The 59508-nt window shown below is 35.9% G+C and overlaps 2 protein-coding genes across 3 annotated transcripts; one reads left to right on the forward strand and one right to left on the reverse strand.

The window, feature by feature from the left end:
• Nucleotides 1-14941: 14941 nt before the first annotated feature.
• On the forward strand, nt 14942-43023 carry LOC136812862 (receptor-type tyrosine-protein phosphatase F-like). 2 transcript variants are annotated; one of them, XM_067069387.1, is made up of 31 exons: nt 14942-15121; nt 15717-16034; nt 17026-17328; nt 19579-19875; nt 20468-20574; nt 20861-21038; nt 22018-22237; nt 22740-22819; nt 23265-23555; nt 24007-24150; nt 24564-24707; nt 26639-26783; nt 27304-27569; nt 28110-28339; nt 29030-29114; nt 29498-29585; nt 29975-30125; nt 30237-30327; nt 30900-30976; nt 31215-31251; nt 32081-32178; nt 33535-33654; nt 35060-35226; nt 36455-36628; nt 36997-37108; nt 38220-38528; nt 39153-39281; nt 40386-40540; nt 40976-41111; nt 41759-42236; nt 42797-43023. In XM_067069387.1, exons 1-30 carry the CDS (start codon nt 15052-15054, stop codon nt 41843-41845), a joined length of 4809 nt encoding a protein of 1602 aa, XP_066925488.1. In that variant the 5' UTR covers nt 14942-15051; the 3' UTR covers nt 41846-42236; nt 42797-43023. The 2 variants fall into 2 exon arrangements, with proteins under 2 accessions (XP_066925488.1, XP_066925489.1); XM_067069388.1 differs by lacking the exon at nt 17026-17328.
• Nucleotides 43024-50024: 7001 nt separating this feature from the next.
• On the reverse strand, nt 50025-54889 carry LOC136812863 (prolactin-releasing peptide receptor-like). Its single transcript, XM_067069389.1, has 4 exons — nt 54487-54889; nt 53861-54089; nt 52953-53245; nt 50025-51000 (listed from the first exon to the last, which is right to left on the reverse strand). The coding sequence occupies exons 1-4, from the start codon at nt 54733-54735 to the stop codon at nt 50209-50211; spliced, it is 1563 nt and encodes a 520-aa protein (XP_066925490.1). The 5' UTR covers nt 54736-54889; the 3' UTR covers nt 50025-50208.
• Between the last annotated feature and the right edge of the window lie 4619 nt (nt 54890-59508).

Genomic DNA, 59508 nt, shown 5'->3' on the forward strand with positions numbered 1-59508 from the left:
ACTCACAATTTTTTTTAATCTTGGGGGGTTTGATCTTTGATTAATTTTTTTACTTAAACTTTAATTGTTTGATGGAGTTCGATTAGTTTGATAGTTCGAACTGGTTCGACAAGAGTTCGATTAAAGATCGGGAGAAAACAAAAAAACATTAATCAATCCAGTGCACTGCCGCCACTGGCGGCAGTTACATCAGTGTAGCTGGAACCTCGATATTCCAGGATTAGAAAAAGCTATACCTGTTATCTTTTTTCTTTAAAGAATCAACAAGCCATCAACATCAATAAATTACACACATTTACTCAGAGAAACTTTTAAAATTATCTGCCATTATGACTTTCTTGAAGCCGTTCTGAAATGAACCAATCGGGTTATGAATCGGAATTCCTATGGGAGTTCTTTTCCGAAATTTGTAAAATAGCTAAGTCGGCAAAAAAACTTTTCCCGGGGGTTTGAGAGAAAAACAGAACTGCTGTCATTTGTTTTTTATTTAACCAGATATTTAAATTTGGGCTCAAAAATATCTAAATAAAAAGTTAATAGTATTCATATAATTTTATCTATCAAAAAAATAAAACACTTAACAGAACGACATCGTTTAATCATTTGAAATACCCCCGTATTTAGACCCTTCTATGGTGGGCGCAAAATAGGCGGAACTAAGTAGCACCCTCATGCAAGATTGCCACTCATCTTATTCGCCCGCGCGAGAATGGAGCCTAATCCTTTTTTCTCGCGCGCTCAAGGGGAAAGGAGTGATCGATATTCTTTGAAGGAAAACGTCAGAACAAACCCAAAGACCAAAAGGTATTTGTTGTTGACAATCGATCCTGTGAAGATGAAAAAATTTCTGCTTTGCGTTTTTTTCGGAACGCTGAAAAACTCTAATTTCGATCATCCTTTAAGATGAAGAGGTTGCGAGATTTGGGTTAGCGAGGCAAAAATTGCTAAAAAGCTGGTAAAATCGTAATCCTCAAAAATCGATGTTCCAGCCTCACTGTACATCAATATGCCAAAAACATTATTGTTCAACCACCTTCTCTTCAAGATAGGCCACCATATCATGATCATAGAATGAACTTCCTTTTATAGGATGAACCATATTCATGTAGCTTTCAGCCTTGCACTCCAACATCACAGAGGCTAATCAATTTTAATGACTTTTTTGACTAATGGGCCATTCCAGTTTTTATTCGTTACCCCCCAATGGACGACATGGAATTTCTGTAGCAAATTGCTTTCAAGAAAGTCCGGAATTTCCGTAACAAATTTAAGGACCCTGCCGACGCACCGGACTTAAGGAACACCGGACACGCAAAAGTCCGGTGTAAAATGAGAATTTTTTTCCACCGGACAATCTCTACACCGGACTTAAGGAAGTCGGATGTCCGGTGTTGGAGAAGGATATTTTTTCCACCGGACAATGAAAACACCGGACATGACCAGTCCGGTGCGTCCGGTGTTTCTTAATTTTTTGTTTCGTAAATGTCCGGCGTCCAAAATACCCTGTATGCAACACCGGACTGACACCAGACTTAATGTGTCCGGTGTAGCGAAAGGATACTTAATGCCACCGGACAAATACACCGGACAGTCCGGTGCGTCGGCAGGGTCCTCAAATTTACAAAATACCTGTAAAATATCTCAAATAGGCTGTGTGATGGAGTGCAAGGCTGAAAGCCACATGAATATGTTTCATCCTATAAAAGGGAGTTCATTCTATGGTGGCCTATCTTGAAGTGAAGGTGGTTGAACAAAATGTTTTTGTCATATTGATGTAACTGACTGGACTGCTCTTCATTTCAATGTATAAAAATCTCAATAATATAAATCCAAAATCATAACAGAATAAACTTATATAGCTACCATTCTAAAAATCCTGTTTCTTCCACAAATGACAAAAGTTTTGATTTGGTTCTGTGTTGCTGCTGCAAGGATCTATAAAATGGACGTATATGGAGACAGGGATGGATCAGGGTCCTTTTTACTGGATGCTGGATAGTGTAATGAAAGGAGCGTAACTCAATCAATCTAAAAAAAAAAAATACTCTACGAAGAAGAGCATAATCCCGATATTCCGATTCGGAGTTAGAAAACACACCGATTGTAGTCGGGTTTAGCTCTAAAAAGTTACTGCCATATGACTCCAAAATTTCACCAAAAAGATATTATTCATTTCGGCAAGAAAAATTATATACTATGATATTATGCGACATAATATGTCGTATTATTCCGTGGTCCTCCAAGATTTACTCTGTGGTCCTAGTGTTACACGGTTAACCCCGACTGAGTGGTCAAGGAGGAGTGACGAAAAAAGAAAGTAGAAAGCGGGGAGAAAAGGTACCTCAACACCTCAACACCTCAAAAACATTTCAACAGCCTAACTACAGACAGAAAGAAGAGCTAAAAACCTTGGTAAAATAGAATAGAATTTCTTTTTAGATCTAACTTGAAAAAGACATGTTTTATTTTGATTTTATTGGTTTGTACCGTGAGATTGGGCCAGTACCGTAAGTTGGTCTAATGTCGACATCCGTCTTCTAATTTCGACATCCTTCTTTATAGATTGGAATAATAAGAAGGTCAAAATCACTGATAGACTAAAGATTATTTCCTCTCATCGCGCTAATCAAAGTCAATCAGCGATTCCGACCTTCCTCAGTTTCTATTGTTCCCATCTCTAAAGAAGGGTGTCGAAAATTAGAAGACGGATGTCGACATTAGACCAACTTACGGTAACTTGCATCAGTCAGTATAGACTTAAACTACTCGTATATCAAGATTACGGGATTTCGAGTACGGGCCGATTTTACTTTCGTTTTCAGCGGTTTCAATTTCGATTTTAAGCCAACATCTTAGCAGCCGGGTGCTTGCCCATAGTTACAAGGAATTGTGCAAAAACCAAACATAGGAAGTTTTCCAAATCACCTATTTCAATTAAACCAATAAGAAATGAAACTTTTCCATGTTTCACTTTTTTGCACCAATTCTTCAAAATGAAAATATTAAAGATTTAGAGTTCTTCTTTTATTCAATGATTTTTTACGGCACTTTGTTGACAATCTAACTCTTGCATCGAATTCCCGCTTTCTTTAGTAAATTGAAGATGAGAAAAAACCCAAGCCTTAGAATCACAGATTGAAAAAAACATATGAAGGGTGGGGTTTTACAGCCGCCTGTTGTGCAAGGCACTGAGAGGCCACGGGTGGCTAAAAGAAGGGCCATTTGAAATGCAGCAAGGTGGAAATTTTTTAAACAGCTGCGAAGGAGCGCCAAGAAGCAATCAGTAGAAGAGACCGCTTTCGTTTTTGTTGCAGATATCGATACAAAATTCTCTTAGTCGGGAATTACTTGTCAATGTGTTGTGTCAACTTGTCAGCATTGTATTGTTGTAAAAGGAAAAATAAAAGAGGTAAGACTAGCTTAGTTTCTAATCCTGATTAGGAGTTTAAGTTTAGATGCGGGGCCTACATGCATCGCCTCAAATGAAAGACCTAGCTGGTCATTGAAATACAAAGTTAAGTCAAAACAAAAATGGTAGACTAGCAGTTAGCCACACTAGCGTCCCGCCAAAATGCGTATCAAAGATTAATGCTGCGAAAGCGCTATATCGTTTACTTGACTCTCAAGCAAAAAAATGCACCGCAAAACTTCTAAAGGGATTCATGATAAAATAACCCGGCGCTTTTTAATGAAATTAACATTTTCAAAAACTTTGAGAAATTGCCTAAAATTTGAGCCAAGCCAACCTTGAAAACTAATTTGAAGATCAACTTACCAAGAAAAAGATCTACGGGGGAGGCGGAACCCACCTAGATCCGCGCACTGCCGGATAGGCTATTTCCCGGAAATTTTGCCGGATCTCAAACAATGACCCATTTACATGTGCGTAATTGTTTTTTACTTTAGCGTATAAACAAGGCCTTAAAAATCGAAGCGCTGTCTCGGGAATTGAATGACAAATTTTGGTTGGTTGATTTTTGCTGCTGCACGTTTTATTTTGTTTCCAACTTTCAAGTTTTAATTAATATTGTCTTGCGAACTTGATTCAGGTAACTCTCATCCTTGTTGTTGAAATGTATCCTGTAGATGACTGATGTTGTTTTTTCTGAAAGCTAGATTTCCTAGTGTGACTAACTGACTAGAGCTGCGAGAGGAGCTGCGTAGTTGTATTTTAATGACCAGCCAGGTCTTTCATTTGAGGGCTATGCATGTTAGCCTCCACTGATGCAAGTTACCCAATCTCACGGTACAACACAGTACACAATCTTGATTCTTGCTTCTTTTTATAAAAGTAAAACCAATATATATCCCTCCAATTGTGGTATTCTGCAATTGTGGTAGTTTTCATTTGTGGTTAGCCTTCAAAACAAAGGCTGACAACGCCTACATATAGTGCTGGTCGACAAAGACAAACATCGAGTGATCGACTGTCAGTTCTGAGATTTAGTGCAATTACACGGCTATCAAAATTTTAGAATTTTTTAAGGGTGCAATTACATGCTTATTTGAATAGGTGCTAAGCGTGCAATACACCTTTCAGCTTTTCCCGTAGTGCGAACTTCTCAGAAATGGCCTGGGAAAATGTGCGCTCCACCGTTGTGTTTAAAACATTGTTTAGGAGGTAAACGTACACCAGATTTTTGCCTGTGGCTGTGGGGTGTTAGACGTAGGGAAAGTGGGTTTTCCGCTTTTAACTTTTGATAGCAATCTTTGTTTGGCAAAAAAATTTCAGTGTGATATAATATCATGATATGAATAAGAAAGAACATATTAAAATTTGAGGGGATTTTGATTGACAGAGCTTAAGGAAAGTTTAAAAAACAACTTTCCCTAAGGAAACACAGGCAAAAACGGGTTTGTTTGCCTCTAGAGACCAAACGATGGAGAGCATCAAAATAATGCGCGCGCATCTGTTTTGAGATTTATGGGAAAGGTGTATTGCTTCCTTAATAGACCTTTTTGCAAAGAGGCCACCCTGTTGAATAATTATGTAGTCCAGCAGAAAAACAATGATAAAACCATGCATATATTACAATATGCATGATACAGTAATTATGCATGGCTCTATCATTGTTTTTATGGCTGGACTACATAATTATTCAGAAGGACATTCTCTCTGAAAAAAGGTCTATTTAACTACATTATCATACAGTGCAGCTGGAACCTCCATATTCCAGGATTAGAAAAAGCTATACCTCTGTTATATTTTTTCTTTAAAGAATCAAGAAGCCATCCACTTTGATGAATTCTACACATTTCCTAAATCCTATGGGAGTTCTTTTCCGGCAAAAAAACTTTTCCCTATGGTTTGAAGAAAAAACAGAACTGTTTGAATTTGTTTTTTATTTAGCCACAGTTTAGCCATAATATAAATCTAAATTTGCACTATCACATGCTTAAAATAAATAAGTAAATAACAGTGGTCAAAGGATTTTTTTTCTGTTAGACAGAAAATTTCTTGATAGAAATATATTTGGTATACAGTGAGACCAGCAGGCTCCACCATGGTTGGGACCAAGGGCCAGAAAATTTTCAGATTTTTACCCCCTACATTGGCTAAAGAGGTACTAAAATTTGTTAATTAAAACAACTCAAAATGTAAAATCAGCCATAAACAGCCATAATCAAAGTTTTAATACAAGATTTCTTTCTGATGGAATTATTCTAGACAGTAAAAATCACGATGTCACTACTTTAGCTCTGCATTAACTACTTTAGCTCTGCATTAACTACTTCTTTTTGTAGCCCCTTTTTAGCTTTAATTGTTTTTATTTTATTAGGTATTTTTAATGACTTTTATTTGTTAGCGTATTATGTGATTAATTAATAGTGCTAGAACTTCTCTGAAAAGCGGAAATTTAATGCAAGAGCTAGATTGTCAACAAAGTGCCGTAAAAATCATTGAATAAATGAAGAACTTTATATTAAAAATCTTAAATATTTTAATTTGAAGAATTGGTGCAAAAAAGTGAAACATTGAAAAGTTTCATTTTTTTATTGCTTTTTTAATTGAAGTGTGAATTTAGAAAATTTTCTATGTTTATTTTTTCGCACAAACCCCTGTAGCTATATGGGCGAGCACCCTGTTGCTAAGATGTTGGCTTGAAATTGAATATGAAACCACTGAAAACGAGTGCAAATTTAAATATATGGTTGAAAAAAGGTATTTTCTAATCCTAGAATATCGAAGTTCCAGCAGCACTGGCGGTGGCCGGTGCCAAAAAGAAGGGCCATGTGAAATGTGGCAATCTTATGATGGGTGGAAATTAAATAAATAGTCTAGGAAGGAGCGCCACGAAGAAAGATTGGAATTGGGTAAAAACCTGACAATTTCGAGACTTTCGCGCTCAAAAGTTGTCTGAAATTATCAGTTGGTTCCACATTATTTGTGATGGCTGCCTAGAGATTACCTTAACCTCCTATTTAATAAAATCCACTCTCCTATTTAAGAGAAGTATCTCCTTATTGTATTAGGAGAATTCTGTAAATAACGAGAATTTACAAATTTACCGGTTGATTGTGCAATATTTAATTATTACCATTATCCCCTATTTCAGCCACTCACCAATCCATTTTTGTAAACTTGTAACTTTCCTTTTCAGTAAACTTGTACGCATTTAATGCATTTTCTTTTAGTGGCCTGTCTACATTCTACTTATGAAAATTATATAGTTCGGCCTTTAATTGGATAGATTCTAACCTCTTTAGGCTGGTGAACAACCAAGTTAAATTCCTTAAAATTTTGTCAGATGAGTTGAAAATTCCTGACACAATCTATTAAGTTTAAATCTTTCACAAAAGGGTAGAATTGTCAGAGCTATCAGGAAAAAAGGAAAATTTGCTGCTTTAAATTAGGGTAAGGTATTCTCTTAAAAAAGAGATGTTCTCTTATCTAGAGTATATCTTTTATTTAGAGCATAATCCTTGACTGTATTATAACATGCTTTAATCAGAACTCTTCCATTTCTCTACCAGCTAAGCTTGTAGAATGAACTGAACTTGACAATGCATCCTTTTGTGCGTTCAAACCTTAACTCGGAAAAAAATGGATAGAATGCTCTTCAAAACTTTCATTTTTGTTTCCCAATCCCTTTGATCTTACATCTACATTATAATAAGTTTAAATCAGAACTCTCCAATTCTCGCATTTAAAGCTTTTAAAATTTTTTAAGAGGACGATTAAGAGGACGACTTTTTTTGTATTGATCTTTCATTTGATCAATTTTCGGCCTCAAGCAGTTTTTTTTGGAAAAATTTTTTTGGTCGTAAAAATTGGGTTTTCTTATTTGGGGAAATTCCCTTTTGTCATTTTTAGGGAAAAAAAAGCATTTCTTGCAATTGGCTTCATATTTTTTCTAATTTTTACGCAATGATGTAAAAAAGTAGAAATATGATGGAGCCAGATTTTCAAAAATTAATTTTTGGACCTACCCCGGTGGGGTGGAGGTCCTATAAATTAACCTGTGTTCGTTCGTTCGTTCGTCCGTCCGTTCGTCTGTTACCAACTTTTCTCAGGATTGAATCATAGGAATCTTTTGATTTTTGGTACAAAGGTGCAAAATGGTGGTGGCCAAAATGTGACGGAGCCCGATTTTCGAAAAAAAAACATTTTAGGGGTAAATTTGGGCCAAAAAAAAGCTAAAAAACGGGTTTTTTGGACTTTGTGAAAAATTGGATCATTAATTTTTTCTGATTTTTTGCATGAAAGGAGGGTACCATCATAGGTAAAAGATGGCTCAAGCAGATTTTTGCAAAAAAATTTTGTTGGCTCAAAAAATATATGTTTATCTATAAGAATCACTATTAATAAGCATACATCAATGTTCTTAGTCAAATTACTCAATTTATTTATGAGATAGATGTTTTTTTTTGCTCATGAGGGCTTACTTTTGAAGAATATGTGTGTTTAGACATGAAATTTTGGTTGCTTGGCGTGTTTTTATAGAGAAACTGGCCAAATTCGATATTTTTTTATAAGCGCATTATCAATTACTGTACTTAGGTATTAGCTTTTCTCGAGATTGACTCTTTCATTCTTTATGATTTTTTGCACAAAGATGCATTACTTTAAACCCTCGAATGTGACAGAGCCCGATTTTTGAAAAAAAAATGTTTTTGGGCAAATTTGGGCTAAAAAACGGCTAAAAAACGTTTTTTTTAGACTTTGTGAAATATTGGATCATTGTTTTTTTCAGATTATTTTGCATGAAAGTAGGTAAAAGATGGTTCAAGCAGATTTATGTTAAAAAAGAATTTTTCAACTCAAAAAAACATCTTTATCTATAAGAATCACTATTAATAAGCATACATCAATGTTCTTAGCCAGATTACTAAATTTTTTGATGAGATAGATGTTTTTTTTGATCACGAAGTCTTGAATATGAAAGAATATTTCAAGAGTATGAAATTTTGGTTTCTAAACGTTTTTTTATAAGAAACAAACGACTAATTTTAATAGATCGTCACTATTTGTGTTCTGAATGATTGTTTAACCCTATTTTTATCAGGGGGGGGTGTTTTCCACCAGGCTGGCACTATTTTGCTAATAGCTCACTGAAATTTTTTTTTAACACTCTGAAAGTTTTTGACTTTTAATATAATCCTATTAACAGCATGTATACCAAATTTTACAATTATACACCGACCAGATCAGGTTTTATGACTTTTTTGTGCAGGCATATCATAAAATCCAGCTAAAACCCTGTTAAATCCCAAAATCTTAAATTTAGCATAACTTTTGATCTAGGCATCCAACTGACTTCAAATTTTGACAAGTTTTAGGTATCAATAATAAATTTTAAAAAATATTTAAAAAAATTTAAAAAACTGCTGACGTCATCAAAAATGACGTCATTGTTTTTTGAAAAAAATTACTCATTTTCTGCATAGATTTTAAACGTCAATTTTATCAGTATGTTAAAAACCGGCAAATATGTTAAAGATATTTATTTTGGCTTTTAGAAATTCAAAACAGATTTGAAAAATCTCCATTCGTTCAACTTTAATTGCTATTTTATTGAATAGTACTTTTTCATTGGTCAGCGATAAGTGTGAAAGTTTGTGATGACGTCATCACCTTTATGATGACGTCATCAACCCAAATTTTTTTCTATGAACTCCTTTTATGGTAGAGAACATTTCTGCCAAATTTCAAGTCCATATCTTTTCTAGATCAAAAGTTATGCAAGGCTGGTGGAAAACACCCCCCCTTGAGAATACAAAATCCGAAAAAGCCTGATAATAATAGGGTTAACGGTCATGCTCACGTAGATATCAATTGGATGGTAGGTCCATGAAAGTATCACTTGTTTTGGGCAGATTTGGGCCAAAAAGTGCTTAAAATGTTCCTTCATTATTTTATCTTTAAAGAGATGGAGTTATCTTTACTGGAAAGAAAGGCTTGTTTTTGTTTGTGCCCAATGCTTTTCATGGTTTGATTTTCAAAAAAATTGGGGCTCAAGCTCCATCATGTTTTCAAGCTTACACATCTCTATGCTAATGCTGTTATTTTTTTTGGCAGAAGAATTTAAAACCATACTGATTTCTTTGACAAAAATTTCTCGATAGTTTAGAATTATATCCTCAAGTATTTATGACTCAAATTTAGGAAGTTTGTAAATCTGCAGTTGTTGGTTGAGACAGACTTGTATTGTAGGATATTGGCCATGGAAGAAAAGGGTTATCGTTATTTGTTAGTTAATTTTTAGTGTCAATTTTTCCTCTTCATGTTCAAGAGGGCAAGTAGAGTAAAAGTTGAAAATGCTCATGAAAACCTCATCCAAACTTTTATATGAATTTTAACTTTTTTGTAGAATTGGACTTTCTTTGTCATAAATTAGCTATAAAATAACTTTTAGCTTGGAAATTTTTTTTTTATTGCCAATCTGGAAGAAATTGAACAAAAGGCATGACAGGTTTGTGGAAAAAAGAATTAAAGTATGATTCTTTTGTATTGTACTTTCTTCTATTTGTCAGAATTATTATTTCAAAAATTATCAGTTCTTCTTTTCCACGATAAAGCCCAAAACTAATCTTGAATGAGTATTGTGAGAATAATAATCAGTCTTTTGTTTTTTGAAAGAGATATCCTATTTTGAATTTGAGCTTCAAATATGTTACCTATTTCCACAAATCAAAAAAAATGTGGGTTACTTCTTTTGGTCAAAGATGGACAGTACAATGGCAATTATTGTAGGTATGTCAAAATTCTTTGATGGTCTATACTATCTGCTTTTATTTCATATGGTAATTTTTTGTTTATGGAAAATCGATATAAATTTTCCCCTCAAAGTCCAAGGACCTCCTCAATATAGATGATACAAATTTCTGAAATAGCCCAATGTTTATGACCAAAATGTATGAAATTGTAAAAATATACTACACTTTTCTGACAATTATTTGTTTATTTTCTAAATAGAATAAGAGGATGCATTTTGTTTTGAATTTACCAGATATTGGAAAATGTCAACATTATAATCTCCCGCAAGCACACTCAAAATTTGAATGTTTATCTTAATATAGGTATAACATTATAACACGGTTTTGGTAATACTTTGTTATTATGATAAAGCAATGTCTATAATAAGGCTTCCGGGAAAGAAGTCTTTTTTGCTTTTTTTCATGTTTCTTTATTCTTTCACAATGTTTTCGGCTATCACAGATTTTGTTTCTTTTTGATTTTTTGTTTTTATTGAGCATGAGACATATGGTAAGGGATTACTCAGAAAAATTGAGATCAATGAATAAATTAAAAATGTTTTTGTGTTTGTTTTGTTGAGTAAAATGTCCCTTGTCTGTTTCTTGTTCTGTTATCATTAATCAAAATCATTGTGATTTTCTCTTTTTGGTTTTCAAAATGATAAAACTTCTGGCAATCTGGCTGATCTCCGACTGTTTTCACCTAAATATTTTTTTCTTTTTTCTTAAATAGGTTAAAATCATTCAGTTTTAAAGGCTTAGCTTCTGGTCATAACATATTCAAAATGATGTTATCAAATCCATTCACCAAGTCTTTATTTTTAAAAACTTTAATTTCGCTTTGATTTCATATTTTTCAAAAAAAAATTGGTTTCCATTTTTCCTCATTGGCATCAAGCCTAAACGACAAAACATTTCAGTTATTGATATAAGGACTATTAGACCAACTACTAGATCCTAGAGTCAATGTTATGGATTAGATAGTTCTTAATGTGTTATGAATTTTATGAAAGACTGTTCAACATTTTGTTTACATAGTGATGTTTAAAAGAAAATTTTGATGTCATGAAACAAAAATTTTGAGAGTGTGATTTTTGAGAGAGGAGATCTTGATTCTATTTCATAAGTGGAATTCATTGAATACTTTTTGAGCTGTGGTGGCTGATGTCTTTGATATAGTCATTTCACTCGTTTATAAATGATAGTGGGTGATTAGCAGATGTGGTTTATTCTTACTTGGTTTAGATTTATTGACTACTCATGGTTTTTGTGCGTTTGGAAATAAAATATTTTAACTAATTTTGATTCTATTGATTTTTAAAAGGAGGTGTGGCAATTATTCAATAGTGACTGCTTCTTGTGTGCTGCTTACTTACTTACGATTTATTGGTTGCTAATAACTGCCAAGAAAATATATCTCAGTAGAATGGTATTAGGCAAAACTTAATGTACAGGTTTTTTTTAAAAATGAACTTAACATATGTTCTTATTTTGATTATTTTGTGAATATTTTTGACCATTTTCCTAAGAAATAGGGTGTTTTTGAGTCCACAAAGCCTTAAAAATTTCTTTTTTGTAAATAATTCCTGAAAAAGGTGTATTCAAAGTGCTTGGTTTCCACTTGATATAAGCTAGTCTAGCAATCTAGACGACTAATTCAGACATAGTAGAAATAAAGCAATAAGTAATGGAGGTAACAATTTTAGTTTAATACAAAGTAAATCTTAAAGTCTATAATACTGTATTACACGCATTATAAACAACTCCAGTCTAGATATAACCATTTCATGGGTACTTAAGTTAAATGTCATATCGAAATCAGCCTTTTGTCATTGTGCTTATTATCTGTCTACTAAACGTCTCCACTGTGTTAATTTGTTAATGAGATTGAGAGACTGAAACGTTCTAAGGTGGGAGATTTTAAAGTTTTTGAGATGTTGATATCATACTTGCTTGATTGAGGAAATTTTCATCTACTGATATGACAAGTTAACATTGACTTCAAAAAGTTTTAAAACATGAGCATGCTTGAAAATGAAAGTACTTTTAAATATGCTTTTGGAAAGTTCAGATTGACCTTTTTTTTACATGTCTGTTCCTTTTATTCAGTTTTAAAGCTTTTTACCATTTAAAACGTAGTTTACTGAAAAGTTTGAAGATATCATTGGGATTTTATTTATCTACATACACAGTGAAAACCAGCTCTTTGACCAAGATACACTCAATACTATAGACAATTTTAATTTGGGGAGATATCTATTAAAAATAGAAAGGAGAGTGACAGTCTTCATGAAAAACGGCAAGGGGAGCTAGATCCAATCTCCTGAGACCAATGTGCATTTTACTCATCTTTTTGCATTAGACTTTTTCAGGAAATCTGTTAGATTAATGACACTTTGCATACGCATTAAACAAACTCATTAGTGTTGTTCCTTTTAGCATGCCAAAAATTACTCATTAAAAAGTGAATATATGTAATTACTTTCTTATTGTCAAAGTAAGGCAATAATTACAAAAATTGTTTTTCTTTGTCTGTGGTTCCTGGAACATGTTTTTGCATCCTGATATTTGAGTTGACCTTTTAAACGTTTGACTGTTTTACGTGACTCAATGAGAAAATGGTTATCACTTTTGCATGAAAGTAGTGCTGGACTTCGGCCATGAGTGAAGAATGATATCATAAGTGGATTTGTTGCATTTTCATAAAATTTGCTAATGAATGTTTTCATGTTTTTTTGGAATTTTTTTGTGTTTACACAATATAATGTGAGTTTCTTACTTCTGCCATTTTATTTCTAGGTACCACTTTCACTTTTGATACTCACTTTTGCAATCTCAACAGCCCTCTCCATGGCTATGTTTCTGTGACTTTCTGTGCCAGATTTCTTTTCTATAAACCCAAGTTTTACTCTTGCTTACGTTCAATATTTAAAAAAATTTGCCCCTTTTTATTTTTTTTTGCTGATATTTAAGATCAATTCAAGTTCATTTTGGAAGAAATGGCGTCTTGTAGATATACCAAACGGACAAAGCTTCTAGTATCTACTTTTTTAAGTAGCTGGGCCTTCACGGCCTACATACTTCTTGTTTCATTTAAATTCGAAACGTGAGCTTCCACCAAATTTACAAAAATAAGAATGTGTAATTTGAAATTTTAACCATTACTTTAGGATAATGATAACAAAGTATATTCAGGTTTCAAAAAATGCATTTGGAAGTGCAAAACGCTTGTAAAAGAACGTGTCGAATGAAAGTGAAACTAGTTTTCAGAAGGGATATTGTTTCTGTTTTGGCTCGACAAAGTTTTAAACAAGTTATGATGCTTTTTGATGACGTCAGCAATTTTAATACGTTTGTCTGATGATTAGTTCAGATTGACAAAAAGATTATCTGTAATATGATAACTTGATTTTGTTCTCAACACAATTTTTCTAAAACTTGTGAAAAAGTTAATGTCATAGTGTTTGATAGAGGATAATGATCCATCTATGTTTTTCATGTTTATTTGGATGTATTGTATGAGCAATCTTGGTCGACAACAGTCTATACTAGACGTCACTCGTGTTTTTTTACGCAATTATTCCACTTTGCGACTTCTTTCGGGCTACAAATACTTCACTTTTTTAAACTTTTGAAGTTCTTGCAGTAAGGAAATATTGAATTTGCGTCAAAACACATCAAAAAGGCATCTTTTTTCGAAAATCGTTAAAGTGGAGTTTACTAAGAAACGAGATAAAAAATCCCGGTTTTTAGTGAGGTGCTCGCTAGAGCAATCTTGGTCGACAACAGTGTATGCTCACTTACTAGAGCCGCACTGTTTGTCCTTGGAAGGATGAAACATGTGTCTTTGGATAGTCATGTACAAATAATACTTAGTGAAGTGAAACATAAAAAGACATAAAGATGTGCAACCAATCAAAATAAGATACATACAACACGTAACACACTTTTGGAATGCATTAAAAATGAAGGTTTTTCAGACTTCATTATTAGTCCAGACTACTTGTTACAGTAGATGCTTCAATCCTTTATGTTGAAGTTTGAATTTGGAACCTCAAATGAAAGGAATCAAGTTCGAGGGTCAATTTGAGCTTTTTGGACCTACCCCGGTGGGTGGAGGTCCTATAAATTAACCTTTGTCCGTTCGTTCGTTCGTTCGTTCGTCAATTTGAGCTTTTTTGTGCCTGATTTTCTTGTATTTATCCAAATGCTGAGAGTCAGCTTCTTTCTAATTCATGATATTAATGAAGTAATATTCTATATAAGGTATTCAAAATAACCTAAGCGTTTGCCACTAGTATTGTTTGAATCTAAATATATTCGCAAACACTCTGGTGCTTCGGTATAAAACATTACGTCACGATTATTATGAATTCGTGCATAGAGCTGATTACAGTATATGTGGTTTTTTAAGGGAATCTTCTAAAGTAAACAAGGGTCGAAATCGCTTTTGTACCTTTTTATGATCATTGTTTCTCAATTAGAAAACGAAAGCCATTTTGGATTCTAAGAAATTGAGAGAAAATAATGCTAAATTGTACGTAATGTTTTTCTAAACGTTCTGTTTAGAAATATTTTGGTACTATAGCATATTATTTTGATGCTTTACTGCTTATGTTATGATAATTTGCTCTAATGTTTTTTTTAAATAAATAACCACCTCCTTTTGTTTTGTAGTAAGGACGTGACGTTAAAGTTGGCTTTTATATCAAGAAACTAATTTCATTTCAATTTTTATCATTTCAGGACTAAAAAACACAAAAAGAATTAAAACTACTCAACAATGATACTATAAAACTATACAAACATTTTATACCAAGAAGAAATACAAAATATTGGTCACAACTTACTAGCATGGGCAAGAGATTACATATTATTTTCAGCATCCTATATATTGGCTTGATATGTTGTGTTGCTGTCCAAGGTACGGCTTAATTTATTTTTTTAAAGCTCAACTCCCCCAATTTGAAATAACAGTTGAAAATTTATTGTATTATACATTGAAATACTATCTTGTTTTTATAGTCTAGTGCCGAAGCGGCACTTAAGCTTTCCTAATTGTAAATTCATCTATGCTGTAGTCAAAGTTTCTGCTAATTTTTTTTCTGTCGTGAAAGAAATCTTTCTTTAAAATGTTTTGGTCTCCTTACACTGTCTGCACTATCGGTAAATTTTGTTTTTCTTCTGACGCGAAAGAAAAGCTTTGGAAAGGAAAAAATAGACTTGTTACAACTTATTTACCCCATAATAATCTTTCCTGGTGCATTATTCATTCTCAAAGTTTTTCAGATGATCAATATACAAGTTTGAAATTTCATATTTTTACGTCACTGCACCCCAAAATGTAGGTTCACTTTTTCATACATAACTTTCTAAAAAATCGACCAATATTCATGGTTTTTGGTACGAAACTAAAAACCTACATTTTGGGGTTCACCTACATTTTGGGGTGCAGACAGTGTAAATATTGTATTTCACTCATAACGCCTAAAATGATAACATTTTGTTATACAAAATAGGAGCTGCACCAGAGATTACAACACCAAGTCAAGAGAAAACCCGACTAACACACAAAACCGGTGACCAATTACAATTCCAATGTGTGGCCGAGTCAAGTCCAACTGCAACTCTAAAATGGTATTTAAAAGATAAAATCATAGACAGCCAACAAGACGGTTTGACCATCACTTCGAATACCATCGAAGAACAGGATAAGAATAAGACCACCAGCACTTTAAAGATTGAAACTTTAGATCTGGACAATCGAGGCGAGTACAAATGCGAGGCTTCGAACGCAGACGGAAGTGTTGAAAGATTATATGATGTCGCGATTTTTGGTACGTCCTAGTCTTTCTGTCTATCCTGTCTTTCAGCTCTGTAGAATCAGTTCATTTGGAAGAAAAGGAGGGAGGGTCAATTGAAGCAGCCAAATTCGATAATCAGTAAAAATAAATATGAAGGATTTTACTTAATTATCTTCAGATAATTTTAAGCATCTGAAAAATTTTGTAGAAGTTAAAAATGTAAAGGAATATTGGTCAAAAAGTTGGTCGGCTTTTTTAGGGAACTGGTATTGAATCTGCAAGGAAAATTTTGTCAAACGCTCGCGGCATTTTTAGACTGCCTCTCAAACAGGCCAAGTAAGCTCTTGCCACGTGAGATACATTTCTTTGATCCTCTGCGGTTGAGTGCAAACTTTCGAATATGTAGCTCAACTAAATTATCGTGATTGTATCACTTCAATGCAAGGGTATCTTATATTTTTTACAAGAGCGCTCCTCTGCTGGTCTTTTCGATACCGTCGAATTTATTACCAGTTTCTATAAAGGCCTAGCCTGTTAGACGAAAACCGCTTTTTTATCGCAATTTAACGCCTGTTACAAAGAAAAAATTTGCTTTGTGGGAAGGTACTGGCTAATAAAGGCCGGTCTCTAACTTTCGTGCGAAATGGGCGACAGTTTTTTTTTTAACCTTGTTTGCCTGAAGAAAAGATTACGTCATAAAAAAGTTTCGCGCGAACAAAAAAACAGTTGAAGGAAGTTCTACTTTTTTCAATCGTTACGTCAATTTCGACCAATTTAATTGGTTCGTTTTTCAACCGACCAATGACCTTACAAAAACGTAAGGTTTTCGCTCATGTCGCGCGAAAGTGGAGACGGGCCTTTATAAGCTGCCCGCGCCATTAAGGATTGACAGTTGTATATTACAGGCTAAAGTCTTAAAATACTTTTTTTACCGTTATCCACCCAACAATACATTGACATCACGCACAAATACGCACTATCCACCTTATCTAACCATCGCACAGTATTCGCTTATACTTTCTAGAACTTTCCTTCGTTACAAAACCTGACAATGAATACGTTATCCCCGCCGGCAATGTTCTCCGGATAGATTCCACAGTTCGAGGTCACCCTAAACCCATAGCCAGTTGGAAACTTAACAATGTTCACGTGCGAGCCCTGAATAACACCCGGATTTATCATATCGAAAGACTTAGTCCCGATAATTACACTTTGAATAGTGCACTTATTATAAATAATGCAACAGCCAGGGACACTGGCAACGTGTCAGTTGTTTTTCACTACATGATGGGCAGCATTAGTACAAGTTCCTTTCTCACAGTCCTAGGTATAGATTTTTGTCGGACTGTTTTTTTAAATATTGGACTTTTCAAGAAATAGTCCGTGCCCCCTCCCTGTTGAGGATATCCAGGGGGTTAAATATCTACAAGGGAGCGGAAATCCAGGCGGTAAAGTGTCTTTTCAAGTAGATATCCAGGGGGTTCGATACTTTCGATAATTCGAAAAATCAATATCCTCAACAGTGGGGGTAAAATTCTAGAAAAGCCCATTCCTATTGTTTTTATTCTCAAAGAAGGTTAAAGCATGTACACGCTTTGTTTTGAGATACAGTCGACTCCCGCTAATTCAAACTTGAACGGGAGGAATCTTATTTGTTCGGACTACAGAGAGATTCGAATCGTAGAAAGTATATTTAGAGTGTCTCTCCTTGACGGGTACTGGGAACAAGTTCGAATTAAGAATAAGGGAAAGTTTACTTTATCAAAATGCTCTAGTGCCCAAAACTGGAAATGTCATATAAACGACTACGGACGAATCAATCTTCTTACAGTTACATAGTTCGCACCCCTTTTTTAATTTCGCCTTAGCGAAAGTATTACGATAGGCATGGTGCGATATCGGACGAAAATTTAGAAAACGAAAGTACTTGATACGGTGGACAAACTCACTAAAATCAATTTACAAATTACACGCTCGTATAACCACGGAAGATCTTCGCAGGTTTTCTTTGGATTACGTCATTATATCTTTGCGTTTTTAGCTTCACAGTTTTTTTTTTTTTTTATTTTCTTATAAGCATATACTTTATAAGAATCAAATCAATAACTCTTGATAGACGGTGGTATAACTTTCGGTAATTAGTTCTTTCAAAGTAACCAAGGGATGGGGCACGATATGAGCATATTTACTTTTCTTATAAGCATTTACTTTATAAGAATCAAATCAATAACTCTTAATAGACGGTAATATACCTTTCGGTAATTAGTTCTTACAAAGTAAACAAGGGATGGGGCACAATGAGCATATTTATTTTTCTTATAAGCATATACTTTATAAGAATCAATTCAATAACTCTTGATAGACGGTGATATACCTTTCGGTAATTAGTTCTTAGAAAGTAAACAAGGGATGGGGCACAATATGAGCATATTTATTTTTCTTATAAGCATATACTTTATAAGAATCAAATCAATAACTCTTGATAGATGGTGATAAACTTTTCGGTAATTAGTTCTTACAAAGTAAACAAGAGATGGCGTGTAATAAGAGCATATCTATTTTTTATAAGCATATACTTTATGAGAGTTTTTAAAAATTAAACGACAATTGTTCTTAAATTGGTCTTATTTTTTTAGCGATTTTAAGCCTCGTTGTTCTTGTTGTAAAATTGTTCATCAAGGCTCGATGTAAAGTAGATTTCAGATTAGCTTCATCTACTTCTTGTTTTTCCCATGTAGTTCAAATTCTAGGCGAAATTTTCGACTTCAAGTCGTCTTGTTATCTATTTAAACCAATTTTCAGAAGGGATTATACGAATAGACTCAAAAGCACCTCTTTTTAAGAGTGAATATGCTATCATTTTAGTTAATATGAGTGGGAAATAATGTCTTCAAAGTAGGGGGAAAAATCCCGATGACTTTGAAAGGGGGTAGAACCTAGAGCAGCTGGATGGGGGTTGCTCTAGACTAGGGGGGGGGGGGTAGTGACCCCCTTCCGAACTATATGGTTAACGATTTGACTTACCTATTCACATCACTTCTTTCATCTCATTAACAGGTTATGTGTTAAAAAGCTCTTTACTTCCATTGCCATTCGAATCTCAAAAAGGAAAATGAGATGATAAAATTTCCTCTTTCAAAAAGGAAAATCGAATCTGTGTTTGTTTATGAAGAATGATTTTACACGAAGACGAGGCTTAGTGTTGACCGAAACCAAACCTTAAGATCAAACCTCTAATCCAGTACAAAGACATGGCTTAGACACAAGTTCTATGTGCCCTTAGGCTTAGGAATAGGTCTCCCCCTGTTGAAAAATATTTTAAGCGACTTTTACAAGTTGTAGGAAGGGGCCTCAGTCATGGTGAGGGGTTCAAGCCGTGAAAAAACATATAAATGTATGTAAGACATCGCTAAGAATTAAGATGATAGAAATAATAAATGTATGTCTCGTAGGTTTTGTGGCAAGTTCTTCCAAGCAGATTTTTTTATAATTATAAAAACACTGTTTTCATAAAAGTATGATTTCGGTCTCAAGAACTTAGTTGACGAAAAGGCTTTATCACTTCCTATTTTTTCAGACTTCAAATTGGCCTTGGAAGCGTCAGACCTCAGTAAGAACAGCGCTACAATCAACATCAACAATCATAAATTCGACGAAAAATCGACCCACCCGGGCTACTCGATAGAGTTGATATTATACTCCATCAAATCTGGCCAAACGACTGAAATCAAACGACAAAATCTAGGTGATAATCCGCCCTCTTGGGCACTTGATAGCTTAGAAGCTGGTACTCAATACAATGTATCAGGACAAGAGAAAGTTGGCACCTTTGCTGGTGATGTGATTGGAATCACTTTTACGACTGAAGAAGATAGTAAGTTATAAACGAATACTGAGAAACCAGTAAATTTTTCCCAGACCTCTGACTTGTTAAATTTTTGAGACTTTTTTAAATTATTAATCGGCTTTAATTTATTTTTTATCAACTTGTGTGAGTTGGTATTTTCGAGGACGGTGGAGTGACTAAAGCGATGCGGAAAATCCCGTAGTCCTGACCCGCAAATAAGAGAACGGTAAAAATGCTGATTTACATTTATGGCTCGGCTTATAAACATTGTTTATAGACAGCAAAACCAATCAGAACACACTATGATCAGAATTGCGTTATTCTGCTAGAAATTTCTTATCATGCCGGGTGTTTTGAAAAAAAAAGTGTAAAAGTTTAAAGAATACTTAGTGACAAAACTAAAAATGTTTTAAATCCAAACTTTTCGCCATTGGAAGGAGGAAAGACTAACTTGAAATTTTAACTCGTCATACTTTAAATTTGCTCCACGTGTTCAAAAGTTATAAGCCTTTCCTCTTTCTGATGGTGAAAGGTTTAAATTTATTGCTTTTTTTAATTTTCTCATAATCTTAATTCAAACTTGTACATTTTTTTGAAACTTCTGGTATCATTTTCTTAGCTCCGTCAGCTCCCGAGAATGTAATTGTCACTGAAGTTCAGTCTACGTCTTTTGTTGTGGCTTGGGACACGCCCAAAATGCCGAATGGCAACATTACCAATTACGAAGTAAGATTTTTTTTGAAAGTAGATATCCATCGCAGAAAAAGTTTGATGTGAACTGTTGGTTATAATTATTGAAAAACTTAGAATTAAACTTTTCCAGCATTCGACAAAAAGGGGTGAAAGTAACAGACAGTATAGAAGTACGTTAAGATTTTTTAAAACCTTTTTTTTAAACAAAATTAATTGTTTTACAACGTACCAATTTATCTCAAATAAAGTGTATTGGAAAGTTCCTGATAATAAGACGAAACCTGATTTTTAGATTTTGATCATTATCTTTCATATCCAGGTTGTGTATAAAAACAATGGGTCATCGACAAGTGAAACATCGACGGTTTCGGGCGAAAATTCACAAATCATGGTGCCAAATTTGGCGCCCGATACGGTGTATTTCATCAAAGTTCAAGCTTCAACTCTTGTTGGTTCAGGGCCATATTCAGAACAATTGACGGTTCGAACACCTATTGGTAAGGTCTAGTTTAGAAAATCTACCAAGATGCAGAAATTTTCATCCGACAAGCTAAAAATGCTCTGAAGGTCGGGAAACTTTTCAAAATCTCAAAGAATTAGATTACGTAATTTCACCAGACTGCGTCAAGGACTTTGCACTGTGGGCCTAAACTTCAGCCATCGTTTTCGGGGAATGTCGGGTCCAACCAAAATATTTTCAGCTTTACGGGCAAGGGCTGTTGAGTCCGACTGGGGATACGACATATTAAATGGCGACTGTCATTCCTCACCGTTGGGAAATTGGTTCACTTTGGGCGCCTGCCAATCCGCCAGAACATTAGATAAGCTTTTTGCCCTCCATCCATTTGTTTCAACAAAAGTTCGCAGAAAATTGGATTTTGAGCATTAATTTTGAAAGTCAACTTTTGCGTCGGACACTGGCAAGTTAGAAACTCGACCATCTAGATTATATCTGAGACTCTTTGGCGAACAGCATGCGATTAATAAAAGAATACCTAGACCAATCAGTTTTCACCAATAAGGTATGAATCATCTCTACCTATTGAAAGATGATAAAATAATTTCAATCATTTCTAGCATTGGTAGAAATAATCTTTAGTGTCTAAATGATTACATATTATTTCCTATCACGTTTCTGAATTTCTAACTATTTCTAACTTATAAACTCTACATAGATTGAAATAAAATGTACAATACCACCAGCATGAAACACCGTGTGGCAATACACCTTTTCGAGCGTATTCGCGCGGTCAGGTGTGTGCCACTTAATTATTCAATTATCCCCCTAAACTCGATCCAATCCTTTTTTGACACATTTTACTATTGTCTATAGGTGCGAAAAAAGGACTGGGACGGTTTTAGTGGGATACAGCGGACAAAAAAATGCCCGCGCGGCAATTGGCGGCTACGGTCAAAAAGGTGTATTGTAAGTTGGTTCTTTATTTCTTGATAAACTCTCCATCAATTTACTTTTAGAAATGGGCAACCTGAAAATCAGTACATTCAAAACTGGAAATGACAGTGCGCAACTGCGTCTTAGTGACCATCAATTCGCCAAGCAATCACCAGATTATTTCGTCGTCCTTAAATTGTATTCTATTATCTCTAATGTTGAATCGGAAGTTCGAAATTTGACGTTAAATGAAATTGCCAGCGACAGTTTGGTGAATCTGACAAACCTGATGCCATATACTACGTAAGTATAATACACACTTTTTTCAGCGTTCATCTAACGTATTTTGAATGCCATTGACGCTAGGAGGACGTTGTATTAACGTTCATCTAACGTTTGTTCGTTTATTCTCTCCTATACGCTGTATTTCTTTAACACTTTAAACCTCATGTTATTCCTATCCTGTTCTTGAGCGCAATATTGTGGTATTTTAAGCGCAAAGTGGAATAGACGTTAAGGCCGATCTGTACTTTCGCGCGACATGAGCGAAAACTCTCTGACCTTTTTGAAAGGTCATTGGTCGGTTGAAAAATGAAGCAATTCCATTGGTCATAACGGATGAAAAAAGTAAAACTTCCTACAACTTTTTCTTTTGTTCTCGCGAAACTTTTTTATGACGTGATCTTTTCTTCAGGCAAAAAAAGGTTAAGAAAAAAACTTTCGCCCATTTCGCGCGAAAGTGGGTGACGTCTAGTATAGGCTAACCGTGAGGCACAATTGATTCAAAGGCATTTCTTCTCTCAAGGTACAAAGTAACGGGACAAGAAAATAGCGGTGAGCACAAAGTCATCACGGCCACGACGACCTTCACTACAACTCAGTCAGGTAAAAAAGCTTTCATTACTTACAAACTTTGGTTATTATAGAAACATTGATGATGGGTCTTCTCGTAAATTAGCTGGAGTGCAATGCCTGCCTCGTTTTGAAAACATCACAATGGTAATTAAATCCCTCACAAGTAATCAAGAGTCAAGTTTTACTTTGATAAATCGAGTAAACTTCTTATTAGCTCCTCTTGGTATCAATTACCATAGCAATATTTTGAAAACGACGTAAGCTTGCTCGTGACGTAATTTATGAAAAGATTTATATATATTGACACGGATGTGGAGCAACATTGGCCAAAAAGAGGAAAAGAAAACCATTTTTTTGCTTATATCAGCATAATATAACAATAAGTAGACACTGTCCTGGCATGAAATACGTGTCTGATATGAAACGGGAACAAAAATAAAACCTTTAATAATATATATCATTTTGTAACATACAGCACCATCCGCACCAGTCAACATCCAAGCCAAATCTATTAGCGCCAACTACTTTATCATCACTTGGGAAAAACCGCTCAAACCAAATGGCATAATCAGACAGTATGAAATCCGATATTCTTTCTACGACGGTGCAAACACGGTTGAAGAGACGGTCTCTATATCGGACACCGATACTTTAGAAAAGAAGCTTGATGGCTTGTATTCCTTCGTTAAGTATACTGTTGAAATTCGTGCTCAAACAGTGGACTTTGGACCCTACAATTCTTCTGAAGTTACTACTTTGGAAAGCCGTAAGTTATTTAGTAAATACAATTTTTTTATAAGAACCTGTAAACTCTTTGAGGCTCGGCTGTTTTTTTCGGCACTTTGAGCCTCAAATTGTTCTTATCTTGTTCTTATTTAAGATAAAACTGAAAGTTGATTTTGACATGGATCTATGTCAAACAATGGTCGAGTCCGATTGCGGTCGATAACTTACGTTACTATTACTATTTTACGTTATGGTAAATCAGCATTTTTATCGTCCTCGATTTTGTGTATCAAAACTGCGGGTTATTCCAAATCACTTCAGTTTAACACCGCCGTCTTTAGAAGTGCAAATACATAAACTCGCTTGTATTTGAAACACTGGACCAGGCCAATTTAATATCAGCCAATTTCAAAATATAGTCTATTTTTGTTTTTGTTCTGATTTTTGTATGGGAAACCAGAAACCTTTAAAATCTATCTCATCCTCTTTAGAACCTGGCGCACCATCCAAAGTGACTGTGGAGGACGTCAATGGCACAAACATTATCGTCCGTTGGGAACCATTACCGCCCTATCAACGTGGTGGCGTGTTAACGTATTACAAGATTACGTACAAGACGTATCAAAAGGATGAAAGTAAGTTTTCTTAACATGTCATTGATTGATGACGTTTTTAATGATTTTCTTGATTGCCGATGTTCTTGAATAATTTAAACCATCTTTTTGTATTGGAGTTTTTACAAACAAAGTAGAAAAACTAAAGTCATTTTTACCAACAAACTAAAAGAATACTTTTTACCCATATCATATATACAATGTAATATAATTTACACGCCGAATTGTTAATTAATGGCATGTGTATATTTGAATTGAAGACGGGTTTTTTGTGTGTTTATACATAAGGAACCTTCGTGTCATATTTCGGCCGTATATAATTTTTCTCAAGAGAAGGGTCAATTTTTTGAGCTATTCCCCTGTGTTTCATGGATTCAAAAACGTCATGTTGTATACGTGTATTAATTTCTGAGAACGCTCTTTCTATTTTTCAGACTATAAGACGGTCAGTCCAGATAAGTCTTCAATAGAACTGTCAGGGCTGAGTGCTTACAAAGGATACGAGATCAAAGTTCAAGCTTTGACAGAAAACCACCAAGGGAAAATTACAGCAGTTACTCATAAGACTCTGGAGGCTGGTATGTTAAATAACTTTCTTATTTTATCGAGTTCAGTAAAATACTGGGTGTCGGCAGAAAAAAGTCAAAATTTCTCGAGTTCTATAAACTGTTAAAGAATCAATCCTTTTGCATGGAAAAGAGGAAGGATTAACTTAAATTTTGATGGGTTGTTTGTCAAATATGGTTAACTACATCAAAGGTTATTACCTAAATGCTAAAATATTACTTTTCAAAAAGTCGAAAAAAGGTTGAAAAATGAGGGTATGGTGTATTATATCTCTTTTCATCTATCTATCGATACAAAACATTTAAATTCTACTATCTATCTGCAGACACGTGTTTCGTCCTTCCCAGGACTCTTCAGTGCGGCTTGGGTAAGCGAGCGTAGACTGCTGTTGAGTGTCAGAGAGTTTATAATTAGAGTGCTCAAGGAATTGAAGTTCTGAATTCATTCCCAGGACTCATCAGTGCGACTCGGGTACGCTTTTTTTAAAGCAGCTCAGGGCTGGATTTACTAGGGATTTTCTGGATTTGAGCCATCTTATGAATTTTGAACAAAAGATGCCTTAACAACTTCAAAAGATTTGTCTTTTTATCCCAGTTTATGTCCAAAATACCTCAATTTTGGCATTCAATTCCATTATTACATTCCATTGATACCCATTTTAATGCAAGGTAATGTCGAAAATGCCTCTTTTTTTAGGTATTTTGGCTGCTTTCCCGGTTCATGCTCAGTTTCGGGCTAGGTTGCTAAGGCAAAGCTGCTTATTTTTTGGGCCATCCTCAGGGCTGGACCCTGAGTACTCGTATAATAAAATGTTTAAGCGGAGTAAACTATATCCCTCGAATTTAAACGGGACAGGTGAACACAAATCCTTTTTAAATACTTTCCTAAAGTGGGCCATTCGTACAATTTGTAAGCGCAGTGAAAGTTTTTAAAATGTTTTTCAGACCTTTCTAAAATGGGCCCTTCTAACAAGTGATAAGCGATAATTAACTTTTATCACAATTTTATCAAATACAGTAGAGTCTCTTTAACTCAAACCTTTACAACTCGAATGTCTCCTTAACTCGAACAAAATCTTCTTGTCCCTTCAGTTGACAATATCTTATAAACCTTACTCCATAACTCGAAGTTTCTTTGACTGGAACAAATCTGTGTTCCCCGTGCGTGTTCGATTTATGGAGACTCTTTACCATTTCTTCATTAACACCGAGCTTTTCACCGTGACAGGTGAACATCAAGTCTTTTAAATACTTTTCTGAAGTGGGCATTTCTAACGCGTGATAACTGGACAGCTATCAACTTATATCACAGCCTTATCAAATATTAGACCATGTTCACACGTGACGGTTCCATGTCGCTCCGAAACGGAATGAAGCCATTCTATTGTTTAGAAGTGACGTTAAACTTGAATGTAACCAATAGAATGGCTTCATTTTGTTTCGGAGCGAAACGGAACCGTCATGTGCGAACATGGTCTTACAATGGAGTCTCCATGACTCTAACACGCATGGGGAACACAAATTTGTAAGGTTTATGAGGAAGTGCTGACTGAAGGTAGAAGAAAACTTGTTCGAGTTAAAGAGACATTCTAACTATAGAGGTTCGAGTTAAAGGATGAATGAAATATGTTGTTGGTGTATTACCATAGATTTATGAAGCTCGAAAAGCTACATATCGTACTTTAAGCCATCGCAGGCAAAAAAAGTGAATATCGCAAGAAATATAGTTTCTATTGTTTTTCAAAAATCTGCGTAGCTTCTGATTGGTCATACGCTGAAATTCTATTGTAATGTCACGTGACCTACCTAACCACGGCAGACTTTTTAGCCAAAGCACGACATCTAGTCCTTCGGCTTTATATAAATCTATGGGCGTTACTCTCTTTTTAGAGAGTCTTTGCCCAAGTTTCTTTTGCTCGTGATTCGTGTATTTCTTCATTTAGCACCGAGTGTTCCGAACGAGATCACCATCAAAATGAATCGTCAAATCTCCAACAATGAGAAAGGTCACGTGGCCATCCATACCGCTCTCGTTTCATGGAAAGAACCAACCGATTTGAACGGTGTTATCACAGCCTATCAAATAAGGTGAGTATCTCAGACAGGAAATTCCTCTCTTTGATATCTTTTCATCAATGTGAATAAAGTTGGGACTTGGTCAGGAGATGTTATGGTCAAGGTAAAATCTCAGTATTTGAAACCTAACAAAAGTTAATGTCGCCACTGGTAACATCGATCAGAGAACAAATTTTTGCCCATTGCCTCATAGAATTGTTCACTTGGAATTTCTTTCTTTCTTCCTAATATCTTTTCAGGGAGAATAAAGTTGGAACTTAGGTAAAAACTTAGTATTCAAAACTTAGTCAGTAGTTATGTCATAAACCCGGTACGATCAATTTTGGGATTTTTTGGTCATTACCTCATAAAGTTGGTCAATTGTTTCCCAAACTTTGTACCAAATTTTAGAAGATACAACACAAATGATTTTATTTTCGGTCAAAAATTTAAAAGGCTTAACTAAAACAGAATGACTCAATCGTCAGCGGGTAGGGCCAGCCCTCCTCCGTTGGTACATCTTCTTGATTTTTTTCTTATTGTCCGTTTTTAGATGGTGGAAAGACGCTTATTGTGTGGGCGACGACAATCCGTGCAACTTTACACAAACCGACAAAAAGAGACGGCGTCGATCGACGTTGAATTTCCGTTACATTCTTGTCAATTTGACGGTGTCAAACAAACCGAAAGATCGCGAACGTCGTGTCACTATCGACGGCTTGCTTGCGTATACGAAATACGGGTTTAACGTTCAAGAGAAGACGAAAGCAGGCTGGGGACCATACTCTAAAGAACTGTTTGGCTCCTCAAGTGCTGGAAGTAAGACCATGTTCGCACGTGACGGTTTCGTTTCGCTCCGAAACGAGATAAAGCCATTCTATTGGTTGCATTCAAGTGTTACGTCACTTCTAACCTATAGAATGGCTTCATTCGGTGTTCGAACGATACCACTATGTTTAGGTTTTCGCTTTAGTCTTTACGCTGAGCTGAATTTGTTTGAACTATTTGCTCTAAGGGAGGTGAAGCCAAAAGTTTATTTTTAGTTGTTGCCAATGTTTTGAATTTAGGATATCCAAACACTGATCTTATCTGTTACTAACTACAGAGTCAACCGGGTTCTTCCATGAAAGCTGGGGAACCTCTAAATCTCACTTTACGGGTCACAGAAATATGGTATTTTTGCACGGAAGAGTAAAAATCTATCCTCTAAGTAAGAACATGAAAATTATTACATTGAAGCAAATTGTGTTTTTTTTCTTCTGAAAATTGTATCATGCTCGTTCACCTTGTAGAGCACTCTGGGAGCATCGCTTAACCTTCAATACATATCCTTTAAGTAAAGGTTTTTGTCTATTTCAGACCCGTCCAAACCCGAAATTTTAACCAATTACACTGCCGCCCACGACGCCATAACTTTTTCGTGGCGTTCACCCAACCGCCCTAACGGCATTATCGGCAGTTATTCAATCAAACTGTACACCATTGATAGACTGACAAAAGAGCTGACTATCATTAAATATTTCCCACTGAACGAGATTCATACAACTTCAATCAAAGATTTGGAAGCTGAAAAACGCTATGAAATAGAGGTAAGAGAGACGCACAGGTTACAATTCCGTTGATCAGATGCCTGGCATGCCAAGACCATGTTCACACGTTACTGTTCCGTTTCGCTCCGGTATGATTTTCGTTATAGATCGAGTGTGTTTATATTGGTTTTGGAACGTTTTGGGGCAAGAAAACGGAGCAGTTCCGTTCCGATGAAAAAAGTGGAGCGAAACCGTTTCGATCTGTTTTGCTTTGTAACGTCTTCTTTTTTGACGTTTCGAATTTTGACGTTCACACTTGTTTCGGAACCGTTTCGTCTGAACATGGTCTAATTTCCTTCCTGGCCTGCTTTCCTTTTTAGTTTTCTATTTTCCATTCTTAAATCCATTACATATGCAGGCAAATAAATCATTGAAATGAAAAAAAAAGTCTAGAAAGTTCTGGAAGTACTGAAAGAAAGAGATTTCTGAAAGTCATTATTTGAGGTATGAGGGACTATTTTTTTTTACACAGCGTTTCTTAAAAATTGATACGATACATATTGGTTGAGAAATAAGAAGCAAAATAAAATAAAATGAATGCATTCTTAAAACGAATTGAATTTTTTTTGGTTCAAATCAGTCATTCGAGAAATTAAGAATAAAGATGGTTTTCATCGAAAAGCTTCTCGCGTAAATAAAATTATTCTTAAATTGACTTTTGAAATACTTCTTTTTCTTTGATACCTTTAGCTTGCTGCCCAAGTGAATGTAAACAATGATCGATTGAGAGGAGACAGCGCTAGATTTCAGTTCACCACCGATGTAGCGCCGGCTGGTCAGTGTTTTATTTTGTCACCTAAAGAAATATAATTCTGCTTTAATTCTGATATTAGCAACAACATTGAAAAAACTAATTGAGAAGGAGATTTCACGGCAAAACTTATCCCAAGACTTAAATTTCCTTATTTACGCCATTTACTTACTGACTTAAAAGGTTCTTAAAATCGAAATTTTCTTTAGCCATTTCTGAATAATAAATGAGGCTCTGAGGCTTGAGGCTTTAGCCGGCGTCACTTTCTTATAAAGTTATTCCTTATTAGAAGGTGTATAGAATACTTCATTGTAATTGTTATCCAAAATACACAATCCACACAGTCTTTACAAGTATTTGATAAATAAAACATCGGTGATAATTTGGCAACCCCCTTTTTATTTCAGGATTTCCATGGCATTACATTTTGATCGCGTGTCTAGCTGTTATTTTACTTATTGCCATGGTGATAGCCATCTTCTTACTGGTCGGAAGGTAACTATATCCAATTTTTTAAGCCAATTTTTTACGCCAATTTTTTACGCCATACTCCAATGATAGAGACAAATCAAGATGAAAAAAAAACTTTTTCACTGGAACTTCCAAGATAATTCAGTTGCTTTATGTCTATGCCCACAGGAATGGTAAAGAAATATAATTGGTTTCAACCTCGTTCCCTGCGTATTATCAGCTTTTTTATGCTTACTGGTAGCGCTAGATAATATTCTCTGGCGTCAATCAGTAACGTAAATAAAGCCTGGGATACACGGGGACGAGGTTGAAAAAGCTTTCTTTCGAGTATACACATTCTTAACTTTTTATAGTTTCTATCATTAAAAAGAGAAAATCTTTAAAGAGTGTGTACTTATTTTTCATGTAAACAGGAGGCGAGATCGTTACGAAGAAGTGCGTCAAGGCGATCAATTCGATATGACGGCCATCAATAAAAGTAAAGTCATTCGTACCAGCGAGTTGCAGGCTTACGTTGGGCAACAATTAGCCAACAGTGATCATGGCATCCAAACAGAATACGAGGTAAGACGTCAAAAAGAGACCGGCCTTTAGGGAGCGTCAATTGTATTTTCATTAAAAACCCTGAAAATGTTTCTTTTCTGCATTATGTAACTTCTTTATTTTACTTTTTAGTCGGTGCGCATTCCAGTACATTCCTTCACATGGGAGAACAGTCAAATGTCTGGCAACCTGTCTAAGAACAGATACGGTAACATTGTAGCATGTAAGTACCATAATCTTCGCTCGCATTTCATTTTCGTGCCCCTAATTTTCGCATCATCTTGTATAATTTTGGGATATTTTGAGTGTTTTTGATGAAAAATATAGGTAAAAAGGGAGAAAAGACATGAAAACACTCAGTCTCTTGCGCGATAAAAATCTTTTTTCGCGCACCTTTTTTTTTGCGCCTTTATTATTATTATTATTATTATTATTATTATAATGTAACAAAGTTCTAGGCGCACGAGGGCCTCTGGAACTGATCGTGATTATACGTAATATGATATGATGTTATACATAGTACATCTTATATTGGGCAAGGAAAGATGTGAAGTGCTCCGAGAGCTCAACGTTCCTTCCATGTTTTTTTCCGTATATAGATAAACGAGCTGACTGGACATGGACATGAAATATAAGGGATTTATACATGATTTATGTAATGATCTATTTTACTTCTTTACTAAGTAAATGAACACTTAACTTTAACTTTTACCTGAAAAGCCAATGAAAGCTATCCTTTTAAAACGTGATAATTAAGCGTTTCAAACTTCATTTTTCCTAATTTTTCTTTTACAGACGACCACTCGCGAGTGATGCTCAATCAAATCGATAATGACCCCTATTCAACATATATCAACGCGAATTTTATCAATGTAGGTGCAACAAACAAACAGTATTGTATTTCTATATCTAGAGGGTTTATTAGCTGCAGTTTATATCAAAAATTTTCAAAACATGAGTTTCAAGTAGGGTCCATTTTCGGACCTCAGTGGAACATCCTCGTCGGTCGTCAATGGTAGTATACGGCTATATGGCTATATCGGCTCTATTCAAACTATATTCCCATTATCTTTTTCATCTTAGTTAGTTTTTTCTGTCACCTTTTTGCAGGGCTACCAACAGCAAAAGAAATTCATAGCAGCGCAAGGTAGGCTCTCAAACACAAAAACAAACATAAAAATTGTATGATATTGTCAACACAACTAGCTATCCCTTGATGGAAAAAAGCTCCGTTGATATTTTTAAATATTTTCAGCTAGTTTCTCACAGAAAGTTTCCCCTTTTTCAGCTCTAATATGCCCTGATACGTAAACATTTCTTTATTTTTGCCAACTTGCTTTTTGTATCATAACCTTTTTCAGCTTATTGGGAAGTTTTCTCAACTACAGTCTGTCTGTCTGTCACAAATATTCCAGGGCGACGGGTGCTTCAAAAATGTTCGGACAATTTGTCGGACCATTTGTCAGAAATTTGGCACACTTGCTCCTTTGGTGAATGTTTTTGGGTGTTTTTTAATTTTTTGAAAATATTGACGTTTGGGGCCTGGATACTAAATTTTTGGTTTATTTTGCTACAATCTTGCCTGATAATTTGAAGCTACTGAAGTTGAAATGCCCAGTGCGTTGCACACGTTCGACAATAACATAAACTATTATTATAATTATAAAAAGCATCGGCGCAATCTTACAATACTTGTTGATGATAGAGAGATTAAAACTTGTCCCGTGTCTTGTCTTAGACTATAGTAGACTCTCGCCGCTTATTCGAACTTCTATTATTCGAATCTTTTTATAATTCGAACTTATTCCCGTCAAAGAGAAATCTTCTCAATATTCTTTCTATAATTCGAATCTCTCTGTAACTTAAATATCTCTGTAACTTAAATATCTCTGTAATTCGAATCTCTCGAATAAATAAGATTCGAGTTCGAGTTATCGAGAGTCAACTATATCATTGTATTTCGCCCGTCTTTTTAGGCCCGCTACCAGAAACTGTACTTGATTTTTGGAGAATGGTCTGGGAACAAAACACGGCCACTATTGTCATGCTGACACGACTCGTAGAAGATAATAAGGTTCGTTCGAAAGAATATTTCATTGATGCTAAGGTTCTCAAATAGATTTTTGAAAATGTTGATTTTGATAATTCCAATGTTTTCTCTCTCCAATTCGAACCTCTATTATTCGAATCTCTGTCTTTAATTTTGAGCTAAAATATTGGTCCTCTCAGGTAGAAATTCGAACCTTTCTCTAATTCGAAAAAAAGAGAGTTGGAATAAGACAGAGTCAACTAGATACGTCATCAACTTAGCATGTGGTCGGCAAAAGAGTCGACAGAGCGTCAGACAATTACAGTGATTCTTCAATGTTGAATCTAGCTTCAATTCATGATATGCACTGTTGCAATGTCTTCTGACATTACATCACGGACCCAACAGCTGTTTGGTTGCAAGTGACGTAATGGCCGATTTTACGTCACTTACAACCCATCAGCGGTTGGGTCTATGGTGTGATTTCGAAGACATTGCAGTGATGCGAATCTTGAATTATTTTCGCTTTGGGAAAAAGATTACGTCATCAAAAAGTTAACTTGAAAATAAAAATGTATCCTAAGCTTCCATTACTGACTTAGCTGTCCACTTCGTTTGAATCGTAGAATTTTATATACATTACATATACCTTAAAGGAAGAAATTTTGGCGGAAAGAAAATTTGGCGGATTTGGCGGATTTGACTGAAATCCGCCAAAATTTCTTTTTTCCGCCATCCGCCAAATTAAACATTTTGAAAATATGATCTCTTTTAAGGTGTTTTTGCTATTTTTTCGCTGTTTTGACGCCATCTTAAGGTTAAATTTTTAAGCGACCGCCAAATTAAATTCCCGCCAAATTTAGTTTTTTCGTCCATCCGCCAAATTAAATTCCCGCCAAATTTAGTTTTTTCGTCCAGCCGCCAAATTAAATTCCCTCTGAAAAAACTTTTCTGGTCATCCGCCAAATTAAATTCCCGCCAAAATTTCTTCCTTTAAGGTACATAAAATATTTCAATTTCTTGTAAGAAGAACCGATATACTTTTGGAGATCAAGAAATTAATGATGAAAAAAAAATATGAGAAATATTTTACGAATTCCGAGATTTTTCCGTCCTAATATACGGAAAATCTGGGACGACCCAAAAAAATGCACTTTTTGTGTTGGATAAAAAGCGCAGGGCACTTTTGTAGAAAAAGTAACGTTTGATTGCTGTTACCGCTACAATGCAACAACATCTTTTCGTCAATTTTTATTTTGTACATGTAAAATACAAGATATATTGTAATCTTTTTAACCAATCATAATATTGCCGATATTTTCTGGATCGCCGATGATAGAATATATTATCGAGAAATAAAGACCAATATTTTATATTTTTCTCTTTCTCCCCTTCTTAAAGGTGAAATGTGAACAGTACTGGCCAGAAGGAAAGGCTTTGCAATACGGATCAATTGTCGTCACCGTCAACTCCGTCAGTGAAATGACGGATTACACTGTCCGTGTGTTCACACTTCATAAGGTATGTCGGAATTCGTGATAATTTTTAAGTTCGTTATTTTATGTTGTTCTTTCAGACACGTGACTTAGCTCTAGTATAGATCCCTACTGGATTCTTTAACCTTGGAACAATAAAATTTCATTCGCCATTGGGATTTTGATAGGGCCAATAAAGTTATTGGCCTCATTAACAGACTTCGCAAACATGTACCTAGGAAATCTCTGCTAACTATTTATAAATCTTTCATTAGACCTCATCTTGACTACGGTGATATCGTATATGACCGTCCAGGTAATGCCTCTTTTGTGCAGAAGCTGGAAACCATTCAATACAATGCCTGTTTAGCCATCACAGGCTGTTTTCATGGAACGTCTCAGGATAAAATATACTCTGAGCTTGGTCTTGAAAGCCTTGCTGACAGGCGTTTTGCAAGAAGAATGACATTCTTCTATAAAATCATAAACAACTTGACTCCGTCTTATTTACGTAACTACCTGCCAGCAAGGCTTATAGCACCCATAGCTCTGAGAACAAGAAATCCTATTTATCCTCTTAATATACGGACTTAACGTTTCCGAAACGCTTTCTTTCCCTACTGCATATCTCAATGGAATATCCTGGACGATGATATAAGAAATCTACCTTCCATCAAAACCTTTAAGAAAGCTATTTATAAATTTTTGAGACCGAACCAGTGTCATGTTTTTGATGTCCCTGATAATCAAGGTGTTGTCCTTCTCAATAGGCTTCGTGTTGGATTCAGTCATCTCAATGAGCACAAGTTTAGGCACGGTTTTCGTGATACTTTAGACCCTTTCTGTGGTTGTCGGACAAACTCTGTTGAAAATTCACAACACTTTATTTTGCATTGCTCTATATATTCCCATGAAAGACAATCTCTATTCAACAAGCTTCATACCTTATAGGCATAATTTTTTTCCCACTTAAACCCTCTAAATTTTGTCGGCTTTTATTATATGGTGATGAAAGCCTATCTTCACTTCTAAACCAAGCAATTCTTTGTTCCTTTGTTACTTTTATGCATGAAACCGGTAGGTTCAGTGGGGCACTATTTTAAACTATTTAAATCTCAAACAATCATAGCTCACCTTTTCCATCTATTCCTAATGTTTTTTTTTATATTAATTTTATAAACAAAAACCTTTTTTCTTTTATATAGCCTTGTACCTCTGGCGATATCCCTTCTTGGTGTCTAGCGGGGGCTAAGATAAGGCTATTATTTTTTGTCAGTAGTGTTTCGTCTTATTTGTTCGTTAGTGTACCGTGTAACCTATATTATAAAGAAAAAAAAAATAGGGATTTTTATCCCCACTGTAGAAAAAGGTTCCACCGGGGCTGTGAGACAGGGGTGTGAAGTTATAAATTGTGAATAAATATACGAAAGAGATTTTATGCACCATTATAGGTGAACAGTCCAGAAATGGGGAAACGTGAGGTCCGTCAATATCATTACATGTCTTGGCCGGATCACGGCGTACCCGGACACCCGACCTCCATGCTGTCTTTCGTACGTCACGTGATGGGAGATATGAAGAACAGAAGACAAGAAGGTCCCGTTGTCGTTCATTGCTCGTAAGTCCGCAAACTCCAATGCACTGTAGAGTCTTTTTAACTCGAATTTCTATAACTCGAATGTCGTCTCCTTAACTCGAACTAGTTTACTGTAGTGTCCGTTTAGATAACAATGCCTGATAAACATTACTCCATACTCGAAGCCTCGATAACTCGAACAAATTTATGTTCCCCGTGTGTTTTCGAGTTATGGAGACTCAACTGTAATTAGATCGATAGGCATCGTCTTCTGAAATTTATTGGGATGGGTGTAGGACTACCTCAGAGGAGAAAGAATCATATAGTGCTGATCAGGCGTTGCGACTTAGCAATCGAGAGCTAGCCTATACCATAGACTTCACTACGAAGTAACGTCTATTCCACTGTGTTACTTTTTTGAATGTTTTGAACGCAGGTTTTTGTGCTCCAAACAATTAAATTCTCGAAGCTCTTGCAGTAGGGAAAAATCGTCAGAACACTTGAAATGCTTCTTTTTTCAGAAAATCATTAATGTGTACTTAACCGAGAAACTGAATGAAAAATTCCGGTCTTTGGTGAGGTACTTGCTAGACGAGAGCTGCTAAGCCATGGTTTATAAACGTGCTTTTAAAGCGCTTTAGAGATTTTTTAAAGATTTTGCAAATGTATGGAATATAATGTAAACGAATAATTTAATAAGTTTTTCCAAAAAAATAATTAGTGCTCATTTTTGTTGGTACCCTTTTAGAGTAAACATTTTTTCTTGAATAACCCAATAATGAAATTCAATTAATTGTCAAATCCCTGTAATTCGAACTTCTGTAATTTGAACAATGTCATAAATGGAGTAACCCAGGGACTCCATCCTATGAAAGTGGCGTCTTAGTCATTTCCAGAAATTTCTCGAATTCATATAAAACATTGGTCCCCTTAACTGGAAAGTTGTCCAAATACTCACTGATCATATTAGAATCTACCGTAACTTGGTCTAACGTCGACACCCCTCCTCTAATTCCGACACCCTTTTTATCAGCTGAAATTGATAGAAAGGTCAAAATAGTTTTTCTTTGCTTTAGCGGTCAGAGAGGAATAATCCTTTTTCAATCAGTGATTCAAGCTTTCATATTACTCCTGTCTCTAAAAAAGGGTGTCGGGATTAGACGAGGGATGTCGATATTAGACCAACTTACGGTATCCTTGTTCCATTGAAGATCGAATTAGGGAGAGTGAACTGAGTGTCTAACAATTTGTTCTATTTTACATTTCACAGGGCAGGCGTTGGTCGAACGGGTACGTTTATAGCAATCGAGACAGGTTTACGGCAAATCGAACACGATCAAACGGTTGACATCTATGGTACGGTGTGTCGGATGCGAATGCAACGCAACTTTATGGTACAAATTGAAGGACAGTACAAATTCATCTATGTCTCGTTACTTGATAGGTGAGAAAATTATTAAGTCATTTCAGTAATAATAACTCTATTCCTCATGATTATTGCTTTGAAAACATGTTCAAAAACAGATTTGCTTTTAATGGGATTTATGTTCTCGGTTGGTTGAGCTTATCTGCTTCTTTGAAGTTTTATTTTCAATCTTTTTGGGTAATTTTTTGGAATTTTGTTCAAAGATATAAGGTCTTTTCATAATTTTAAATATCAACTTTTAATTTCGCAGACGACACCCAAATCCACGAAAACCGAAAAGCTTAATCCCCACAAAATTTAATCCCGTTAAAGTGTTTCAAATTTAGTAAAGCTATAATTGTCCTTTGTTATCAATTTCTAACCTAATGCAAACTCCTTTTATTCAGTGTGATTTGTGGTAACACCGAGATTGAGCCATCAGAATTGGTCGGCAAAATCCGTTATTTAAATTTGGTCGACCCTAAGACCGGAAAGACGAACTTCCATGAAGAATTTAAGGTACGTATAAAGCCTAGGTCTGAAAAATCTCATACACGCCTTTTTATGAGAACAATTTTTTAAGAACACTAGAGACTGAAAATTGGGCCTCAGATTTTAGAAATTGCTAAAATAGTACTGATTTCAACTGATTTTAAAACCCTTATTAAGAACATCGTAATAATATTTAAACCTGAAAATTTAAAAAAATTAAGAACAGCCTAGCCTGATCCAAAACTGATTCTTATTAGAAAAAATCATGTAACAGATCAATCATTCTTCCAGCATCTCGCTCTGCTCTAAAAGGATGTGGCCAATGTTATGAAGCCACGGCCATATTATAGTGAGTGTGTGACATGCACGGACTTATTATGGGGCCCCCAAAACGGTTTTCGTGATGGCGTGATTAGGTGATTTGGAAATTTTTTCTTCGTGATTGCGTGATCAGAGGTCAAAACATGATCGTGATTTGGAATATTTTTGAGCCGTGATGCGTGACTTGGACTTTTTCAAAGGGATGTGTGATTATCCAAATCAGAACTACCGCTGGAGGTTATTCATTGAAGGATATGATTTTCTACCTTGTGTCGATAAACCAAACGCTTTACCAGTGTGTCATAGAGAGCTTCAGAAAATTCCTTGTCGGTTCTTATACACCTTTCAGCCATTGACTGTGTGGTCAACTTCTGAGGGATCTGGTAATGAATTTACAAGAAGGTGACATCAAAATTTTTCCACCTCAGCCGAAACCATAGTTTGGTTCTCGCCTTTGCGGTGTCACTTAACTATAACCCCCTCCCCCAACAAAAAAAGGTTCGTCCAACCCCCTGTATGGTTTCTTAATGGAACAGCCCAATCTAGGGATGCGCCCATCCTACATTAAATTCCACTTTCATTTGCAGCGTTTGAAAACAGGCATGACAATCACAAAAAATGAATCAATTAATAAGATTCTAAACGAATTATACTACACAAATTACATATCTTTTACTGAAATGGCATAAATGGGTGTTGAGAAAAATGTGAAAAAGGTGTGAAGGCATGGATTATAAGAGCCTCTTAATACAATTTTTCATCCATGTTTTTTAATCCGGACCTAATTTTACGTTGTTTGTCTTCCTTTAATTTCCAGCGTTTGGAAACCGGCATGACGAGTACAGATTACACACACTCCGATGCCGGACACACTGAAAACAAACAAAAGAACAGATACCTTAACATTCTGCCTTACGACCACAACCGAGTCAAATTGATGCCGATCGCAGGTTCTCGGTCTTCAGATTACATCAATGCCAGCATGATAGATGGATTCCAGCAGAAGAACGCGTTCATAGCAACCCAAGCACCATTGGAAAACACGGTTATTGATTTCTGGCGAATGATTCAGGAAAAGAACGTACACACCATTGTCATGTTAACTAAACTAGTGGAAAGAGACCAGGTAATAGAGATGAGAACCTATGCTAAATGTTAATCGAGCCATCTTATTCATGATATGCACCATTGCAAAAAAAATAAAGGATTGAGCAAATTGCATATCGAAATTTTTTATCATTCAGTGGTGGGTGGGACAATTTAAGGACTCCTTTTCCTGTTGCGGTGGGATCACATTGAAGCTCTTACAAGAGAATGTGTTAATACTTTAAATCTAACTTTTCACATCCCAATAAAACCAAAACTGTCTCCAACGATGAAAAGTTGGAGATGCGCTTACAATGGGAATTTCAAGCACTTTATTTTGACCGTCCTACGACCAAAATACTCAATTTTGAATTCAGTTTTAAAACTCAATATATGAAAATTTTTACTATGTGTCAGCAAAATGGTATGAATATGTAAGAAGAGGGACAAAATCAAAATTTTCCTCGCTTTATGGTAAGCAATCCTTGAAAATAAACTTTTCATAGGGCATCCAAAGGGTCAAATTTCAAGGCCTTCCATTAGTATTGATTGCTCCGAGAGGTTACCAAATTGAAAGAAACGCAATTTCAAATCTGGAAAACAGCTAGTGACAAAAGTGCTTGGACTTTTAACTGACATAAAATGTTTTTCTTTTTTCCAATAGGACAAATGTTACTTATATTGGCCGCAAGCTGGTACAGTGTCGTACGGCGCAACGCACGTCGAAATGGAAAATATACGTCAAGAAGACGAAAATATAATTGTCCATGATCTACGTATTTCCAATAGAGAGGTTAGTATGCTCTAACATCGCATCGTACTGGTATAACCGCAATTTCCAAAATTTATTTCGTAATCTCATGGTTGATTGAAATTCGATTGACGTTTTTGCTTACGTTGATTTGTAAATTCCCGCGAATTTGTAATTTCCCTCCTAGCTTTTGTAATTTCCATTGTTTGGAAATTTATCACCTTTTTCGAATTTCTTACTAACATCTGGTGTTCCCACGTCGAGTTCCCACTTTTTCCCTTTGATGACCAAGCCGTTTAGTCATAAGTAAATAATAGTAACGGCTTGTTCATCAAAGAGAAAAGGTGAGAACTCGACGTGGGAACACCAGATGTATCAAAAAGACATCTTAGACCACTAGATGTTTATTTGATAAAAAACATCCAAAACTTTTGAAGCCTTTGGATGTTCTTAACTTTTTTAGTTTTAAGGCCAAAAATTAAGATTAACATGTTCCATTTTGTGGGAATTTTGTCCATTTTCCTAAGAAATTGAGTGTTGAGTCCTCAAAGTCTTAAAATGTTCTTAACTTGCTCTTATCATTTTAGCCATCAAAGCCTTATGTTCTTATATAGTTAGTTCTTATTCGAGCTTTGTATTAAATTGCTTCTTTAGTTTTTTCTGATTTTTTGCATAAAGGCAGAGGGGAAAGGTTCTCGTAGCCCTTCGAGTATTTTAGAGGAAAAATGAATTCTTTTGACAACTTTTGAAATGTTTATCCAAATGACTTGGAATTGGAATCTTAAGTAAAAAAATTTTCTTATTAAAAAAACCTGTAAGCCATTATCCCGGGGGGGGGGGGGGGGGGGGGGGGGGTACTAGGGTTTCGAGCTGCCGCCCGACTTTCGAACTTTGGACCCTTACCGGGACTAAAAAGGAGAAAACAAAGGGTAATTTGGGGAATTTTACGACCCTTAGCGGGACAAATTTGACCAATTTTGACCAAGTTTCGATTTTCAGGGATTAAAAAATAGAAATTTTCCTATTTTTCTGACCCTTAGTTTGACTGAAATTTGATTTTCTGTTTTTTCCGACCCTTAGCGGGACTTTGGAAATCCAAAAAAGGTACCCTTAAGGGCATTATAAGCACTTTGAACATTTCTTTAGACTGGCAAATCATGGCAAATTAAACACTTCATGTACACCGGGTGGCCTGATTCCGGATCACCCACCACCGGTACCGAATTCATTAATCTGATTGGTTCAATACAAAGGACGCAACTCAGCGTACAGTCTGGTGGTCCAACTCTTGTCCATTGCAGGTCAGTTTTATACCATTGTAGTGGTATTTGTCAATAAATGTTTCCCACTTACCAGTTTCCATCCAACTAAAGCATGTATCTAATAGACCTTTGCATAAATTACGTCACGAACATCACTCGCCTCGTATTCAAACAATTTCCATGGTGATCATGTTCCTTGAAACATTAAATGTTTTTATTATGAATAGGAAGTATAGTTTTAATAAAATCCGCTGGGAGTTAATCACCATGGCAATAATTTCAAAATGAGGAAAGTGATGTTCGTGACGTAATTTATGAAAAGGCCTATTCGTAATAAACGTAATTTCAAATTTTTTACATAAAAGCGTCCAGTTTTTGAAGCTTTCGGATGTTCATAAACTAATAAAAGCCTAATGAAAATGTTCTCAAATGTCCGGTCAATCAACCCTCAGTTGTTTTTCTTTCATTTTACAGTGGCGGTGTTGGGCGGACGGGCGTCTTCATAACAGTTTACAACACGATAGACAAACTACGCTCGAATAATGTGATCGACATTTTCCACACAATACGACAACTGAGGTTACAGAGGGTTGCCATGTGCCAAACACTGGTAAGAACCACCATTATTTATATTCATGATATGCACCATTGCGATATCTTCTAGCATTACATGACGGCCCCAAATAGTTAATTGGATGCATGTGACGTATTGACTTATTTTACGTCACTTACAACCAATCAGCTCATAGGTCAGTGATGTAATGCCGATGTAATGTAAAGTCCTTTAGTGGTATTTTTATCTTAAAATACATGCCTTTTTAATACTAATTGGGATCCAAGCGCTGACCTTTATAAACCCTGGGCCGGTTGATTTCTGTTGATTATCTGGTTTAAGTTAGAGAATGACTGGTGGATCACATTAATGCATTTTTGTTTTTGCATTTTAAATTGTTGTCAATACTTTTATAAACCCTAAATTAAGCTATATTCGTCATCTTATGATCGAAGTTTAAAAGAATAAACTACCTACTAACCACTCGTTGTTTTTTATATTCATGATATGCACCATTGCAATGTTTTTCCGCGGACCCAACAGCTGATTGATTGAAAGTGACGTATTGACTGATTTTACTTCACTTACAATCAATCAGCTATTGGGTCCGTAATAATTTCAGAAGACATTGCATATCATGAATAAGCTTGTAGACCTTTCATGTATCGAATGGATTTCTCCATTCTCTCTCTTTCTCTTTTCAGGACCAATATATTTTCTGTCACAATGCACTAAAAGACTATCTAGATTCTTTCGATTTGTACGCTAACCCACAAGCATTAGCATGTTGATGCAGCGTTGATGATACAAGGTAAAAGTCGACGAGATATAAATAGCGGTGGAGTGCTGCGATGAAGAGCTGATTGTGTTTACCTCTCCATCACCGTTTCATGTAGAAATAAAAAGAGAGTACCTTCACTTCGAAAATTACTGGTGATAACACGATAATAGGATATACCATGACATGTATTGCATCAAATACGTTTGCGACTGCTGTCGGAGAGCATCATGGTAGATATGATATCAATAGAGGTTCATGTTTTGTTAGGTTACGTAATTACGATCTCTTACGCAAAAGGAACGTTTGTTTCCATAACGACAGAAATTACTTATCTTAACAAAACAGGAAAAAACCTTTATAAGTGGAATACCATCCAAAATAGTCTCGTCTAGGTTGGTGTTGTTTAACCCTATTCGTACTAGGGGGGGGCTCTTTCTGTTCGGAGGTCAAACTATTGGTAATAGCTCCTGAAATAATAAAGCTTTTGCCTTGAAATTTTCTGTAAATTCCTAACTTTTATTTAGCTTCAAAATAAAAAAAAATTTGACACCTAAAGATTTTCACACCTTGAGCATGATGACATTTCTGACAGAAAGGTGTCACAAAAATTGACACTTTTCCAATACAAATTTATTTTTAATGTCAAATATATCGTTTAAACCGTAATTTATTGAATATTTAGGATAAAATAAGCACTTTAAACTCAGACAAGTTTTTTCTAAAGCTTTTGTTAGAATACAATAGTTATTTATAAGAACAAAGGAAATTTCCGGTTTTTGCTCACTTTGGGCATGATGAGTGACGTCATCAAAAAAATTTTTTGTCAAAAGTTACCTTACGTGACAAGGATCTTGTGTGCCAAATTTCATCCTAAAAGACCCACTAGATCAAAAGTTAAGGGGTGGTACAGGAAAAGCCCCCCCCTAGTTCTGAACCGCCCCTAAAAGCCTAGTATGAATAGGGTTAAGGTACATAATATATTTTGTTATAAACAACCAACCGTATGACTCAGAAGAATACTGTTTGACATTTTTTAGTACATGGAAAAGTTCCTGCATAGAGAAAGCTATGTAAAGCAAAAAAAAACTAAAAGTTTTATAGTAAATGTTTTGAGATGCAGTTTTTTAAGACGGTTCTTTATTTTTCTATCACCTTTTTTATACAAACAGAAACGTGCTACACGTTTAGAAGCTGTTTTCGTAACAATCCTTCTCTCCAATGTTTTGCAACTATCTGTTATTGGGAATGGGCTCTTCCAGAAAATCTAGGGAGTGGAGGATATATTTATCTGTATTTTTTTTCAATAATCTACCACCCCTGGACATCTCGATTTTCCACCAAGTGGATAAGTCTCCCTGGACAATTGAAAATATGCCTGAATAGATTAACCCCACGGGCATGACGATCTTTTATTTTACAAAACCCCTGGATATCATATCCTTTAACACCTGGATACTAACGTATCCTTCAATCTTAGAATGGGCTCTTCCAAAAAGTGTTCGCACATGGGCATGAAGGATGGAGGATATATTGTCTATGGGGTAATAAAAAATATAGACTTGGGGGGAAAACTTGCTGTGTTTGGAGGTAATTTTTAATATCCTTGGGGTCAACTGATGCTTGTTCGCGGGTTAGACTTGCTGTACGGGGGTCAAAAGTGGTCCTCCACCCACCCACACATTTTTTTCTGGAAGAGTCCCATTTGATGTAAAACAAATCAAAATTGAGTGAACCATTTAGACTGTTCAGGTTTGTGGTCTAATACCAACAAGTTTTATAGATCACACAATTTTTATATCATACGATCAAACTTATTAGCGTTAGCATTATTCAAAGAATACGTAGTTTTTACGGACAGAAACTTTATTATTAAAATTCAATTAGGTATTATATCTAATCCTAATAAATATGGTTTATATTATATTATAGTATAGAAGCATAGGAACTACGGAGTATTTTTAATTTATACTTTAATTTCTCGTTTAACCCCTAGCCTACTAGCGCTATTAGGAAATTAGAAAACTTAGCTAGTACAAATCTCCTCTAGAATATCTTTCCAACGATGTAAAACTTTTCATTTCACAAATGGGCATAAATTAGTTTTGAGAAATTCTTGAAAAAGTAAAGTGTTTGCACACCTTTGAGGCGGACATTTAAAAAATAAATTTAACTTAAAGCGCCGGCGAATTAATAGACAGAATAGCTATGAAACACTTCTTCAGTTATAAGGTGTGATTCGATTATATTTTAACGGTCGACTGACGGTATTTTGCCTGGTATATAATAGCACCTCTTTCTTCAGTTTTTGAAAATGCTTTGACCTTGTCTTGCTTACTGTATCACTTTTTTTTAATTTTTGTTGGTATTTATTTAAACTTTTATTTACTTTTGCTTCTGTTTTGTTTTTAATCATCCCAAATCCTACCCTTTTTAGGTTTGCACGGGAATTTGACATAACCTGCGTTCACCTTAACTTTCCTAAACTGGGCTCTCGTTTTTCTGATACAGTACTTCGTGGAAAAAAACTTTTCGCGGCTTTTTACCGAAATTTCTTTCCGGTAAGGGCAAAAGCTCATGTAAAGACTCACGAAAGTTCATTCTCTTAAAAAATATACTGTTCCTTAAAATCTACCTTTGTTTGTCATCCAAAATAACTTAGAAAAAAATGATTTTTTGAAACCCAGAAGTTGTTTAATAAAGGACATTCATGCTAAACAAACTTGGAGACTGGAATACACGCTTTTTTTTTTTATAAGAATACACTTTATAAGAATGTCCATGATGAAAATGGCCAAAAAATTAAGAATATGGTAAGAATATCACCATCATGGAATTTAGCAACTGAACCTAAGAATGCCATTTTAAAGGCATTTTAACCTGTAGATTGCCAATTTCGATCTTAACCTAGGAATACCGTAAGAATATTTTTGGATGATTTTCGCCAAAAAGTTAAGAATATTCATGATGAAATGAAAAAAACACTATTCTTATAAAAAAAAAGCGTGTATGAGTATAAAACTCCATTCGCTATGTGCACTCTTTTTTGCTACAATTTGGATAGCAAAGAAGAGTGCAAACTGGAAGCGAATGGGCTTAACCTGGTCACGTAGCTACAAAAGATTTTGTGATAAAAATAAGGCTGTAATTTTTGTACTATTTTCACTTATTTTTATATCTCGTTATAAATAACATTCTTTTTTATACACTTCTTTATTAGACGTTTCGTGGTACAAAGATCTTTACCTTTTACTAGGCTATTCCAGAAAAGAATTTATTTATTTATTTTATTCATAGAATTATATTTCACAGGTCTATCGACCTCTACGAAATAATTTTAGATTTATAAATTGTCTAATTCTTCATCTGTCGTCCAGTCGTCAGAAGATATGGACAGAAGAGAAGACGTTGTTTTGGTCTTTGTCCTAGATTTTCGAACTAGGCGAAGGTTTGTTCTAGGGCTTCCTCTTACATGCCAAATTTACCCCTGGTCATTGGGGAGAACCCTGAAAATTTGACGAACATTTATAAGTCAGTAAAGTTTGTTGAAAAATCTGAACGAGTATCTCCTAGATGAATAAGATTACTGATTATCGGAATTTTGGCAATAATCCAAGAGGGACCCATCCAAGGGTGTTCGACTTTTCAAAAATTACCTCTAATAGCCAAAATAGGTGTAAAATAATTTTTCTGGAATTGCCCATTCGAGGTCGAGTCGCCATGAGACGTCCATATGTTCTTTTTTTCCTCCTACGGGTATGTTATTTGAAAATAGACTTTTGTCAAGAATTTTTTCTTTTTGTAATATACGAAGAATTTATACATTACGTTGTGTTCATATCAATTATTTTGTCGTTGTTTTTCATATCTTAAAGCCTAGTCGATTGGGCTGGATCGACACATTTCGATTACGATAAACTTCTTTTGAGAATGTAATAGGCCAATGTCAGGTATATACTGCAACCCTCATTTTGGTTTGAAATCTTCATTCTTACTCTTGGCAAGTCTATATTGTGCTTTGGAGTAACAATAGACGATATCGGCTTTCCGAATTCTTTCCCGGACGATATTGACTTTCCGTGAATTTTTTTTGCGCAATGCATCATGGGAAATCATTCGGGGAGAATTCGGAAAGCCGATATCGTCTATTCAACGGATTAGAATAGGTGGATTAAGAACTCATAGAAAACACTCCTCGTTAGGTTATCAAACTTTTTTACGAGTTTGCTAGCAATTAAAACTTGATAAGTTGTAAAAAAGTTGTAAAAAATCATTACTTTCAACATTTTCATTGGTCATTACGTATCACGTGGTACATTTTAAATAAGAAAATGCACTTTTTTAGCCCTTTCTATCCAATGGAGAAATTAGCCAAATAATTTGAAATTTATTTTCCTAATTCTAAATACAGTCTTCTTTCACCAGTTTGCAACCCATTCGTGACCCATCGATAGTTTCTTAGTTATAGACCATACGTTAATTTTCACTTATCTGAAGATTGCCATTGACAAAAGATTAAAAATTTACATTAAAACTGGTCTAGCGTTTGTTGATGCTAAAACTTAAGTGCAGGATTTAAAATATTTGCAAAATCATCAAAATTGATCGAATCATAGGACAAATTCGTTTTCGAAACTGTATAAATTGGAAAATTGTTCTTATAAAAACAATGAAAAAACTAAACGAGGAGTGTGCAGAGTCATTTACAGATTTTTCTTGTAACAATGAGAAGACAATGGATCTCTCTTGGGAGAAACGAGAGAAGTTAATCCACCTATTCTAATCCGTTGGTCTATTAAAATTGGTCTTTAAAAAAGCAAAAATAGAACTAGTTTTCCCGATGCACCATGGTGAAAATATATTAAGAATTTTCCTCGTTTTTCGAAATTTGGAGTTCGGGCGAGAAAGTCATTTTGGTCTAATTGATAAAATTTATTCGAGTATTTCAATTAGGGAGGGATTTATAGACTTCCAGGCTATATTCTCTCCGAAGAAATTCAGACCACTAACTTCTCTCTTTTTATATGGGGAATTCTATATGAATAATGAGACTCAGAAATGTCGTTTGGTCAGAGAACAGTGTTAAGTCTGACATGAAGAATTTTAGGCAAAATTAGAGCCGGTGTGACTTTGCGCACTTTGCCGCCATCAATTATATTATCAATTAAAAAATCCGCTACCACTGTCACCGGCTTTTAAAATGAACGAAATGCTAACTTTAATGGCTTTAATTGATAACGGCAAAGTGCGGGAACCCACCGGTAAGCAAGGCTCAGTGTCGGCGGCAAAGTGCGAGAATCGGCTGACAAATTAATGAAATACAGCGACGGCAATGTGCGAAATTATAAGCTCGGCGGCGGCAAAGTGTGGTCGGCGGCAAAAGATGCGGCGGCAAAGTGCGAAATCGGTACAAAAGCGGCGGCAAAGCGAAATAAAGTGTGCTCGGCGGGAAGTGCGGAGAATAATTCGGCGGCGGCGGCAAAGTGCAGAGAATATAAGCCAAAGTGCGAGATTGTAAGCTCGGCGGCAAAGGCGAAAGTGCGAAGATTAGAATAACTCGGCAAAGTGCGGAATAATGCGGAAAAAGTGCAGAATATAAGCTCGGCGGCAAAAGTGCGAAGAATCAGCTGATAAACTAATGAAACCCGGCGGCGGCAAATGCAAATATACGCTGGCGGCGGCAAAGTGCAGAATAAGCTGAAAAACTAATGAAAACTGCGAAAGTGCGAGAATATAAGCTTGGCGGCGGCAAAGTGCGAGAATATAAGCTTGGCGGGCAAAAGTGCAGAATAAGCTGGCGGCAAAAAAGGATAAATATAATTCAGCGCGGCAAAGTGCGAATTAATATAAGCTCGGCGGCGCAAGTGCTATAAGCTTGCGGCGGCAAGGCAGAAGTGCAAAGTATAAGCTTGGCGGCAGAAAGTGCGAGAATATAAGTTCGGCAAGGCGGCAAAGTGCGATAAGATAATCTAGCTGGCGGCAAAAGTGCGAGAATATAAGTTCGGCGGCGGCAAAGTGCGAGAATCGGCTGGTAAGATAGTGAAACACGGCTGCGGCAAAATGTGAGAATATAAGCTCGGCGGCGGCAAAGTGCGAGAATATAAGCTCAGCAGTGGCAAAGTGCGAGAATCAGCTGATAAACTAATGAAACCCGGCGGCGGCAAAGTGCGAGAATATAAGCTCGGCGGCGGCAAAGTGCGAGAATATAAGCTCGGCGGCAGCAAAGTGCGAGAATATAAGCTCGGCGGTGGCAAAGTGCAAGAATACAAGCTCAGCTGCGGCAAAGTGCACGAATATAAGATTGGTGGCGGCAAAGTGCGAGAATCGGCTGCTAAGATAATGAAACACGCGGCAAAGTGTGAAAATATAAGTTCGGTGGCGGCAAAGTGCGAGAATATAAGCTCGGTGGCGGCAAAGTGCAAGAATATAAGCTCGGCGGCGGCAAAGTGTGAAAATATAAGCTCGGCGGCAGCAAAGTGTGAGAATATAAGCTCGGCGGCGGCAAAGTGCGAGAATATAAGCTCGGCTGCGGCAAAGTGCGAGAATATAAGCTCGGCGGCAGCAAAGTGCGAGAATATAAGCTCGGCGCGCAAGTGCGATTAAGCTCGGCGGCGGTAAAGTGCGAAATATAAGCGGTGGCGGCAAGTGCGAAAGTGCGAGCAAAGGTGGAAATATAAGCTCGGCGGCAAAGTGGAGAATATAAGTCGGCGGCAGCAAAGTGCGAGAATATAAGCTCGGCGGCGGCAAAGTGCGAGAATATAAGCTCGGCGGCGGTAAAGTGCGAGAATATAAGCTCGCTGGCGGCCAAGTGCGAGAATATAACCTCGGCGGCAGCAAAGTGCGAGAATATAATCTCGGCGGCAAAGTGCGAGAATATAAGCTCGGCGGCAAAGTGCAAAGTGCGAGAATATAAGCTCGGCGGCGGTAAAGTGCGAGAATATAAGCTCGGTGGCGGCAAAGTGCGAGAATATAAGCTCGGCGGCAAAGTGCGGAAAGGCAAAGTGCGAGAATATAAGCTCGGTGGTGGCAAAGTGCGAGAATATAAGCTCAGCGGCGGCAGAGTGCGAGATTCAGCTGGCAAGCTAATGAAACACGGCGGCGGCAAAGTGCAAAGTGCGAGAATATAAGCTCGGTGACGGCAAAGTGCGAGAATATAAGCTCGGTGACGGCAAAGTGCGAGAATATAAGCTCGGCGGCTGCAAAGTGCGAGAATATAAGCTCGGCGGCGGTAAAGTGCGAGAATATAAGCTCGATGGCGGCAAAGTGCGAGAATATAAGCTCGGCGGCGGCAAAGTGTGAGAATATAAGCTCGGCGGCGGCAAAGTGCGAGAATATAAGCTCGGCAGCGGTAAAGTGCGAGAATATAAGCTCGGTGGCGGCAAAGTGCGAGAATATAAGCTCGGCGGCGGCGGCAAAGTGCGAGAATATAAGCTCAGCGGCGGCAGAGTGCGAGATTCAGCTGGCAAGCTAATGAAACACGGCGGCGGCAAAGTGCAAAGTGCGAGATTTTAAGCTCGGCGGTGGCAAAGTGCGAGAATATAAGCGGCAAAGGCGGCTCGGCGGCGGCGGCGAAAGTGCGAGAATATAAGCTCAGCGGCGGCAGAGTGCGAGATTCAGACGGCAAGCTAATGAAACACGGCGGCGGCAAAGTGCAAAGTGCGAGATTTTAAGCTCGGCGGTGGCGGCAAAATGCGAGATTCAGCTGGCAAGCTAATGAACCACGGCAGCGGCGGCAAAGTGCGAGATTCAGCTGGCAAGCTAATGAAACACAGCGGCGGCAAAGTGCAGGAAGTGGCTGGCAAAGGGAAATCCCCAAGAAATCTTATAACTACAAACGCTTTGGAAGCGCTCTACCTTAGGTTAGAAAGGTAGAGTTTAAAACTCTAAGTTTTAACTCTTACGACCTTAGGAAGAATTAAATAGGGCTCAGAATATAGCCTAGATTTAACAAATAGCCTGAAAGCGACTTTCTAGCCCGAATTTTAAATTGCTAAATACGAGGAATTGTCCAAAATTTTTGGATTAATAAAAACATTTGGATTATTCTTCTCGAAAACATATTTTCAACGGTGTTTCATTTTATTATTAACATATGAATGGGTGGTGTGAAAATGTCAAAAATTATCCACACACATTTGAGACAGACTTTATAATTTGTCTCAAAATGTGTGAAAATACAGAGTATTACAGAGTCGTATAATAGGGTATTTTTTAAATTCTCGATCCACCCATGGCGTTTTAAATTGATTATAGAATGCCATTGTATCGATCTCTAATATATAATTTTATGTTTTATAAATTAAAATAATTAAAATTTATCAAATAAATCTACTTCTTCGTTTCCAGTTGGAAAAAACAGTTTTTGTTTATATATCTCTAAAGCACTTCTTCCAGAGTCGTTTGTTCATGTAAAGAGTTCAAAACTTTTCGTTTCTTTTCCCTGGTCATATATTTGGGCGATGGAAAATCTTTTTGTAGCATCGGAGATCGAACTTCTTCAAAAACATCATCACTGCTACTAAAACAATCATCACTTTTGAGTCTATTATGTTTCTTTTGATTTTGTAAATTTCGAATCATGCATCGTTCAAATTCGGGTGACGCTCGAAATTTTCCAGAGAATTGACTCGGTGATGGCTGTGTTGAGTTTGGTAAGCTTCTATCTCTTATTGTTAGAGCTATATTATTGTTCACGCTATCTGTACTCTGTCTCCGTTTAAATAACGATTCAGCGCTTTGTCGCCGCTTATATATCGACTCGGCGCTCTTACGGCGCATCGAAGACATTAGATCCCTAGAAGACTGGAAACTACTTCGAACAGAGCGTGATGATTTGCGCATGACAGAACGAAGGCTACCACCCATGCCTTCCCAATCATAATTCTTGAATCGTTTGAAAATACACGAACAAAAAAGTTTGAGTGTTGATCTCCGAAAGGAGGTATGTAGATTCGAATAAATAACAGGATTGACGCAGCTATTAAACATCAATATCATTTGTAGCAGAGTGTAGATGAGGAATAATTTAGGCACGTTGTCGTGTGGAATGGCCTTTAGAATATACATCAGGAAAAATATGTTGGATGGAAGGACAAAGATGTAGAAGACAGCGACGATGGTGACGAATAAGAAGGTCGCTTTGCGGTTTCTTTTCAGTCGAATTCCAACCTAAGAGAATGGTTAAGATAAAAATAAGAAAGGCTGACTTATTGGTCAACAAATTATAGTAGGGGGAAATTTGTTCGTTTTTTTTTGAGGTCGCTCGATTTTTTTGGTCAAAACACTTGTTATACATTTTTGGAAAGTCTCTAATTTCTTAAGCTTAAATTTTTATTAATTTTTGACCCTATAATTTTTGCCTGAGACCGTCCTATTTGTCCGAAGATCACACCAAAGTGTCCGAAGAAAAATTGGCACCCATGTTATTTTGATTCACCTGCTACCCCTTAACTTTCCAAAAATGTATAACAAGTGCTTTGACTAAAAAATCGAGCAATTTTACAAATTTCCCCTACTAATTAGGGGTACCTTATTGTTAAAATATTCACCACTTTCCTTTAATACTAGCTCTAATAGGTCTCAGCTTCTAGTGGACCCTGCTAGTGCTCGACTTCCTGAAAGCCCTAAATACTACTAATACTAGACGACTAATTCAGGCAAATTAGAAAAGGGACAAATTGTAACTGATAAAAACTGATATTATCCCACAACAATTAACAAATTATTGTACAACACCCAGATCTCTGTATTACACGGATCATAAACGACTCCAGTCTATAGATTATTGAACAAGTATGTTTCAGTCAAATCTCAAGTTTCAGACATTGAGTATTCGGATAATTTAAAAAGATCTGACGATTTCCTCAAAGGAACTAGAAAACTGTTCAGCATATTCATGACGAAATCTTTTCTGCAGAAATACTCCGGTTTTTGCAAGTAGTAGCAAATTTAAACTATAGAACTGTTTAAAATTTGCCACTGATTGCGAAAACAGGGGTGCATATGTAGAGAATTACACAAGAATACGCAAAACAAATTCCATAGGAATATCACGTATTGAGTTATGCTTTTTATGCTTACTGATAGCGTTAGATAATATTCTCTGGCGTCCATTAGGAACGTAAATAAAGCCTAAAATACACGGGAGACGAGGTTGTCTTCAATTATATTTCTTGCTTCGTATTAGTCAAGACCCTTAATCACACTTAATTACACAAAGCACTGGTGTCTTCTTTCAGAGGGAGCTAGAACCATTAAACTATTTTTCTTGAATCAAGCGTTTTCTTTGTTTTGACGCGGTGATATATATTTTTGTTTCACTCCGGCGTTCGTGTGAAAACCATGGAAGTCACGTGTTTTAGATGGGAGATGAGTGAATTCATTTCCCACCCAAGAGTCTCTATTCTAAAGTCTGTCTGCAGCTGGAGATAAAAATGGCTGTAACTTTTGATAGAATTCGAATCAAGTTGCGATTTTGTGCTTGTTAAAAAGATATTCGTGAGTGGAATATTATCAAGTAAAAATTTGGAGAAAAAAAAGGAAAATGAAAATGAAAAATGAAGAAGAAAAAAATCTTTCAAAAATATTCATTCAATCAAAAGATATCAAACAAAGTTTATTGCTGGTTTACTCTATAAAGTAGTAAAAAACGACAAAAAACAGCCTTTTGTCGATCAACCAGCAATAAACTTTGTTTGATATCTTTTGATTGAATGAATATTTTTGAAAAATCTTTTCACAGTGATGATGATCTAAGATTGAAGAGTCACTCCTGTGAAAATGGTAATTATACCACATTTCTACAAGAAGTTGATTTTTTTTCTTTATTTTTCATTTTCATTTTCCTTTTTTTCTCAATTTTTTTAATTGATAATATTTCACTCATGAATATCTTTTAAACGAGCACAAAATCGCAACTTGATTCGAATTCTATCAAAAGTTACAGCCATTTTTTTCTCCTGCTGCAAATTATTTTGAGACAGACTTTAGTAACGTAAATAAAGGCCTGGAATACACGGGAACGAGGTTGTTAAGGAGCATCCTCCTAGTATATCCATAACAGCCATGACGTTAAATGAACGTTAAAACAATATTTGCATTACATAATATAATAAACTTACCTCTCGTTCATTTTGAGAGAATAAATGACACGTGGCAACTCTCCGGAGTTCGACAGCGATCAATGAATACAATACGGACATAGCAAGCAACGGAATGACTAACTGAATAAAGAAAGCTACAACAATATGCGTCGCGTTCTCATGAAGCGGCATAAAGTTCCGGCAGAAATGTATGTCCGGTAAATGATCTTTTGGGTTATCGTACAACATAATTCGGTCACCCAGAAGATAGATGAAACTCAAACCAGCAGCAAAAGTCCATGTTAAGAATAGCGTCAACGCAATCTGCCAACCTATAATATATACGTGATATGTAATAGTTATCAGACAGTTGCGAGTACAATACAAGAAATATTTTACGAGTATGAGAAATGACGAGAGAAATCTTTTTGCATATTATTTTCAAAATATGTAAAAAAATTCGGAACGAGTAAAATATTTCTTGTATTGTACAAAAGCTTGCGTCTGATAACTGGTTTATCGGTGACTGGTTTATCGGTTTATTCAGTTCCGTTCCGAAACGAAACGGTTCCGAAACAAGTGTGAACGTCAAAATTTGAAACGTCAAAAAAGAAGACGTTACAAAGCAAAAAAAGATCAAAACGGTTTCGCTCCACTTTTTTCATCGGAACGGAACTGCTCCGTTTTCTTGCTCCGAAACGTTCCGAAACCAATATGAACACACTCGATCCGTAACGAAAACCATACCGGAGCGAAGCGGAACAGTAACGTCTGAATATGGACTAAAATAGTACTTGATATTTCTCTGCTTTTAAGGAGAAGGATCAAGGATGAGTTGAGCCACCGAATCGCCTGCGACTGCGTGGTCGCAAACTTATTGACTCATGGAACACCTGTATACCAAAAAAAATTAAATTCATAACGATGATTGAAAAATCAAAACAAACCTTCGATAGGTTTCCGTAAGGGCCACCGTACAATAATGTACCGATCCAACGAGATAATGAGCAGTGTGAGCGATGAAACCGTTATGGTGGTCATAGGTAGAAAAGATATGATTTTGCAGCCTGTATGACCAATAGAGATGAAACTCAATTCCATCAACTCCAAAAGCATTTTCAAAGGTATCACGATGGTTCCGATGAGGTCCGCAAACGCTAAATTCATCATGAAGATCTGCAAAAATAAGAAGAAAAGAATCGGAATGTTATTTAACTAAATTTCCGCGAAATTTTAAAGGTTTTGTTTTTAAATAAGAGTGATATCGTTTGCTTATTCATCAATTTCAATTTACATGCTTTTTTATATTGGATTGACACGGATGTGGAGCAAGCTATTAGTCAGAAAGAGGAGAAGAAAAACATCTTTTCGCTTATATCTGCATAATATAATAGTAGCAAGACACTGTCCTGGTATGAGAAATATGTGTCTGATATGAAACGGAAACACTTACGTAAAAATAAAACCTTTAGTCACTGTATTCATTCCGCAGATGTGTGCAATCCAGGCCTTAAACCAGTTTTTTTCCTTATTTGAAGGCGTTTTTTTGGCCAGAAATATCCTTCAAACTTACCTCGAATAACTTGAGCTTTTTCCATCGATATCCAAAAACAATCAAGACCAACGAATTGCCAACAATTCCCAGAAAGAAAACTAAAATACAGATCACTTCAACAAAAATGACTGCATACGGATTCAATCGATTGTTGCCAGGAGGTAATGCAGTTCCATTGGTTGTTTGGTTGCTAGGGGTGATTGTTGCTAGGGTTGTATTGACAACGGTTGTCATGGTATTATGGAAAGGTTGTGAAGATTCGAACATTTTAGAATCTTGTGTCTAAACGCAGTAGGACTTTCTGAACCCAAATAAAGCTTTCCAATGTATCCTCTCTGTATCTCAGTATGGAGTGACTTCAATAGTTCAAGTACGCTTCAAAATCAAATAAATATATGTCTTTATTCTACACCTAAAGTCTATAATGTTGGAAATAGAAAATAGAAAATAGAAAATTAACCCAAAAATCCTCCAATATCAAGATTCCACAATCAACCAAAAGGTTGCACAGGCATTTAAAGCAAATTGATCAAAAATTAATTGGCACGTGAAAAAAATCTAATAGAAATCTCTAAACTAACCGTTAAAACTTAGAATATTTAAAAATGTGTTGAAATATCGAGAAATATCTTCAGCACGTATCTAAATAGAATCCATGTTTTGACTCATTTTCATTTCATGAAGCAGACAGATTTAATTTTTAAAAGCTTACTGGAGACAAGAAATCAAAATAATTGGTTCACCCAAAATATAGAAGAACTCTCAAAGAGAATCAATGATTTTCAAAATATTTATGGATTTCCAAAAAAAAATATCGTCTAAAGAAAAAATCTTCATTTTAACACCTTTGATTCGAAATTTACGTAGTTGATTTCTTCACACATCACACCCCTACAACTGCTCTACATAAAAATTTCTTAGTACGCGTGTCTTATAAGAGCAAACCATATACAGTAAGTACACAAGGCTTTGATGGCCAAAATATTAAGAACATTTTAAGGCTTTGCTGACTCTAAAACACCCAATTTCTTAGAAAAATGAACAAAAACATCAACAAAATGGTCAACAAAATGGTCAACTTAGGAACATTTTTAGGCCTTGAACTCAAACTGTTAAGAACATCCGAAGGCTTCAAAAAGTTTGGATGTTTTAGTAAAAAAAGTAGGCGTAAATGATATGTAGAAGTCCTCTAGAGAACTCACTTAGTCATTGCATTAAAAAAAATTAAGCTGAACACCTACCACTTTTATCGGAACTTAATGTTTTTCATTCTATGAAATTTGAATTTGAAATCCCCGCTCATAAAAGACACAAAAGACTCTTTCTTCTCTTTCCCTAACGACCGAATCATGTTGAGGGATTTACATCCTACCTAATACCATTAAAACACCTCTACAATATTATTCAATTCGAGAAATATCCCATAATATTATTATAGGTCCAAGCCTTATAGTAATGTAAATGCCATTATCAGCGAAGTAAGCTTGAAAGAATATTTCCACCTCCTAAACTAATAACATAAATTTCAATCCCCACTCTCAACAATCCTCTAAAATGTCTGTGAAAATCCTTTATCCTATTCTTGTTTTCACTAAATGTGAGATCTAGAAATAATACGCTTAGCAAAAATTCCGATATTAAAGAAAAAGGAAGCATTTTAAGTAACCTGGAGACAAACAAAAAAATGAATTTTAAACACATAGGCGTAATTATCGCGAGCGTAGTGATTAAAAACAAAGTTTACATGGGTGGAAAGGAGCACATGGCGCAAGCCAATAGACCTTATCAGAGTTTATGATTTATCTAAAACAGCGATGCTTTATAGGATTGTTTCGGGGATATTAAAATAGAATTCCCTCGAGGAATTCCGAAGAGATTTCTATTGTAATACCCCCGAAACAATCCCACAATGCACCAATTTTTTAGAAAAATCGATAACTCCGAAAAGGTGTATTCAGTTGAAGCTTACCCGGCAATCTGGAACGGAAGCTCGTCTATCTTTAGAAAGTGACTACAACAAGGACTGCGACAACCCATTAATTTTTTGACGAATATTCAAAATCGAAATGGAGATTACTCAAATGAGCTAGATGTTTAGAGAGTGTAGCATCCTTTCTCTAAATCTGTACATCCCTGTGTTACAGACCCGCTGGAACCCTAGTCCCACTGGAAAATTTGGCAACGATTTCGTTCCCGGTAGGAAAATACCCTGAAATTTCAGCCCCACTGGGAAATTGACTTAGATTTCATCCCCATTCGAAATTTAATGTTTAAAAATTGCACTTCAAAACCATCCCACTGGATTTTTTAACCTCGGACAAATACAATTTCCATCCTCATTGGGATTTAAATAGGAATCTTTATTCCCTCTGAGGAAAAAAGTTCCATCGGGGCTGTGAGACACGGTTGTATCGGCGCGTGGCGTAAAAATCTGTATATGCACGGAAATTAGCCTGATGGAACTTTTTTCCTACGTATCGACTTTGCTTCGTTTTGGACTGCTTTAAATGGGGTTGAATTTCTTTTACAACACTCTGGACGGACGAGGAAAGATGTTACGAAGGACAACTTCCAAATAACTGAAATCCCAAAACCTTTTGAATAAATGAGCCTCAACATCGTTTTTCAATTAAACTTTGATGTTCACTTTTCGTGAAGAAAACTCAAATTCTCACAATCTCTAAAATGGCCAACATCAATAAAGAAAAAGATATTTTCAATAAAAGTGAAAATGATCCTATTTTATATGAATAGCTCAGTTCCATCTTTTTAAGCAAAAGGGGGTGTTCTTTTCCTGACAAGATGGGCAATCTATTTGACCCATTCATTAAAAAACCGGAAACTCTTCTTGCAGAGAAAAACCAGAAGGTTACCTAATGTGGGGAGACTATATTTTTTTAGCTGATTCTAGCGTAAAAAGCTGTAAGATTTGCTTAAAACGTACACTAGCAAACGAGTCTGTTAATTAATTATGTCAGAAGGCGGGAGCATAAAGGCGGTGGGTGTTTGCTAGAATAGGAGCTGCGTAGGAGAACGAGCAAAAGTTGGTGAGAGGCTGCTGATTAACAGCTTTCAGCCCTTACCGCCGACAAAATTTCTTCCTACGCTTACCTAACTCCTACGCTCACTTTTCCCGCGTGATATCATTCCAGCCCGACTGGCGTGCCATTCTACTTAAAACGCTGTGTTATTTTACAAAAAAGTCAAGAATGTGGGATGATAAGGTCAGAAAAAATAAAACCGAGATTACCCTATTTGTCTTCCAATTCACATATCTGAATTCAAAATATTTCAAGGAAGCTTTATCCATAATGGTACTAAGGGTACTCAATCAATAAAAATAAATGAAAACAACTATTATATATATTTTACCTTTCTGTTTTTCAAAAAAAAAAATTCCTTCTCAGATTCAAAATCTCAGATACTGTAATTGCTTATTACTGGGAGTCCTTATCTAACAACCAGTTTCTCTCTCAATCGATACTATTGAACGCTGTTTCAACCCGAACCTTGAACCTTAAATGAACTTTTGAGAGGAGAGTTCCCATCATTATTCCGTTAAGTATTCCCCAACTTCCGTCATCCCGTCGAAATAAAAACCAACATTTCACTGCTAAGGATCTCTTTGAAAAATAAAACAGTTTCATCAAAAATTCTGGAAAGTGTGATTTGAAAACAGCTCTAGTTAACATGTGATTTTAAAAATATTTTAAAATAGTAGCCTCTGATAGATAAATAACAGCAAGAAATCAATGCATGTGTTGTTCAATTTCAATGCTAGGGACGACAAAGATTGCTGTTTTAGGAATTTAAGTTCAAAATTCCAAAATCTTACAGAAAGTATATCAAAATAGCTTCAATCTGACATCAATTTCGTTGAGAATTACGTCAGCGAAAATTTGGATAAACGTGCTGATACACAAATAAATGTGATACTGTACTTAAGGTCGGTATCCACTTGCGCGTGCTTCGAGAAAAGCTTCCACGCTATTGGTCAAAAAAAAATGAAACAACTCCATTGGCTCGATCTGACGTAACGGTTGAAAAAATGTGTTCAACTTTTTTTTCAAGCGCGCAAAACATTTTTATGACGTAATCTTTTTTCCAAGCAAAAAGGATTGAAGCCAAAAGGTGCGATTGAAGCGCGCGCAAATGGAGACCGACCTTTAATCTGATACAATTATAACATCACAATTTGTTGATTTACTCCTTCATTCTATTCTACTGCTCAAAATAGAATGCTGCTATATGTTTATAGCCACTTTAAATTGACCTCTTAGCATTTCTCAAAATATCTTGCATCATTGACATATAAGAACAATATTTAGAAAACATCTGCATTTGATAAAATATTGCATGCAAATAAGAATCTTAAACATCAAAAGAGACCTGCATTTTCCGGGTAATTTAATAAACTTCAGAATAAGAAAGTCCAAGCAGATCCTTATTAATCTACGCAATTACAATAAGAATACGAGCAGCCATTTCTTTCAATACCGAAATACCGTTTTTTTTTCTCCAAACACTAAAAACCAACAGAAACATGGCTAACATCGTCTAAACGTTCGAACCCATCTTTGTCCATCCGGTGGTGTAAATTTACCTTCGCATTTTCTCATCAGAACCGAAAACACATTGAGAGCCTGACGCTTTGCACCATCTCGAGAACGGAAAAGTACTGCTCCCATTATTCGTTCATCTCATCGATATCCAAACGAAAACAAAAACAAGTCCTTCCTAATATCCAGAACAAACTCTTTCTCACCAATTCGCCAATTCCTACTGACTACATATTCAAAACACTACTTCCATTACAAAATATTTCCTTGGTTATACATATGCATATGCTCCGAAAGCATTATCCTTGATTACATACGTGCAGACGACATTAAGCAAAAAGTCAAAGACTCGTTATAAAACCAAATTCGATCAACTTAAAGAAGCCTCAACTCAAAAAAAAACGAAACCGCGAAGTAGAGGATAATAATGCATCTATTAGCGAAGCTGTATCCATATACATACATAATTTGATAAAACAGC

Source organism: Clytia hemisphaerica, unplaced genomic scaffold (genome assembly GCF_902728285.1).
Source record: "Clytia hemisphaerica strain Z4C2 unplaced genomic scaffold, Clytia hemisphaerica genome assembly, whole genome shotgun sequence".
NCBI classification, from domain to species: Eukaryota; Metazoa; Cnidaria; class Hydrozoa; order Leptothecata; family Clytiidae; genus Clytia; species Clytia hemisphaerica.

Bases quoted from the DNA above. Each gene is read 5' to 3' on its own strand.
- LOC136812862 (XM_067069387.1), top strand. From the start codon at position 15,052: ATGGGCAAGAGATTACATATTATTTTCAGCATCCTATATATTGGCTTG. The intron at 19,876-20,467 runs GTAAGTTATAAA...TCATTTTCTTAG, and splicing joins TTTTACGACTGAAGAAGATA to CTCCGTCAGCTCCCGAGAAT. The intron at 38,529-39,152 runs GTAATAGAGATG...TTTTTCCAATAG, and splicing joins AACTAGTGGAAAGAGACCAG to GACAAATGTTACTTATATTG.
- LOC136812863 (XM_067069389.1), bottom strand. From the start codon at position 54,735: ATGTTCGAATCTTCACAACCTTTCCATAATACCATGACAACCGTTGTC. The intron at 54,090-54,486 runs GTAAGTTTGAAG...TTATTTTTGCAG, and splicing joins AAAAGCTCAAGTTATTCGAG to ATCTTCATGATGAATTTAGC. The intron at 53,246-53,860 runs GTTTGTTTTGAT...TATATATTATAG, and splicing joins CTTACGGAAACCTATCGAAG to GTTGGCAGATTGCGTTGACG.